Here is a 71,651-nt window from a genome sequence, read left to right as displayed (position 1 = left end):
ATTACAGGTTTTCCCAAAATACATCATATATATTTATAACAATTAGTAAATGTTTTCACAGATTTAAGTTCATAGGTGGTGAAACACAAACGTAATTAATCATAAGAGTTAACATTAACATCATCAACCTAATTCGGAGATAATAACAATAATAATCATAATAATAATGCTACCATTTATGTTATTATACTAGTATGTAGCATGCAGTAGCAGTACTACTTTTAGCTAGCTGATCTGAGCTGAGGATCATTCATGGCTGAAAATCAGTGCCCGCCGGCGGGGCTCTGGACGGCGTTATAACGGAAACTAAAACCAACCACCCATTCCAGAAAAAAGAGTGATCATATCCGATCTGATGAGATGAGCTTGCTGGCACCATCGCCGCCGTCTCTCGGTTTACCTGAAATAATCCAGTGAAATTCTCGGCGGTGAAACTGCCACCGTCACCGACGACGTTGAATGCACCCCGGAATCCGCCGGAGACCCTGCAAAACCGGCCGCATAACTATCAGATAACAAGTCTTATTCTTACCAACAAAAAAAAAACGAAATTCTCCCGCCCAGCCCAGAACCCGGAATTGTATAGAGATAAATCACAATGACTCAGTTTCCACAAACAGTTCACCACATTAGAATAATTCTCAGACTATCAGAACTCGATCTTGTGATCTCTAACCCATAATTTACCACCCAGAATCAATTAAGCTGCCCGTACAGACAACCTTGTCAATGAATTGAAGATAAATAGGAAAAAAAAACCCTAAAAAAACAAGATTATTGCGGCATACTTGCAAAGCTATTGGCGGAAGAAGAAGTTGGAGGATTTTCAAGATGGTGGGTCTTGTTGGTACTAGGTTCTTGGTTTGGCTGCTGGTTTTTCCTCCTCCGCCGGTTGTGATCCGCCAGCCTTTTCCGGCAGCTTCTCTTGCCGTTATCAAACTCCGTCAAGAGATGAAACCTATTCCAATATAATAAATTAAAAATGTGCATATAATATTAGCAGTTTCCATATAAGAAAATGAAACGAAAGCAGTTGTCTGGTACCTATAGAAATCCAAATCCGAAGATATAAAAACAAAAAACAAAAAAAACAAAAATCGAGTCTTTTTATGATATGTTTTGATTATAGGAAACGGTGTTTTACTATAAGAAGGAAGGGTACGTAGGAGATGAAAACGGGGTAGCAAATTTATGGGGGGGAGACAATAAATATACGGACGTAAATGCCCTCGGGATCGCCCCCATGTACGTGTATTATGACAACCTTACCGGCCACGACCAATGATTGTCCAGAAAACACTCCCCCAGGACATTTCCGTCATTCCATTGCCGGGTTCGATCGACCATTTCTGGTCTTGGTTACGAGGTACCGTACGAACGACCAAGATTGTTGGAATGTGGGGTGGTACGAGGGGAGGGGAGGGGAGGGGAGAAGGGTGTTATGGTCATTTTACGAACCTGCTGCATTGTTGGCAGAATCGCTGAGTCAACCCGGCGGCGATGACGGTGGCGGCTTTGGAGTGGAACTCGCAGACTTTGTGGCGGCGGTGGTAGTGTTTCGCGTGGGTGAGGTCAGCATTGCAGCCTTCGGCTTGGCATCTCGGGGAGTTAACGGCGCCGGGATCCACCGTCCTGGACCGCCGGTAAAGGCGGTTCACGAAATCGTCCTCGGCGGAGGAGAAGTAAGTCCGGCCACCCAAATTCAGCCCAATCCGGCTGCTGCTCCCGAAGTCTATCCCCCCCACCAGCGGCTCGCTCTTCGGCACCACCATGTAGCCGCCGGGAGCCGACGGCTCCAGGGACAGCAACGGAGCATGCCCCGCCGCCGCCGCCGCCGCGTGTCCAAACGAAGCACCGCCGTAAGCGCGTGGATCATAGTACGCCGCCGCCAAGTGATGATTATGATGCGCGTTGCCTTGCGCCGCCGCCGCCGGGTTATGGAACTGGTGGGGGCCGGTCACGAAATTGGCGTTTGAACCCACCAAAGCCGCAGTCGCCGCCGCCGCCGCCGCAGCCTGATTGTCGTTGAAGGCGGTTTGCGTCGCGTACGGGTCAAAATACTGGCGGTTCTGATCGGATTCATGCCCTGTTTCATCGGAAAACATGACCGCCGCCGATTGGTTCCCCCATTCATAGTCCAACATCGCACCTTTTCCTCTTTCACTTGGAATGATCTGTTGGCTAAACAAATATAGTCACACAAATCTTTTATTGTCTATAAAAAACATAGAAAAATCATCAAACAATTGTCGGAATGTTTTAATTTTTTTTTCTTTTTTTTTTTCTTTTCTTTTCTTGTTTGGGAGGAAATCTGTCAGCTTTAAGGGAGAGAAGATTTTGTGGAGTAGAAAAGCTGCAGCTTCAAAGACTTTAGCTTTCAGTGATAAGAGTTGAGGAGTTTTATAGAAGTAGTTAACATAATACCTTCTTTTTCCTTTTTTTTTTTTTTTTTTTTTTTTTTTTTTTTTTTTTTTTTTTTTTTGAGTTTTACTGTTCTGTTTAATATAATATATTTAGAAAAATATATATTTTCTGAGGTTTTGGAATGGCTTTATGAGACATGTCGGATTACCAGGGTTTCGTTTTCTTGATCCTAAATATCTTACGTTGTGGATTCCGAATGAATCATGTGATTGTGAGGTGACATGAAAGTGATTAATTAGGAATGAGAATTTGATTTGAATTGGTGGGTTAGTTTGAGATTAGAGTGGGATTAGAAATGGATTAGGGTTGTATAATTGTTGTTAGATTTAGTTGGTGGGGGTGGGGTGGGGTGGGTGGGAGAGGGGTAGGGGGTGGGGGTGGGGGGTTGCAAGAACTCATCAGATCAGATTGTCACAGACTCACAGGGTGCAGTTAGAACTGAAAAAGAGTCATTAAAAAGACCTACTGGCTAGTGATACTGCACACTGCTCTGTTGTCCATTTCCTTGGGGGATCTGTGGTTGGGTGTTAAGTCCAACTTTTGGGTGGGTGGGTGGGTGGGGGGTAGTTTCCCTTATAAAAGTTGTATAGAGTATACAAGGTGGGCAATTTGATCAAATTAGTCAGAGAGTTGATTTAATAATCACAAGATTTTAAGTTTGACTCTTGGTAAAAACTGTCTATTGGTATTTTTAGTTTGAACTGGTCAGCTATGAGCAACTTAAGTTGTTTTAACTTCTTATGGTTCTGTTGGGGGTGTTAGTTTTCCTTACAAAAGTTGTATAGTGGACACAAGATGGGCAATTCCAATCAAATTAGTCATATAGTTGACTTAATTAACAATCACAAGGTTTTAAGTTTGACTTTCGTAGAAACTGTTTATTGATATTTTTGGTTTAAGTCGGTTAACTATAAGTAACATATGTTATTTTAACTTTTTATGGTCATTTGTTAGTTAGTTTTACTGGGTGAGTTTCACACAATACGCACATTTGGTTAACGACGGCGATTGACTTTTCTTAAAAAAAAAAAAAAAAGAAAAGAAAAGACACGAGGTTTCTGATTTAATCTTGTGAATCGAGTACCATGTCTTAACGAGAATGCATTCAAATAGCTAGGGTTCAACAACAATTTAGGATCATGATGCCTAAAAAATAAAAATGACTTGTTAGGTTTTCAAAAATTCTAAAATATATACGCCTTTTGTCTCATTTTGTGTTGTATAAAAAAGATATAACTTTAATATGAGGTGTGATTGAGTGCAAGGCACTTATTCATCATTATAACTAAAAATTAAGAGTTCGATCCTTGACTTTGAGTATGGAGCCTTAAATGCCTACAATTCAATAAACTATAAGCTATGTTTGGTAATGTTCTTAATAAGCTAGTAGCTTTCAAAATTTTTTTTCATCTTTGTCCTTAATATTTTAAAGAAATGACATCATTTTTTTTTCATCTTTGTCCTTACTATTTTAAAGAAATGACATCTTTGTCCTTAATATTTTAAAGAAATGACATCCTTATCCTTCCTAATTAAAATTCTTTTTCTCTTCGATCTCCTTTATTCTCTAACTTTCACCGCAATTATTATTATTATTATTATTATTATTATTATTATTATTATTATTATTATTATTATTAGATGAAGGAGATTCGTAACAATATTGCTAGCTACTTCATTATGTGATGCTAAATCATAATTATGCTAATAATTTTATTTCAAAATGTTAATCTTTTTTGAAGACAAAATGTTAAATTTTAATATGTAAACAAACTAATTTAAATTTTATGAAGATGTCATTTTTTTGTCTTTTTACATTTATCAACTTATCAAAAATTTAATTTTACCAAACATTTTCAAGCATAACAGCTAGTTTTAACAGCTATTCAGTTTTCAACTCCTAGATTATATATAGCTTTTCACCTTTCAGCTATGTTTGCCAAACGTAACCTATATGACGATGAAAACCCTGCACCGAAAAAATATATATAACTTTCATTTTATAATCTAATTTTTAAAATACATACCCCTTTATTTTGGCTGAGAAACTATAGACTCGAAGGTAACAAGTCATTTCCTTTGAATTTGTGAGGGTTTGGACTTTGGATGATCCAGACATCTTGATATCATGTCTAACGGTGGGTCTTGTCGAATTCATATCGGTCCTGTTTAGTAAAATAGTTAGTCTATCAGTCAATTTTAATTTATTTGACTATTATTAACTGTTTGACTTGACTTAAAAATTTATAAGTGTGCGCTTAATCGGTTTTTTGCAACTTCAAAATGCTATCATCAAAAAGTTGCTTAAAGGAACTTTTTCAATTAGCTTTCTAAGAAAAGAAATTATATCAAACAGCTATCAACTAACAGCTAATTTACCAAACATTTTTCTACAATTAGCTAATGTTATCAACAAGTCATACCCTCTAACTCAATCAGCTAACAGCCATTTACCAAACAGGGTTGATAGTTGTTAGCTGATTGGTTAGTGAGTTTGACTAGTTAATAGTATTAGCTGATTGTAGAAAAAATGTTTGATAAATTAGTTGTTAGTTAATAGTTGATTGCATGCAAAATGTCTTTTTTGAACAACCGACCGAAAAGAACTTTGAGCAACTTTTTAAAGTTTAGCATTTTGGAGCAATAAATTGTTACAAAAAGCTAATTAATCAAGCATTCATAGTGATTGTTTAACAATGTCAAACAACTAACAATGGTTAAATAAGTCAAAATTGACTGATAAGCTAACAATGTTACCAAATATTGCCTATATAAACTTAATTGGAAAATTTTAAATGTTGTGCATGACATTTTAATGTACATTAGTGGGTTATACTTGGTGTTTGAGGGTTGTACTTTAATGATAAATACAATCTAGCAAAATACAAAGTATATATAATTAACCGCTTAATGCCGCAGGTAAAAAAAATGTTGTGCATTCTATTTTAAAATACAACTAACTTAATATATAACCCGACAATGACATAACTCTATGACTTGACTCTAATACCACTAGATTAAGCTGTTATCACTATATCAAAATTTTTAATTCTTAGTGTAGGTACAATTTTATTTTATTATACCAACACATTTTCGAGACTCAAAATACTTAGATTTTACCTTTTCACTAACCTCTAGTCAATAATTTCTTAACCATCAATTGTTGATCTTGGCCGTTCACTGACCTCTGATAAACAAATGGTTGGGGATGACTCGATTTTTTTTGTCTCTCTGTTGTGATCAATCAATTCAAATCGTATAACTTTGGAAGAGTTAAAATATTATTTTGTAATACAAATGATCAAATGGCATCTGCTCAATAATGGATGATATATATATATATATATATATATATATATATATATATATATATATATAGAATTACTTTCATGTAAAAACAGAGTTTAAAATACAATAGTGTGGACATTTCTGGATCGTTGGATTTTGGGTATCTAAGGTTGTGATTAGTTTTTACGATTTTGTGTGCTATCAGCCTGTGTGCACGGCCGTTCATAGATGTGTACACGCCGGCCTAAATACTGTGGATTCACACATTTATACTACATTGGATGTGTGTACTGTCGTCCACGGGTGTGTGCATATCCGTATTTAGGTGTATGTACGGTATATGTCCACATATTTGTATTTTAAGGATGTTTGCATGTAAATGCAACCCTCTATATATATATATATATATATATATATATATATATATATATATATATATATATATGTCTCTAGGTGATGAGCACTACTGAGGAGCAGAGGTCTGATAATGTTACTTATGAGGCGGCTTTGATCAGAGATTGGTTGTGCAAAGAGTGTGTGGTCGTACCTGCAGCGATGTTTTACCAGTTTTACCCCAACAACACCTATCAAATTTCTTCAAACAGAAAGAGAGAGATAAAATGTCTCTGATAGAGTATATGAAGTATGATTCTCGTGTTTAAAGATTATGAGTTTAATTTTTGTCTCTTAATTGCATCAACCCAATGTGAATAGGAATTAGTCTGAAAATAATACGGACTTAAAATGTTTCCTACACTTAGAGCATGCTCAGGACACCTCATGGCTTGACAAAAAAAAATTATAAGTTTAATTTTTATCAATATTATTATAGTCGACTTAGTACGCTTGATTTCTCTTATTTGCTTTGTTGACTATTACACAAAAAGAAAATTTTACCCAATATAGACTCTAAAAGAGTGACAGATGAATTTTTTCTTTTGTAAAATAGAAAAAAAAAATGATAGATCTCAGTACTGCACTATGCTTACTTTTCCGTGATTGTCATATCCTATTTAGAATTAAGTAGGTAGACACTACGTAACCACATCTCTAAATGAACTACAACGTTATGTTTTGAATCGAGCATGGACTGAACTAGACTAACATGATCCACTCAATAAAAGAAGAGAAAGATAAGATGAGGAGGATCTCAATCATCAATCAGTCTGTATTGTAGGGTAGAGTTGTAACTGGAAAACGTCTTTTACACGGAAATCCACTGCCACCCTTCACCTCTCTAAAACTCTCTTTGTGCATTTCCAATCAAACAAATCCCCCCTCTTTCTCATTTTCAACTTTAATTCCTTAACTCTTTTTCATTTTTTTTTAAACTTTAATATAATTCCTTATTTTATAGTTCACTTGGGGGATACTTTTACCAATTCAAGTAACTTCAACATTTTCTTCGTAACATTAACTATATGCATGCTACAGTCAGAGACGTTTAGGTAATAAATTATCTTGGTATAAAAAGAATTTTAATTTAAATTAACACACTTATTAATCAACACTTTAGAATTTTCTTCAATCATATTTAATTGAACTAAAAGAAAAGGAAAAAAAAATGTAGCTCATTCATTGTACTAGAAGACTAAATAGCTCCAAGAAGTAGATTGGTGAAGTATCACTCTCAAGATCTTAAATATCATATGGTAAAATATCAAGCTACTATCCACAGCTTCAATTCTAGCCCAACACGTTGAACTTATTTATTCTTAACCTTCAATTTTTTTTTTTTTTTTAACTACTATCAATTCTATTACAGTGTAGTATCTGTTTAATAAATATACACTTTTTCGATCAGTTATAGTTTAAAGAGTCAATACCTTGCAAGGTGGACACGGTTCTAAAACTGTTCATAATTATGAATATATAGTTCAAAAATTATGAGCATATAGAGTTGTGAACATAATTATGAACATATAGTTCTGTAATTATGAATATAGAGATTCAATAATTGTGAATATGAAGTTCAAAAATTATGAATATAGTTTTATAATTATGAACATATAGTTCAGTAATTATAAACATAGAGTTCTGTCATTGTGAATAGAGAGTTCAAAAATTATGAATATGAAGTTCAAAAATTATGAATATATAGCTTTATAATTATGAACATATAGTTAATTCAGTAATTATGAACATAGAATCGTGTCCACCTTACAAGGTGAACACGGTTCCACGGCATAACGATTGCATGAGAGTATCCTATTAGTCTTATTGGTTTGAGCCAGACCACTCAGTTATGGGTAATCTAAGCTGATTATTTCCTTGTAGTCATTTGCCGATTAGAGTCACAAAGCGGGATTTATTCAGTGCACATCCTCAAATAGTAGTTGTGGGCAGATTTCTCTTGTCAAAAAAAAAAAAAAAAAAAAACTACAATATACTAAAAAATGAACATACTAAAAGTGAATGTTTAGTACAATACAAATGAATTTGCAATATACTAAAGTTGAATTTGTATGTCAGTGCTCAATTTTGTAATGTGGACCCGAGTACATAGTATAACGATTGTGTTTGAGCATAAGTTCTGCTCATCAGCATAACCACACATGTAAAATTCCAGTATAATAAGATCATGTTTAATTTTGTATACAACTATATTGATTCTTTTATCTTTTATACTCATACGTTGACTTCAATATTAAGTTTGGTTTTGTCAACTTAATGTATAAAGAGCAAGTCCAAAGTCTAGTACGTACCATCATAAATAAACTATTAAAACTATACTGTAAAGAAAATTCGGTACTGATGATGTCTTTCGTATTATAAAAATTTTAAAAAATTGTTGAGTTGTATATGGTACTACGAATACATTTATATAAATAGTATACGGTACAATCATGCACGCATGATGCATCTTTTGTTGTATTGGTTCAAGAAATACCGATTCTAGCCGATACCTTAAAAATTTTCTAATATATTATACATTTAATAATTTATTTACGATGGTATGTACTTGGCATTTGACATACTCTTTAAGTTGACAAAACCAAACTTAGCATGGCATCGGAGTCAATGTACAAATATAAAAGATAATTAATAACTACTTGTTCTTAAAATGTTGAATTCTCAACTTCAAAGGCACTCACGCTCTGATCTGACATAGCATCTGAACATAGAGGTTAAATCTTTGTTTACTGCGCACAAGGACCTCCCCTCACTTTGATAGGTTGCCCCCACACTGCCGCTGGTTTGACTCGATCCCGGGCCATGTTTCCAAACTTTACCCATGTGACCAACTGGGCTGCCCATTCGGACAAACTCAGTATAACTTGTTGGGTTAGAATAACGTACTCAAAAGGTATTAGTACCGATAGATATTAATCCTTTTTGGTAAAATAGTTAGCCTATCAAGCCAAATTTAACTTGTTTGACCACTATCCGCTGTTTGACTTGGTTAAACAACCAATATGAGTGTTTGATTAATTAGATTTTTGTAACAATTTGTTGCTCCAAAACATTAAAATTCAAAAAGCTACTCAAACCAGCTTTTTCGATCAACTATTTGAGAAAGTCTGATAGGGTATATCCCGACCTCCCTGGGCCCTACCCGACCGACCCATCTTGTCTCTTTCCTCCTCTTTTTGCAGGTCACAGGGCGGGAATCTCAGGAAGAACCCGATCGGTTCCCGACCGGGTGTTACCCGATCGGAGTGTTAAATTCCTGACCGACCACCCTTGAACAGAAGCTAAGGAGAGACACGCGTCAGCACTTGGCGGGGACAGCAAGACGCCCGAGGGGACGACACGTGTCCAAGCCACGCGTCGGGCTGGCCGGAAAGCCCGGATCATGTCCCCTGCATCGCGTCTATAAATACCCGCCATTGCGACAGTGAGAGGATCTTTTGGACGATCGATAAGCTGTTATCAGAGAATCCCGACCGCATTCAGTCGGCACCCAAGCAGCTATCTAGATTGTACTTAGGACCTTTTCACCCGATCTATAAAAGTTTACCGCTTTACTTGATCGTACTTGTGTTGATTACTGCTTACACGGCAATTAGCACTATCAAAGTCATTTTGTATGTAATCAGCTATCAGCTAACAGCTAATTTACTAAACATCTTTCTACAATCAGTTAATGCTATTAACTAGTCAAGCTCACTAACCCAAGCAGCTAACAACTATTTATCAAACACTCCCATTATTTATCTTCCATTCTTGCTCCAAAAGGTTGAATCCCCAACACCAAAAAACTCTCACACGCCGACTTGATATAGCATTTGAGATGATGTTAATCACCATAACTCAGTGGCTCACTATATGGGACCAAACGCACGCCTGTGAGCATTTCATTTATCTTTTCCATTCTTCATTTTGTATGAACTCTTCATTAACTCGTGACAGATATGACATTTTTTTTTCTCCAAATAACATTAGAATAGCCGATCACTGGCATAGAACCCTTATCTCTCAAATTAAAAATTATAATGGTCTGAACAATTATATTGGAGTGATTAATTAACTAGCCCAACTACAATGTTACAAAATAGGTTAATGCTCCAATTGCCTTCTCAAAACACAATTTTAATTAAATAAAATGTTCTCCACTCTTCATTCTCTATCTATAACATTTAAAAAAAATTTTTAAAAAAATCACAAAATAGTGTTCTTAATATTAAAAAAAAAAAAAAAGAAGTCATATTTGATAAAATATTTAGCCTATCAGCTAAGTTTGACTTATTTGACCATTATTAGCTGTTTGACTTGGTTAAACAATCAATATGAATATTTTGATTAATTAGATTTTTGTAACAGCTTATTGGTCCAAAATGCTAAAATTTAAAAAGATGCTCAAAGTAGATTTTTCTATTAACTTTTTGAGAAAGTCATTTTGCATGTAATCAGCTAACAACTAATTTACCAAACACTTTTTTTACAATCTGCTAATGCTATCAACTAGTCAAACCCACTAACACAAACAGCTACAACTATTAGCTAACATCTATTTACCAAACACTCCAAAACATATTCAAATTTAATTATTGTACTTTTGTAAAATACAATTTTTTTAATTCAAATTTTAAAAATCATATTGGCACAGTTTGGTAACATAGCTTATCAGCTAATTTTGACTTATTTGACAACTATTAGTTGTTTGAATTGGTTAAACAATCAATATGAGTGTTTGATTAATTAGCTTGTTGTAACAGCTTATTGCTTCAAAATGCTAAAATTTAAAAAACTGCTCAAAGCAATTTTTTTCGATCAGCAATTTAAGAAAGCTATTTTACATGTAATCAACTATCAATTACCATCTAATTTACAAACACTTTTATACAATTAGTTAATGATATCAACTAGTCAAACTAACTAACTCATTCAACTAACAGCTACCCATAAATAAATCAATGTGCGTTTTAATTGTCAACGGTTTTAAGTGGAGGTGGTATTGGGCAAATAGGTTGCGAATAGGAGTTGATAAATATAGTAAGCATATAAATAAATTTGACAAAACTATATAATTAAACGAATATAAAGAAGGTGATAGTGGTAAGTAGGCATGTAATAGTCATGTGACTTATACATGACAATCAATGCAATGAAATAGAATGGTGGCCTCCTATAAGGGGAGTGGAAATGAATGTGGACAAAAGGATTGAATGCTTAAATTTCTTTTAATTTTGGAGTACATAATTAACAAATGGCAAAACCCCATTCACAAATACACACATATATAGTCACATAAGCAGCCATGGGTGTGACCACACACTAATAGCTTGGTCTATAGATGTGACACCCAAAGAATTGTTCCTTATCAATGTGACAATTTGTGTGGAATTATTCTATAACTTTGAGTCTAATTAACCATCCCTAACAACCACCATTTTGTAACGGTAAGGGTAATTTTGTTTTGTAAATGTTAATATTTTCTACTATGATCTTAAATATGTTTTACATTATTTACTTTTTGACTTAACAATAAAATTTTGTACGTTTATTGATTATTGACTCCCGTTAATAAAAATATACTTAATGGGAAAAAAAATTCTTTACATGAGCAAAAAATAACATAGAGAAGAAAGAGAGAGAGAGAGAAGATGCATAGTGTACAAATGCTCCTACATTGTCCCAAAAAAAAATATATTGGAGAAAATTGTGGATCAAGAAGCACATAAAATAGTTGATAACTATTCAAGTCACTTTCTATCGAGGTAGTTTTATATTTGTCTATTAACTTTTTGGTTGTTGTTGTTGATATGGAAGAGGAAAACTCCACATACATTAGGGATGCCTTAAATGCAAGAATTGTAATCCAGGCAATTGTAATTGATCAAAACAAAAATGGATCATAATTTTTTTTTTTCTTCTCAGCTCCTTCTTCTTTTTCTAATAAGTCTTGTGATAAGACCGATAAGTTTTCTTTAATTTTGTATGAAACATATAATAATATTTTAGCTAAAATGTACTCCTTTGTCTAATTTTACCTATCTTTTTTACTATGCATTGATCAAACTAACTATGTCTTATTTGTTTATTTTCTTTAATATTTGTAAATTTAATTTTTGTGTTTTTTAAAAGAAAAATAGCAAAACTTTATTAAATCAAACGTTCAATACAAGAAGGGACAGAAGAAATCCAAATAGAAGGATCAGTTTGCGAACAAACAGCCCTAACCAAAGCATGAGCAACTTATTCACTGATCTAAACAAACTTTGAATGACACTGCTTCAAAGTGTCGTTGTAAATCCTTGCATTCTTTAATCACACAACCTGCGTAAGAGAAATCAGTTGCGGGATTATATTATTGAGTAGATGGAAAACTATCTGGCAATTCGATAGAACTACAACCTTTGCAAGACCTCTATCCTTAATCCAAGATAGAGCTTCCTTAACAACTATAACTTCCGCAAGATGAGTACCTTTAAGTTTTAATGTAGTTTCTAAGTATATAAATTTTATAAATTAATACTAAACTTAACATTATAAAAAAATTAAATTAAAAATAATTACAGTCAATCTTCATTAACCGATCCAGACACATAAAATTGGACAAAAATAATAATACTCTGTACTTATTATGAGTTCATAAAAAAAAAATTATATCTTAATTTTTTTAAAAAAAAAATATTACATATGTCATCATTCTTATGTAAGACGGTATTACACCAGTCACCAGATATATTCAAAATTAAATTATATATATATATATAACCGCAGTAGTACATTTATTATTTTCCGATTCCAAATCTTCTTACAAGACATTATTACAGCTCTAATTATGATGACAGCGTTATGAAGTGGTCCATTGATTCCACTTTCCAGAGATAGGGTGGCGCGTGAAAGGCAAGCATTACTATAATCAGATAGCCATCATCGAACACACACATTTATTGTCTGCACTGAAATATGTGTAATCACACACCCACCATCTAACCTTTCCACTGGATTACCAAATTATCCCTCGGTGATAATTCCTCAAACAGTTGCGAACAGAGATTAATTTGAGTATAAAACCAAAGTACGGATAAGAACAGAGATGAGTTTGAGTATAAAACGAAAGTACGAGTAAGACTTGAACATGAAATAAAATGAGAGTTTACTTTAAGTAGTACAACTAAATTGCTAATATGTATGTGCCTATAATTGTAGATGTAACTAAGAGCATTTTTCTCCATTTGAAGAATACACATTATATTATTGTCTCTACTATTTTTTTCTTTTTAACCCTCAACCACCACACATGAGAAGTAAATCACACTAAAAAAATTTATGCGTGACAGTTCAATTAAGAGAGTATCAGTAAGAATTGAACTCGTGTATCATGCAATATATGATGAAATTTTATAAGGATTTACAAATTTGATGGCATTTAAGTTATTTTAAACTATAATATAACATTTTTAAATCGATAATTATAAATAGAACAAATTAAAATAAAAATTCAAAACTATAGTTATCATTATACTCAAGATACGTCAATCAAGCAAAAATTCTAACTCCACTACAAAAGTTACGTTAACTCAACATTGAAAGTTTGACTCAATTTAAATATTACCGATCTACAATTTTTTTGTGGAGCGTAGATAAGGTATGATCCCATGCGAAGCTTATGTGCGCAGTGAGCCGACAACACTCACTCTATATACGTCACTAACGAGAGCGCCAATAATATGACACTCAAATAAATATCATAATACCACCATAAAAGTTAACTCGACCAAGCATAGATGTTTGATGTCCAACTTAAATACAGTACAGTATATATTGACAGTCTGTTTAAAACCTTTTACTTAATTGAAATATTGAACTAAGCACAATAATGGTCCATACCTATGTGTGAGTCAATTTGTAATTAGGCCATTATATTCAAATTTCATGCACTCTACAAATCATAGATATGCATATATATCAATATTAAAGAATATAAAACAAAGTTTCCTTTCCCTTAGTTAAGTCAATTACGTTGTAAATGCCTATTAGACCCTTAAACCATTAGATTAAGTTAATTAAGAGATTTGGAAAATAGAAGCATAATAAAGAGTACTTGAAGATTATGAATAGCTAAATACTCTATTACCCAAATTAGAGGGAAGACATTCTTGTAGTATATATATGATTTTAGATTTTAGATTATCAAATTTTGAAGTCTTACTTTGTCATTTTAAAAATAAATAAATAAATAAATAAATAAATAAGAGTTAAAATAAAAAAAAAATCTGTCCTTATATTTATGCAAAATAGCAATTGCAATCTTACAACTATTAATGTGAGCATTATTAATTTTAAAATTTACATGAAACAATGATCTTTGTATTTGGTTTCATGATGTGACAATATTTATAGTTTTAGTTACTGGACTTATTAACAACTTTAAAGGTCTTGAATTATAAATTATAGTTTTGCCCCTATATTAACAAACTAGCTCCACACATGCAATATGCAAATATGACAGATTTTGATGGTCTATGTAATGAGAAACTAAAACTATTACCTTATAAAAAATTAAAATGTTAATAATACTCACGTCAATAATGAAGAACTGAAATTGTTGTTGCATATAAATACAATGACATCAAGGTATATATGCAAAGCACTCATTTAAAAAGAAAAATCTTATAATCTAATGAAATAAATTTGATGTTTTTGAAATAAATAACTTCTTTTTCTTTTTTAAAGTGAAGTAAATAACTTATAGTTTTATTTTAATTAAAAAAAAATCCATTTTTATGGTGTGGGAGAGTGTAAAAAACAAAGGGCTATAACCTTGAAATCTATGTCTATTTTTGCTTGTTTTTTGTGGAAAGATAGGCCTAGCCCTGTGCTAATAAAGTTTGGGTATTGAATATTTCAACCTCTCCTCCATATATAAGGGCGTATTTAATTACATAAAATATTTTTTTATTCTTTATCTTTAACTCACCTTTTTAAAAAAAAAATCCGAATTTATTTTACATACGTAAATTAATATCATCACAATTATAAAATTAATTAAAACTTGATTTGGATTGTGCCAACATGGTTAACTCTGATTTTATTTTATATATGGTGTTTAGTATCCTACTATTGTAAAACTAATTAAAATTATCTTTGGATTATGCTCATTTTTTTTTTATATACTCAACACTATGAAACTAACTAGAATTCGGTCGGATTGCACTAACAGGGTTAATTATGATTTTATTTTATATACGGCGTCTGGTATTCTCGTCATTGTGAGACTAATCAAAAATTCTGCTTGGATCATGTCCAAGTGTCCAACTCTAGTTTTATTTTATATATAGTATTTGGTATCTTCATCACTATGAAACTATTTAAAATCCTGTTCAAATTGCGTAAACAGAGTTAATTCTGATTTTATTTTAAATACGGCGTATGGTATTCTCACAATTGTGAACTAATCAAAATTGCACTCGAATTATACCAAAATTCTATTTTATTTTATATATGATATATTCGGTATCCTCACCCAGTCACCCATAAACTAATCAAGATTCGATCCCAATTACTCATGTAGAATTAAATCCGATTTCATTTTCAAGAAACATAATATAGTGGAGAATTGATGTGGTATAATAACAGAAATTATTTGAGGTACCAATGTACCATATATAAGTGAAGTGGTAGAATTTTTTTTTTTTTTAATTTTTCCCTGTAAATAAGTGCAAAAGAGTAGAGGGTACGTTGCAGTTGCAGCAAGAAAACAGAGATGGATTCATCGTATCTCTTACGTACGACACTATTTTATTCGATTGCCGCAACGCCCACTCCCGTCGCCCTATTATATCTCTCCTACTCGCTACCTCCAACTACAACCAAATAGCTTCAACATCTTATTCAAAACTAGAAGTAGTGTTTAGTAATACTCTCCCAAAATTTACGATTTCATTTTTGGTTCTAGATTTACAGGTGATAGTCTATTTTTAGTTTTTTTTTTTTATTATAACATTTACATTTGATCTTATTATTATTTATGACATGATATTTTTTGTCTTTTTTCAACAAAACAATTTTAATGTCGTTAAATACAAATCCATGTCGGTCTTTTTTCTTTTGAATGCTACTAGCTCTATTACATTGTAGTATCTGTTCATATACTTTCTCAACCTACTGAAACACAAAGAGCCAACAACGCCTCCACTGAAGCTCGAACTTACAACCTTTCAAATGAAAGTCCAACCCGGATACCATTAGACCACATAGTCCTGGTAATCCATGTCGGTCTTTAATTATGAATTTTTTTCAAAAAAAAATATATCGAGATCAACTCACTTTGTATAAAAAAAAAAATTAAAATATCTTTGTGTTTAACGACATTTCAACAATTTGGTTGACAGATGACAAAAAATGATCATGTCATCACAATAATACTAGAATCAAATGTAGATGTTCAAATAAAATAATAATAAAAAAATTGACTGTTACATAAATCTAGGACCAAAAATAAAAAGTCAATCATTACACATTATATATACTTTAAACACTACATTGATTATGCTTATAACTTAGAGCATCTACATAATAGGATAAGGAGTAATACTACATGTACTCCCACTTTCTACTCTATTTTGTGCTCCCTTCTGAAGTGTCATTATCTGATTGGTTTAACTAACAAAGTGGGCCATTGTTTATCTTTATTCACTTGAATTCATTGGTACACGTGGCGGGAATTTATACTTGGGAGTACATATAGCATTTTCCGAGGAGAATACGAAGTTTATACACTGTTTTTAAGAAAGTGAATGCCAACATGGAGGAGAGAAGTGTAAGAGAGAAGGTTGGAGTTCATCTGCAAGGTGTAGAGTTATTTCAGATATATGAGACCCATAACAAAATTATTTCAATTGTGACAATCACGCGTGGTTATCACCATTATACTCAGTGGGCGCGTGCTAGTTGCGCCAACAATTATTATTATAATATATTCACGCGTGGTTGTTACCATTACGCTCAGCGGGCGCGTGCCAGTTGCGCCGACAATTAATATATATATATATATATTATATAGGAGATGCAGCAACGGTGTGGTTTGGCGGACGGGTGTCGGAGCAGGGAAGCGAGTAGGGCGGAGATGGCGCGGCGGAGAGAGTGGAAGTTGTGGGGGCGGTAAAAAAATGGTTTATTTTTAGAGAAACCAAAAAGAAAAGAGAAAAGGTGAGAGGAGAGAGAGAAAGGCGTCAGAGGTGTAGTTGCAGCATTTGGTGGGAAAAAGGCTGACACAGACGTTGACTCTTTGGTGTACGGACATCTCTTCTCGCTCGATAACTTGTGGATAGAATCATTCATGGCGCCTTCTCGCCACCGGGGCCGGCCCCCCAAGGGTGGGAGTTTTATTTTTATTTTTATTTTTTTTTACTCCGTAATTAATTAAAAAAAGATTGTGTTTCTCATGCACTTTTTTTTTTTTTTTTTTTTTTTTTTCTTATTTGGTGCAAAGACATGCATGATTGTTATGAGGTGAAAATTTTGATTGATATGATACATTATGATTGGTTTAATTTTCGTCATTGGTGATGATAAAAATTAGGAAGTATAGTTTTTTTAGAATGGTTATATTTCTTTAATGAGAGCGTGAGTTGTCAACTCAGGAATAATAAGTCGATTATAAGAGCGATGTTAGTTTGAGGTCCATTTAGATACAGAGTCTAGTTATAAAATCCACATACTTTTGATGATATAATACTCCAACAATGGTAGGCAGTCCAAAATGATTGGACCCCACTTATAAGAGGTCGGTTTGTCGAGTCATGAATAATTGACCTGTCAAGAGAGGTCAGTTGAAGTTGCACTCAAATACACGATCTAATGTGTACTTAGAATACATGGTTTAATGTGTACTCAGTCAAGCATAGTTATTAGAAGACATGACTACACCACCCTTATATTTGTTGAGTTATACTATATGTACTCTTTATCTTTACTCCACCACTTTTACTCCATGATGTGGCAAAGAATGGTAAATAATTTTCATCTTGTGAGTCTTGATGAAAATGTAACATTAAAATTTTGAGAGATGGAAGTAAAAATTGAAAGTAGTAGTAGTATTTTCCAATTTGTTACTCTGTATTTATTATGTATAAATATTTTATAAGCTGTAAATTTGTGATATGTAGACACTCAATTTGTTTTGTGCGATTATGGTCTATGTATATGTGATTGTCTTTTGGGCAACGGAGAAAACATATTATGGAGTAGTTGTGCCCTATGGTGATTTTATGGCTGCTAAAAATGATCTGGTTCGTTGTATGAATGATCCTCATCTAGCAAAAACATTTGCGATCAAGAAAGTCTTATTATGGTCTGTTCAATGATGGCTTGCTTGACTTTTCTTATACGGGATGTGTCATAGAAGAATGTCGCTATCTTAAACGATACTTTGAATCAGTGCCTATTCGGTTTATCCCTATATTAGTGAACAAGTTTGCTCATGGATTAGCTAGAGCTGTAAGTTCTTAGTCTGGCCCTTCTGTTTGGTTATATTTTTATTGGTTATTGTATTGAACGTTTAATTAATTGAGTTTGGTTGATTTCTTTTTCAAAAACAAAAACTTTGATGTATTCTGTTTTTACTGTAATGAGCTCATTTATGGAAAGAATATTTGCCATATGCAATTGTTTTCTTGTCTTATACATTTATTTTTAAAATTATTTGCTGTCAATCATATCATAAAATTTAGTAGTAGAAATTTTGTTTGCATAAAACTTTCTTTTTAGGGAAAATGATCAAATATAATAGGACCTTTAACTTTACATGAAAGTGCAATTAGCCTTCTAATTTTTTAAAAAGTGTAATTAAACACTTCAACTATATAAATTAGATCAAATAATTTAAATCGGTGACCGGTGACTGACGAGGTGTCGGTCACCCTCTTTGAAGAAGGTGACCCAAATGTCGTTGCTGCTCGGATGACGTCGGCGGCCGGTGACGGTTGTCGGAGTTTTAAGAATTTGAATGACATGCAAGTGATCTGCTATTGCAAGTCATTAATAAATTGTAGAGTTTAATGCATTAAAATAGCTAATTAGAGTGTTTAATTGCACTTTTTAAACATTTGAGGAGCTAATTGTACTTTTATATAAAATTGAAGGGCTTATTTGACCCGTCCTTTATTTATTTATTTATTTATTTATTTATTAAAGTAATATGACTTACAAAATCATAAATGTTTTTTTCATACATCACTTGTTATCCTCATAACTGTAATATTAATCCAAATTCAATTTGATTTGCACTCAAAAAATTTAATTCTTCCTCTGAAAAAAGTTAGAAATATTTATAATCAAACCTACATGACCTACTTAATAATTTACTAAAATTAGTTAAATAAGCCAATGACCTTGTGGTCCAGTGACATGAAGTAGTTCTCTCAAATAGAGGGTCATGGATTCGAGTCTCAGTGAAAGCGATATAAAAAGTAACTATAAACAGATACATTATAACAGAGTTAACAGTACTCAACAAAAAAAAAAATCAAATAAAATTACTTGAATTGTGTATAAATATAATGAAAATATTAAATTAAAAATGAGAGAAAATAAGATGGGCTGCAACACATTGGAAATAGAACTGAACCAACTCAATAATTCAGCCCTATACTACCTATAGTAGCCCAAAGTTATAAATAATCATAAAACCTTATCAGCGATCCGGTAGAAATTAAAAAACAATAATAATAAAATATCACCGGTTTCTTGCTTGTCAATATAAGCCTTTTAATTTTTTGTCAACTAAGGACTAGGATCACAAAAGTCTTATCAGTTTGAACCAGTCAATTATAAGTAACTCAAGCTAATTTATCTCTTTATAGTTTCAAAATTTTCAATTACTTAGAAGTGGTTGAAACTTCCAATCACCTTTAACAAGTTGCCCTGAGAAGACTAGGTGGAACCCGAAACCAAGTGGATTCAGGAACCAAGGTCTAGGTGGAACCAAGTGGAGGTAGGAATCGGGGTCTAAGTGGAACTAGGTGGAGCCAAGAACCGAGGTCTAGGTGGAACCAAGTAGAGTCGGGAATCAGGGTCTAGGTGAATCTGAGTGGAGCTAAGAACCGGGACGACCTAGATGGTTAGGTGGAGCCAGGAACCGGATCTAAGTAGAACCAAGTGGAACTAGAAATCGATGTCTAAAATTTCATCTATTTATCATTAGGTATACAGAAATTGTCGTCTTTGAAGTAAATATGCTTGTAATTAAGCCGCCTTGACTCCTAACTATAACTATAACTTGTTTTGTCGAGGTATGCCATGTACATGCAACAGAAGGCAATATAATGAAGAATATAATGAAGGAAAATGGAAAGTGAGTCTGGGGAACAGCTAGAGGGCAAACAATTTAGTGAAAGATGGAAGAAGTGACCAAAGATTCCGGCAAATAAATTAAAGAGACAATATAATGGCATAGAAGTTTAATCTGTATGGAGGGCGGGGCAAGCTACGGAGGAGTTGTCAATGTCATTATTTCTTAGAAGAAAATTAGGATACATCAACACATGTAAGTATGTAACACAACTAACAACATGCATGAGAGAACAGTCCCACAACACTCAATATATATGATAACAGATTAGATGTATTCTTATCTATATATGTTGTCTCAATGCATGCAGGCCCCCTCCACCCACCCACTAGCTGTTTTTTTTTTTTTTTTTTTTCACCATATTATAATAACTAAAGGAAAAAGTGTAATGTATACCCCTCATAAATATGTCAATTATTAATATCATCATAAATTATTAGTTGTATAAATATTGTTTCTCAATTTTCAAATATATTGCGCTTCCCATGAATTACGCGCCGTTTACCCTATTCGAAGACCACGTTTTCGCCGGAAAATTTTAACAATTAAAATAATGAGGGTTTTAGTCATTTCACATCTCTTTCTTCTTCTTCTTCTTCTTCGAATTCATTTTTTCTGGTGAATCCGTCGCAGCAGCACACCTTCCAAAGCATACTTAAACTCATTCGTCAAAGCCGTCGTCAGCGATTTATTAGGGTTCAGATGGCCAAAATTCCGGTTGAAAACATATGGCCGTTTGTGTAAGGAGCTTGAGATATCGGCGGACCTAGAAATCTCCGAATTGCACTTCTCTTTGTGCTCGTCCAGTGCACCTCCTGCCAAAATTCTGGTTGAAAGTTTTTCCGGCCAAAAAAAGACTTGCTCAAAGAAGAAAGCGAAATGCTAAAATTGATGTTGGTGCTTATTTATTCTAAAACTTTAGTATATCAACATCTATACTATCTATAAAAACAAAATCCTGAATTTTAACTTCTTGCCCAATTCCTATAAAATCTCTCTTCCTAATAAAATATATTGATTTATACTTTCTCATTCGTGCTATAATTATGGGTTAAAATTCTATTCTAATATTATAAAATTGTGTAATACAATTCCTATTATAATCTATACTATATATAATAACAAAATCTTGAATTTTAACTTCCCGCCCAATTTCTAAAAAATCTCTCTTTCTAATAAAATATATTGTTTTCTACTTTCCAATTTGTATTATAATTCTAGGATAAAATTCTTATTCTAATCGTATATAATAGTGTAATACAATTCCTATTGTAATCTATCTATACTATATATAAAAACAAAATTTTGAACTTTAACTCCCCCCCCCCCCCCCCCCCCCGCCTGGCAATTCTTAAAAAATCTCTCTTTCTAATAAAAATATATTGTTATTTACTTTCCTATTCATACTATAATTCTTGGTAAAAATTCATATTCTAATATTATAAAATAGTGTAATACAAACTCTATTCTAATCTATACTATATATAAAAATAAAATCCTGAACTTTAACTTCTCACCCAATTCCTAAAAAATCTCTCTTTCTAATAAAATATATTGTTTTCTACTTTTTCAATTCATATTATAATTCTAGGATAAAATTCCTATTATGATAATATAAAATAGTGTAATACAATTCCTATTCTTTTTTTTGAATGCATACAATTCCTATTCTAATTATGGTTATCTATAATAAATTGGAAGAATACAATTCCTATTCTAATAGTATAAAATAGTGTAATACTATATATAATATATGTTGCTGAAATATGGTTATGTAAAGATATATATTTAAAAATGGAAAATGAAATAGAATCATTTAGTATCCACAATTTATAAGGAAAATTTTGTAATTAAAGATGTAAAATGTTTTGCAATACAAGATAGAAATATAAGGTTTAGCCGAAATTGAATGAATATTAATCGAGATTGAAATTAATAGTTTTTACACCAAATGTTATTTTATACTAAGAAAATAAGGATTGTGTAATTATAAGGTTTAGCCGAGTATGTCAAAAAATCCTTATATATATGTTACTGGAAATATTGTTATGTAACGATATATATTTACAAATGAAAAATTGAATAAATCGTTTAGTATCCACAATTTATGAGGAAAATTGTGTAATTAAAGATGGAAATGTTCTTGCAATTCGTATGAATGATTCAAAAGAAATTCATTATGACTGATTTTGTAGCACATCTATATCCAAAATTATGGGACCTCATTACAATGGGTATATATAAAGATGTGTAATTATGTATAGAATGTGTAAGGAAGATTTTGCTTAAAGATGGAAAACAAATTAGACCAATTGAAAAAGGTAATGAATATTAATAATTTACTCAAAATTAAATATGATCCCTAGTTATAATTCACAGAACACTGATATTTAAAATTTCTAAAGTTTCAGCACTGGATGCGTACATCTACACATTAACTGTTAATTGGGCAATTATTTAAACGAATTCAAGCAATGATAACATCAGAAAATACAATCAATCCAACTCAATTCTTCAGTTGCATTATATAATATTCGATGTAATAATTTATATAATTATATATCGATCTAAATATTCTTAAAATATTTTAATAAATTCATTCCGTGCATCGCACGGGCGAAAATACTAGTTATTCTAAAATTGATGTTGAATAAATACTTCTCTTTTTGGATAATGTTGAATAAATACTTCTCTTTTTGGATAATGTTGAAAGCATCGCATCACACCTCATCCTCGGATTCGCCGAAAAAGATGAATTCGCCGGGGAAGAAGGAAAGAGATGTGAAATGACTAAAATACCCTCATTATTTTAACTGACTGATAAAAATTGCATAGTCAAGATACTAAATTGATACTTTTGAAAGAAGTGCTGAAATTAACAAAGCCTCCATAGTCATATGATCAAAATTGAAATTTTCTCTGTCTATTTATTTGTAATCGGTCTATGTCTCTAGCAACACAAGAATTGACACGATGAATATAACTAATCTAAAAACTCTTGTCCTATCTATGACTAATCACATTATGTTCACCCCACAAGCTAGCTAGGCCACAATAAACTTGCTATATATGAGAACCAAAAGTACATTGCATGATCCACTACATAAAATTCCTGGCAAATTAAAGACACCATCAATGAACATGGGTGCAATATAATTAAGCAGACAATAATTCTCCAAGCTAAGGAGGTGTGTGGGGAGGAAGCACTGCATGTCGTCAGTAAACCACTCAGCTCGCAGATGGGAGAAAATGGATCATATATATCTGCAGTCCAGTGGTCCAAAAACCACACTGTCAGGTCAAATCATTCAACAAAATTGCATTACATTGCCATGTGAATCACCTAATCAGATCAGCACAAAAACCCAGCCAAAATATGTATGAACAACGTGGTGTGTTGCAGTCTTCTTGCAGACCGACCACATATACATGTAAAAGGAAAGAAAGTTTGTGTGTGCCCAGGATTCAAATCAGGCAGGCAATCCCATTTCATCTCATATATATATAATAATGGAGAAGAATATAATAATGATGCTGGTTCGGGGACATTAATGATGTTCCTTGGATTGGAACATATATGGATTCTTTAATTTCAGTTGTGTATGTCTCATATGTACTGAGATAATTTTGTACATGTACATGTTTAGAGTTGCATATAGATTTTATGTTTGCAACCCGGACACCTGCTTTCCCCCGTGAACATAGTCACATTGCCAAATTCTTATTCTCGTAAATAATCTTGATCAACATATTTCTTAATTATAACAAAGTACAATTATAGAGTGTGACAACCACATTTTTTCCAATTGTGTATTTTGTGTTTACACAATCCCATTATCATCACTATAGGCAAGAATTGGCCAATACTTTCTCCTCAATCAACTCTCTAGCACTTGCATCCATCTTTTCCCTCGAAAACCCATCGATCTTGAGACCTGCAATACAGATTACAGGAGTCAATCAATCTTCCAGCCTTACAGTCACATTATCATCTCGCTTATTAATTGTTAGATTAATTAGTTTGTACGTAAATTTAAGGGTCGCGAGAATTTACGTACCCTCCACAATTGACCATTCTCCATTCTTGCAAGTAACAGGGAAGGAGTACATTAAACCAGGTGGGATCCCATAAGAACCATCAGAATATACTCCCATTGAAACCCATGTTCCCTGAACACATTAAAGAACCACAGAAATGAACTTAGGACTGTCAAAAAAGCCACATTAAACATCAACTTCTCAGAAAATTCATAGCTACCTTTGGAGTTCCAAGAACCCAATCGCGTATGTGATCACAAACCGCGCTTGCAGCAGACAATGCACTGGATTGCTTTCGCGCTTTGATGATCTCAGCGCCTCGCTGCTGCACCATGGCAATGAACTCCGACTGCAGCCTATAAGACAAATTAAAACAGCAATATATATATACTTTGATCTGCATTTTGCCTTCTGATGAATGCAAGTATATATAGGCTATCTGATCTGTTACCATTTATTATTATCATCTGCAAAAAGCTCTGTAACGCGTTTCTCCCCACGGTCAGTTTTTGCAGTTGCGTGGCTCGCATCAGGGTACTGAGTTGAAGAATGGTTCCCCCATATGATCACATTCTTTACCTCACTTACATGGATGTCCAGCTTCTCTGAAATCTGGGCTAAGGCTCTGTTGTGGTCTAGCCTTGTTAGACAGGTGATGTTTTTCTCAGAAATTGCAGGGGCAAATTCTCTCAGAATCAGTGCATTTGTGTTTGCTGGATTCGCCACAACCAAAACCTGTGTAACAACTTCATGGTTTTCCTTAAAACCAAAATTCCAGACGAGACAATCAAGATTTCAGACAGGACATTCTTGATTAATTAATATATTTACCTTACAATCAGGAGCAGCATGTTGTTGCAAGGCTGAGGCTTGGGACTTGTAAATGGAGACATTTTTGGACATGACATCTTTCCTTTCCATACCTTCTCTTCTCGGGATCCCACCCGCCATGATCGCGATGCTAACGCCTTGGCAGGCCTCGGAGACGTCTGTGGTTGCCACCACGCCTGTTGGTCGAGCCATGTACAAGATTTGGCGGGACGGGGTTGAGTCCATGAATAAAACCGGGCCATAATGCAGGTAGATAGGTCAGGTGAGTCAAACGAAAGATAGAAGATGGTGATAGGTACGAGGTAGCTAGGACTAACCTCTGAGAAGGGGGAAAGCTGAATCAATCAGCTCCATTTTGACTGCATTCAAGGACTCAGAGTTCACATCAAGCATGTGTATAATCACAGGCTGATCATCCCCTAGCATGGCTCCTCTGGCAATCATTGGCACAAGAGCATACCCAATTTGACCTATTAAGATTAAGAGTTTATCACTATGCCAAAAGTTATAATTCAGAACAAAGGGATAACCCTAACTTTATTTTCTTATACAGCCACATTTTTTAGAGACAGGGTGCTGAACAATTCCCCTAGTCACCAGGTGATGGACTTGACCTTTCACGGGCCTCTGCCCAACAGTTAGCAACCATATATCCCGAAACTCTGTATGGTTGCACTTCGAGTGACAGCCAAACTCCCTAATAGGAAACCCGACATTCGCGAAAATTAATGAATGGGAAAGGGTTATGCATGCATGCCTGCAGCACCAGTAACAAGAACAGTGACAGGTTCTTTCTCAAACGTTTTCAAGACACCCCAAATATGTCTGATGATCTTCCATGACAAATATGCACAGCCCAGCAAAACCAGTGGCTTCTCAATTGGCTCAAAATATTCCATTCAATTCCCACCCAAAACCAAGAAAAAAAAACAACAAACGCTGAAATGCCGGCAGAAATGTAAGAAAGAAATCTCTACAGTTTAAACCACAACAACACGACAACATCGTAAATATATATAAGCAAACTCGAAAGCAGGAAGAATTGAAGCATAATGAGAAATCCATGCAAACAGGAAACCAAAGACAAAACCCATAAGCTATGAATCAGCATAACATATATTCTTTCCAAAGAAAAGAACCTTATCCATTATCATTAATTAGCTTGCAACATTCCCTACGTTGTGTGGGGTTAGTTTAGTCGTAGCTTTACGTTACATTGATGACAGTCATTATTATCCTGTATGTTATCTAAATTTGAATTTCATATTCATAATTGTTGAACTTTATATTCACAATTACAGAACTCTATGTTCATAATTACTGAACTATATGTTCATAATTATAAAGCTATATATTCATAATTTTTGAACTTCATATTCACAATTATTTAATTTGTATATCATAATTACAAAACTATATGTTCATAATTATGTTCAGAATTATAGAACTATATGTTCATAATTTTTGAACTATATATTCATAATTATGAACCGTTTTGAAATTGTGTCCACCTTGCAAGGTGGACACGATTCCACAGTATAATTTGCCCTTGGTGCCTGAGGTCAAGCGTTGGGCTCGGCTTTGGGGCTTCGAGGTCAATTGGACCCGCTTTGGTCCGTCTTATCTTATCGGTTTCTCCATACTCATCTCTAATATATTCATCATTAGTGATTGCAAATTTCTATGGTTATAAAAAAAAATACAAAATTATATAATTTTCTACTGATTTTTAGATTTGTTTGACATGAGAGCAAGCAAGACTCACATGACCTTAACCCTTCCCAAAAAGTAAACGAAAATAAAATAAAAATACAACTGTTGTACGGAGACAAAAATAAATAAATAACAACGTTTTGCTCGTTTTAATATTATTATAGGTTTTCGGTGTATTTTTTTTTTTTTTTAAATTAAGATTACTTACCAAAAAAATCAATTCACATTTAAATATATCAAGTATAGGTAAGAGTGTGCTGCATCGGGTTATTTGATTGCGTTATTGAATTTGTTAGCTGATAGTTGTTAGTTGATTGCGTAAGTGAGTTTGACTAGTTGATAGCATTCACTAATTGTATAAAAGTATTTGGAAAAATAGTTGTTAGCTGATAGTTCAGTAAATGCAAAATTACTTTATCAAAAAGCTAATCGAAAAAACTGCTTTGAACAATTTTTTTAATTTTAACATTTTGGAGCAATAAGCTGTTACAAAAATCTAATTAATCAAACACTCATATTGATTGTTTAATAAAGTCAAACAGCTAATAGTGGTCAAATAAGCTAAAATTAAATGATAAACTAACTATGTTACCAAACAGAGCCTAAATCTTTTTTTTTTTTTTTTTTTTTTTTTTTTTTGCTCTTGGGCGGAATAGGTTACTAGGTTAGAGTGTTTTCACACGATTTAACTCACTTGATATCTCTAAGTATAAGTTGTGTAATAATTTGGATATTACACAAATTTAGTAGATTACTAGTATTTAGTAGTTGATTTTCAGAATTTGGATATTTTTACTTCTTTTTATGTTAAATTGTCTGAATTTATTCTTTATTTAGACTAATTAAATGTAGTAATAATTTTTTGACAATTAAATGTATTCTACTTTAAAAAAAAAATGATAATATCATTTTACTTTATAGTTAAAGTCTCAATGTGAATACATTGTATTTTTTTCTTTTTTCTTTTTTGAAAATGAATACATTGTATTATAAATCGCATATTGCATTGTGGTAATTTTATTTTAAACTTTTGTAGAAATAAATTTTCAATGAAAACTTTAGAAAATATAAATATGTTGTAACACGTTGCACATGCACTATGGAAGAACAAGATTTGAGTAATTTGACTGTGGAGTGGCGATTGAGTGTGGGATATTATATAAAGTGTTTAGCAGTTTTATTTACAGGGCGGAATAAGCAGAGAGGGAAACGGAAAAATGCAGCGCTTAAAATCTGCAGCGATTGTGGGGCGTTTCCTGCGCGGCCATGGCGTCATTTCTTCTCAGCAAACAAGAACCCTCAATCTCCCTAATCATCTCCTCGTTGATGATCCCCAAGACGTTGTTAGTTTTTCTTCTCCCTCTCTGTGATTGTGTGGGTTGGTGTACTGGGTGCTTATCGTGTTGATTTCAGGTGCTGGTTGAGGGGAAAGCTTGTTCAAGAACTGCGATTCTGAACAGACCCAGTGTGTTGAATGCTCTAAACGCTGCCCTGGTCTGCTCGCTAACTCTAATTATCTGGCTAAAAATGAGGTTTTGATTGTTGGGTTTGTTCTAAAAATTGGTAATTTCTGTGTAGACTGAAAGGTTGCAGAAGCTTTACACAAGCTGGGAAGAAAGCCCTGATATTGGGTTTGTGGTATTGAAGGTATTGATCATGTTTGATGAATTGCCTGTATGAATTGTGGCCTAAGATCAATGAAGTTTCATCTATTGATTTTTTTGAGTGGCAAACCCGAGGGTGTGCTTCGGGTAAACCCATCCTTGTGACCTTAGAAGTTAGAACACAATGAGGTGACCTTAGAAGTTAGAACACAATGAGGTAAAACAGTCTAGGTTGCCCATACTGGCCGGCAAGGCCAATAGGTCACTCCTACTGGGAGTAGAACTTGTAACGTTGTGGTTACCGAGTCTAATAGCTTGACAAATTTGGCCCGAGTCTAATAGCTTGACAAATTTGGCCCGAGTCTAATAGCTTGACCAATTTGGCTGGGTTGCTCTCAATTTTATCTATTGATTCGTTTTGCTTGCTTATTGCTATGCCTATTGAGTATTATGAGTGTTCTTGAAACATTTGAAGGGGAAAGGCAGGGCCTTTTGTGCTGGAGGTGATATAGTTGCAATTTATAATATGTTAAAACAAGGTACAGTTTTTATTTCTGTTGTTCTAAGTCTTTTTGACAGATACATATATTACATTATTTCTATTGGATTGTTATAGGAAACCTTGAAGAGACTAAAGAATTCTTTAGTTCAGCGTATAAATTTATGTACATTCTTGGCACATACTTGAAACCACATGTAAGTATGATTCGTCTGTAATATGGTAATATGTTCGTAATCTGGAGTAGACGTGATTTAGCTAAACTCTGTTATTGAACTGTGCTCTTCACTTTTTTTATTTGGTGCATTAATTCCAATTCTTGTGAACTGTCATTTCCTTGGAGCAGGCGTTTCTTGGCATGAAGCTCGATTATCACTTTATCAGTATATCGTATGATAATACTAGTGGGGATTGTTACTTGTGCAGGTGGCTCTTCTGAACGGAATTACCATGGGTGGTGGGGCCGGTGTTTCAGTCCCGGGAACATTCCGGGTAGCGACGGATAAAACTGTATGGAACTGATAGATTGAGTCTTTTCCTTTACATACATCGAGTAATTGGTTTTTGCCACTCCGGAGAACGTGACACAAGAATCCTAATATCTCAGGTTTTTGCCACTCCCGAGACTTTAATTGGTTTTCACCCAGATGCCGGGGCCTCCTTTCACCTATCACACCTCCCCGGTTATTTAGGTAATTCCCGTGGCCATTATAATTCGGTTTGTGTTGTTTATGTTTTGGATTTCTTGAATAAAAATGCAATCTTTTTCAGTACCGACATGACAATATTTGCAGGAGAATACCTGGGCTTAACTGGAGACAAGCTCAGTGGAGTCGAAATGATGGCGTGTGGGCTTGCAACCCACTACACCGTCGTTGAAGTCAGTTTTGTTTAAATTTTCACTATTTTGCATTACCCGTTACTTTCTTGGTTATTTAACGTATTCAATTTGCCAAATTTTCCTCTTCCCGATTTCAGAAACTGCATTTAATCGAGGAACATCTTGGAAATTTAGAGACCGATGATCCTACTGTAATTGGAAATTCCTTGGCAAGATTCGCAGATATTGCCCATCCTCATCAAACAAGCGTAATGCACAGGTATTTCTTTTCCTTGTTTTTCCGGGAATTGTTTCGTAATAATGGCCTGGCGGGGAGGGGCAAAATGGTCCAGCATTTTAGAAGCGTTCAAAGAAGACTCGAAGTTTTTTCCCTCGTACTACTAGGTCCTCACTTTAGAATGATAACGTTGTGCTTATTATGCTAATTCTCTCGTTTGATTAGGATCAGAACCGTTGATAAATGTTTCAGCCATGACACTGTAGAGGAAATTGTTGATGCTTTGGTGAGTTAAAGGCCCGTTTTTTTTTTTCTTCTGCACTATCGAGAAATCTTAAAGCGATACTTAAATGCAGTCGATTATTTTTAGGAAAGAGAGGCAGGCGGGACGAACGATGAGTGGTGTATTTCAACGTTAAAGAAACTGAAAGAAGCCTCGCCATTGAGTTTGAAAGTCGCTTTGAGATCTGTAAGTCTTTATATCTCTCGTTTTTGGTAGATACACTATTTGTATGTATCTCAAGTACATGCGTCCTACCAGATACGCGAAGGTAGATTTCAAACTTTTGACCAGTGCCTAGCTCGTGAGTATCGCATGACAGTACAAGCGATCTCGGGACAAATTACGAATGATTTCCGAGAGGTATAATAAGTACTAAAACATATGTGGTTCCCTCGGTGAAATTCCATTGATATTTGCGTCCCTAAAAGTGATATTTCTGCCTTCTTATCAGGGTGTTCGGGCACGATTGGTGGATAAAGATCTTACACCTAAGGTAAATCACATTTCTTGGATGCTTTTATCATTGCCCAATTTCTTACTGGAAATCACTAAGCCTTTCAAAACCATGCAGTGGGACCCTCCGAGCTTAGATCGTGTATCGAATGATATGGTAGAACAGTATTTTTCTCCACTCTCGGTATCTGAACCTGACCTGGATCTACCCACACAACAACGTGAACCGTTTCCTTAATCTAGGCAAAACGCATGTCCCCCCCCCCCCCCCCCCCCCCTACCCTCTCGACCCTCGAGTAGAAATGCTGTTATTCTTTTTCCCGCTTAGCTAGGAATGAACGAGGAAAAGTGAGAAAGCATCCCCGATTGTACTCCAGATTGATCATTCTATTGCTGTCTCGGAATAATATCTTTACATGTTGCCTGTTGGTGGTACCAGCTTCCATATAGAAATATGAGGCTTTATATTGTCCATTTTCATCTTTGCTTTGTAGTATGTACTGGCAAAAGTATATATATATAGAAATGTGAAGTTTCATATTTCCTATTTTCATCTTTGATCTGTACTGGCAAAAGTTGGTACCAGCTACCATATTGAAGTGTGAAGTTTTTTATTTTCTATTTTCATCTTTGTTCTTCTCAAGGTTGAATCTCCAATTCCAAGGGCCCCTTACATTCTAGCCTGACCAGTATTTAGGAGGATGTAAATCACGGTAACTCAATAATTTAGCACACAACAAATCTGTCTACCTTGGGCATAATTCCCAGTGTCACAATCGAAATTTGAACTTTAGTCTCTTCTCTCAAATAATATCTATAAATTTTGATTCTTTTGACTAGAAAGTCAGTTAATTTACAAATTCAATTATTAACTAAATTAACTGAATGAACATTGCTATGCTAACTAATTCAAAAGCAGAACAAAAGACAATTATCTACACATCAAATAGCATAAGAACAATTAGCAAAGTTGTTTTTATTTTGAATTATCTTGTTATATGAATCACCCTGTTTATAGTACAGTAGCTGCATACATCTGCTGTATACATGAATCTTTAAAAGTTTGATTCATGATCATTATAATATAAATAAAAAGAAGGATATATTTTGGACATGTTATCAAAATTCATAGACCATATTTCGGTCCCAAACTCTAAATTGTTATAAATCCACCTAGAGCAATATATGGTTCTGGCAAAGAATGAAAGGTAGGCACTTGAAAACCACTCTATCTATTCGGTTCCTTTGGTGGCCTTGTATGCGTTAACCAGTTGTGTTTGCACATCGTGGGAAACTGCTGAATGTTCTTTGTACTCCATTGTGAATTCTCCTTTACCCTACACACAACACATTACGCTCAAATATTTATCGAGCTTTATATTTTGATATGAAATGATGTCTTTATGCTAACACTCTTTCTTATCTCGTATGTTTGGAAAATAAAAATGGAACCATTGATTGATTTCTCACCTGTGTCATTGACCGAAGAGAAGTTGAGTACCCGAACATATTATTGAGAGGAACCTGAAGCAAATATAAGAATACACAACCCAGAATGAGTGATTTGAACTGAGGAAATTTGGTTTAAGTTTCAAGCATCAGGTGAAGGTGGAATACGAATCTCGATATTGCAAGTTCTACAAAGCTCCAAGATTCAGTATTCATGTGAAAACAAGCTAAGAAATCTGTACATACATGAGCAGTGATGACAGAGTCGTCTCCTTCCTGGTCATTCCCAACAATGACACCTTTCCTCCTGTCGCATCACAAAAAAAAAAAAAAAAAAAAAATTATTAAATAGTTGGTTTCCAGACAAACATAATCCCGAAGTAACTATTTAGGTACTGACTTGTTAATATCCCCAGTAACCGTGCCCTGAAATTCTGTTGGTACTTTGATTTCAACAAGCATCACAGGTTCCAATATGATAGGCCGGGCTGCTGAATAACACTGGAATATAAGGTGAAAATTGGTGAAACATAATGAGAATTGTTTAGGGAGAAGTACCCAGCATAGACAAATACTACGTATCATCTAAGGAAAAAACTGAAATAGTTGCATTTTCTGTGTCTTTAGGTGGACAAAGGAGTAATTGCATAAAAAATGGTATTGAAAAAAGAGCACAACTGTCTCCAGATCATCATTAAAATGAATGCAGCACCTGTCTAAAGGCATAGATTGCTGCTAGTTTGAATGCAAGTTCACTTGAATCAACAGCATGTGAAGCACCATCCGTCAAAACAACACGAATATTCTCAACTGGGTGGCCAATCAGTGAACCCCTGAGACACAAGAGCCAAATTGCAGTCACTACAATACACCATGAATGACTTACGCAATCTTAATCCCTCTACCAAAATTTCCATGTATGATTAATATAGTGCAATCAGGGTTATCCCAGTGGAAATGCATACAACTCATGGCAGAATAACTTACGAGTTAGCAGCCTCCTTAAAGCCCTTCTCAATTGCTGGGATAAAGTTTGATGGTATAGCCTGTCCTACAATGATGTTATCGAATTCAAATTTTGTTGAGGACCCAGGTTCAAGCGACTCCACATACCTGTATATTGAAAAAAAAAATCAAGATAACAACAATGCAAAGAATGCCCCATTACTTTCATAAACTCTTGGGAAGTGAAGATAAAATCTGAAGTTGCCAATACTTTACGAAATGAACCCAAAAAATCAATACTTACCCAGTTACCCTACCATATTGACCCTGTCCACCACTTTGTTTCTTGTGTAAATAATCGAAGTCAGCACGTTGAGTGATAGTCTCTCTGAAGTTCACTCGAGGCTTTCCTACTGTTGCTTCAACCTTTAACAAGCGCAAACAACACAAAATTATTATAGTGATTTGAAAGAATAGGGTCAGCACCAACTATCACATGCTTGAATGTGAACCTTGTATTCTCTTCGGATTCGCTCAACATATATATCCAAATGCAGCTCACCCATTCCAGAGATAATTGTCTGATGATGAAACCATTGAGATGTTAAAAACAATGCATTTTCCCTCAAAAAAAATAAGTTTTAATTCGGACATGGTAAAATGTGCACAAAAATACTTACCTGGCCACTCTCAGGATCTAAACCTACTCGGAATGTTGGGTCCTCTCTCTGGAAGCGATTCAAAGCTTTTGAGAACTGTCAATTAAGTGTACAACATCAGTATTCTTCGACTACTAAGCAGTACTACGAGTAAACGTGGGCATATTCAAACAGAAAGCATATTTATACAGTATCCACTCACTTGTCCCCCAGAATCTTTAGAAACAGGTGAAACTGCTAATGACATCACTGGTTCAGGTACATTCATCGAAGTCATAGTGTACCTAACTGATCCGTCTGTAAAAGTATCCCCTGATGACAAATCATAATTTAGACAAGATAGAATTATAAGAATAGAGCTATAATAGGCTACTGAGCAAAACTTCAACTTTATTAATTCAAGGGGAGAAAGTACCAAAAAAGGAAGGTTTCACATTGGATTACGTACCTGTAGCACAATCTACACCAAATACAGCAACTATTTGTCCGGCATGTGCCTCTTGAATGTCCTAAATTGCAATAAAAGGCATAAGAATGGGTAAGCTGCATGTAACTATGGGAGTATAAGATGCTGGCACTCAATTTTCAAGCAAGAAACAAACATTTCTATTCAATATTTTTATATTCCTGAAGTGTAACTGAAGAATTGAATTGACGAGTACAGTAGCAAAATGTTCTGTTTTATCTGAAATCATACGAATTTCAACAAAATAGGTAATGACAAACCTCCATCTCATTTGAATGCAACCGTACCAAGCGAGGAACCTGTAAAAAAATGTAATAGAACTCAGGCACTCAGCTGGAAATCTAGAAACTGAAATCTCAACAGCATAACCCATGAAATAGAGCAAAATTGAGGATTTTGTCAATATTCAATAGAATATCATAATGTTATGATGTTTTCTGGACTCACCTTGATCTTCTTGCCTGTATTCACATTGATCATGAAATCACCCTTTCTAATGACACCTTCGTAAATTCTTCATGAGAAAATGACATGTAACTTGCTCAGTCATCAGGGAGTGGTGACACTATACTGCACAAACTAGATGATTGCAAAACTATATATTTAATGCACTAAATGTCACATACCTTAAATATGTTAACTGACCAAACCGACCTTCTTCCAATTTGAAAGCCAAGGCAACCAAAGGGCCTGTTGGACTTCCTGTTAACATAACCTGCCAACAGTTAATCCGAAGAGAAGTCAGTTCCTAGATTGAATTAATTTTTAAAAAATGACAGACAAAAGAAATCAATGAAGTAACAGTTTAAGTTACCTTCTCTTCACTATTGTTTTGATCAAGAGCATAGTTATTGACTTCAATTGGACAAGGGAGATAATTAAGAACACCATCAAGAAGAGGTTGAACGCCCTGGTAAGCAGCAAACAGAATATCAATTACAACATGATATCAGAAACACCCTAGAGTTGAAGATTAAATTCCAACTAAAAATATAAAGGTGAAATGCTGAAAGCTATGAAATGTATTTGTTTAAAAATCACTTCATCCAGAATAAATGCATATCACCAAATTAGACTTCTAAAAAATGTTGGCAGCTAGTCATAAAAGAAACCCTGTGAGAAGCAGTATACACCCCTCTAAAAATAATTCATACAGAAGAGAGCATTGCCAAGGACTGCCGAAGAATTAAGAATACAAGTCATTCCAAATTTTATTTCTGAATTTGTCAGCCATTTGGGCCAAATCATGGCACTGATGCAGAACCAGGATAGTGACAATTGCTACCGGAGTAATAAAGCACAAGGATATGAGGAGCACTTGTTGCTTGGATTAAAGTTATAACACTGGCACATACCATAGTAGATGGCAACCATTGAATAGAAAAGAAATCAAACACAGAACAAGAGGAACCAAATAAATGCTAACCTTGTTCTTGAATGCACTACCCATAAATACGGGCACAAATTCACGTGCTACCGTTGCTCTTCGTATTGCCTCCTGAACATAGAAGAGGAAGACTATTCAAGAAATAGTGTATGTCAAACTAAGCAGAGCATTGTACACAAGAAAGTAAACCAACAAAGTAAAAATGATGACAACAAGAATATGAGTAATGAGGTTAACAATATAAGAAGAAAATAATTTAATTGACAACCAACAAGTGAAATGAGCATCAAATCAAATAGTTTTAAGACAAAAATATGTGAAAGACTATTTTCCTGTTTAGAATTCACTGGAGTGTTTCTGTTTCTTCCTTTTCTTTAAGGGACAAAAACTATGTCAATAAGAATGACAATAAAGTGCAATGACAGTTTGAAAAATAAGTGCAGATCAGTAAAACATCATTTTAGAGAGATCATTTAGAATGTCAAACAATGCTCCAGAGGAACAGCTAATGGCTCAAAGGATAACACTAAATGATGTTAACGTTTTTATAAAGAAAGAATGATTATCGTCTGCATACCTCTAGATCATCATTTGATATAGGTTCATCACTCAAAAATGATTCAGCAAGTTTTTCATCAACCTCAGACACTGCTTCAATAAGCTCACGCCTCTTGTCTGCAACAAATGCTTCCATATCTGCAGGAATATCTTCTGTGACAACTTTCTCACTGAAAAGGTAACAAATACAAGTGAAGAAGAATAATAATGCAAAAAGGAACATTTCTCTTATTGAGAAAAGCATAGTCAATAGGCTGAGAATTGAGACAGACCCACTGGAACCATGGAAGTGGTAAGCTTTCATATGCACAAGGTCAATAAGACCCTTGAAGTCATCTTCTAGCCCAATTGGAACTTGCACTGCAGCAGCATGGTGCCGAAGCTTGGACCTTGCCTATATGGTATGCAAAGTTTAACGAGTCATTAGGACGCCAACAAAAAGGTTTTACACTTCAAAAGTATAGTGAGGATTGCGAGAAAGAATCCAAGTGAAAGCAAACAGAAAGCTTTCTACAATGAGGATTCAGATTCAATTAAATACATATGAACATGGATATTGATATTTCTGGTGTCTAAATTCCTAATGTTTACCAAGTGTTGTTTGTATGCATAATGGCATGTAGACGGATCCATCCACTCCCATTGTGGTCCTCTATAGAAATTTTTGCTTTGCCATTCCATTAAAATATTACATACTATAATGTTGGAAGTGTATTTCCTTAAAAGGTTGAACCTAGAGGAAAATTTCCCACATGCAGGAAGGAAGATGTGCATAATTTTACCTCTATTTACAGAAGTTGTTTCTAGGGCCTGAATCCATGACATAGCCATCAAAAGATGATGAGCAATTGACCACAACAAAAGCCCACCCCTCATGCAACAAAATTATACAGTAATTATTTTGTACTTTTGTACATCTTAGTTTCTATGCAAATGGGTTCTCCAATGTTAACTCTTAGAATCACTACCATGGGAAAACAGATTGGTTTTCCTCAGCTACAATGCAAGACAAAGATGTAAGAATTATGAGTGAAACAAAATTTCCAAAAGAACACTTAAACAGTGGCATAACCATTAACCAACCTGATTTAGAACTTTCCATGGGTCTGCCCCCATTCGATCAAGTTTATTGATAAAAGCAAGTCTTGGAACTTCATATCTTCTCATTTGCCGATCAACAGTGATTGACTGACTCTGCACACCACCAACACTACAGAGTACAAGAACTGCACCATCAAGAACACGCAACGCCCTCTCAACTTCAATGGTGAAATCAACGTGACCTGGAGTGTCAATTATGTTCACCTGCAATGGTACCAGACAAGTCTATAAGCAAAATACCACAACATAACAACAACAGTCCAGTAGATGTCCCTCTCACTCAAAGTCACATTTTCCAGTTACCATGGATCTTAACAAGCAAATTACTACTACTAGAATATAGCCGTGTTAACAAAACCTCATTGAGACAATGACCAGAAGATTATCTATAGGAAATCAAAAGATCTTCCAGTTATCTGAAGACCTCAAGCAAATTAAAAGTTGGGTGAAATTAAAAACGACTTTATGTGAAGCAAAAATACCGAAATGATGAAACAAACTATATGTAAACTTCGTCACCTGGTAGTCTTTCCAAGAACAGTAAGTGGCCGCAGACTGAATCGTAATCCCTTTTTCCCTCTCCAAATCCATTGAATCCATCTTAGCTCCAACTCCATCTTTGCCTCTGACCTCATGAATCTCGTGGATCCGACCCGTGTAATAAAGTATCCGCTCCGTCAACGTGGTCTTCCCGGAGTCAATATGTGCCGAAATACCAATGTTCCGAACCCTCTCCAGTGACTCTCTCCACACAGCCTCCTTCTCCTCCTTCAGTCGGGTGGCGGCAGCACTGCCAGCAGAGAAGTGGCGGAGCTGGAAGTTCCCGGCAAGAAGAGCCGCAATAGGAGTTGGGGCCGGGCATTGAGGCTTCAACAGAGCTGCTTTTGAGGAGGAGCAGATTGTGTAGAGCAGCCGTGTAGCAGAGGAGCGAGTGGACTGCGCCATTGTTGGGGTTTAGGGTTTTTGGTAAAACCCCTGTGATTCCGCGGAAAATCTCCACTCTGCGGGAAGCAGAAATGTACCGTCTTTTCCAACTTAAACTGTTTATACATAGTGAGGTTTTGCCCCCCAAACTTTTTGTTAATATTTTTGTTTTACCCACAACTTTGTTATACAACTTTTTTTCTCATTTTTGTAATTAACTATTCATAAATCATATAGCATAAACTATCCACAACTCAAAATAAGTTGAAAGATTTTGTGGATTTTGTTTTGCTAATACTCATGAAATATAGTGTTTGAATACAAGTAGTTTTGAGCTTGTAGACTAATTGATGTCCGTAATTTATTTCCTTTACCCGTTTATAATGCGAGGTGAGGGTCCATTAATTTTTCTTTTCAAACTTTTTTTTTTGTGTGTGTGACAAGAAAAATTTGCATTTGATGTAGTAAATACGATGTTTTTCACGAATACTCTGAAGTCAGACCAAATATAGGTCCCTTTTCTAGTCTGTTTATTGATTTAAGTCCTGAACTCGAGAGATGACGTAAGGTCATATGATTCTGAGACGTATTGTGGTTGATGGAAAATGTCCAAAAAATCTCCTTACAATTAAGCATCTAATGTTGTTTTTATAGGGGTGAATGGGAACACATGCTTGTCTCCCGGCATACGTGACACGTAGGGCATATGCACACAGGCAGGCCCGAAGTGATACTGATTCCTCCACGTGTTATAGGATTCCTGACCTCCCGTTCTTGCGGCCACTGGGTTCGGGCTGAGGAACATCGCTAAGGCCTCGATAGAGAGGGTCGGGTGACATTTCCCAACCTAAAATGATCGGGGTGAGTCTGAAAGGCGGGTAGGTACAGTATATACCCTACCCTACTCATCATGTTTTATTTAAAGCCGTGTCGGTATGTTATGAGGTCGATGATGCTCAGAAATTATTCTCCACAATGAGACGATAGGATACTGAGCTAATATATGAAATGTAATGAGACGATACATCCAGAGAATATTCCATACAAGCATTTACTACTTGAGAGTATATACTATGTAAATATAGACCGACAAATGATTACAATAAGATAAACATATATGTTGCTCATAGTTTACATGCCAGCCAATACATCTATCATAACTCACACTTGTAATATTGTGCACATAAATCTTGCATTGAGACCTAATCAGCAATAAACCAACCTATGGTTTTGGTTGGAACATATTGCTAACATAAAGTAATGGCCCCAAAAAAATATTTCCACTTTTCAGAAAAATAGAGTTACAAATTGAAGATGTATTATTTATTTTGGGTTGTTGATATCAATGTATCTTGCTTTAATTGACAGATTTAATTGATCATTCATATATTAAATATTAATACTTATATTATATAGAACATGATAGCTTAAATTGACGTACCATGTTTTGATTGATAAAAAAAATAAATTATAATTTGAATTTAGATTTATTTTCGTCACACAAATTTAAACATGTAATAAGAGTTATGCATAATATGAGTATACTTGTCTTCAGTCATTATACTTTGAATTTTTAATATACTTAATTTTAAACTTGTGACATCTCATATGAAAAAGTTACGAAAATATAGATATTTAGTTATTTTTAAAAAAAATTTATTTTCAATTTGCCCCCGTCATTTTGCTTGACTCAACTCAGCCCGACTCCTGAAACTGCCACGTTACTCAAATCGGTGCCGGAAACGTAAAAATTATATTCAGTCGGTGTTTGCGTCTCAACCGGCTAGTCCACTCAGAGCTACCGGCCGGCATGAATTACGAGCAGCGACTCATAGCGGCGGCGAAGTACATACACGGCGATGACTCAACCGCCGTAGACGCTCCGCTTAGCTCCGCCGACTTGGGACTCAAAGCGACGCTCAAGCCGCACCAAGTTGAAGGAGTCTCATGGCTCATCCGAAGATATCGTCTCGGCGTCAATGTCATTCTCGGTAAGTGGGAGAAACTGGAAAACTGAAATTTACTTTCACAAGCTTAATTTTCTGAAACTAATTTATGACTATTTATTGTTTATCTATCTGCAGGGGATGAGGTATGGCCGTCGATGATTGAGTCTCGTCATCGATTTTCTTAAACTGACGATAGTTTATCTGTTTGCAATGAGAATGCTTGAAAATTGCAGAAATATGTGGTTTGAATTTGAATTTAATGCATAATTATTTGTCCTCTCAGTATATTTACACACATGTTATATGTATCCTTGTTTTTGGTATGAATTGTTAATTGGCAGATGGGATTGGGAAAGACACTGCAAGCAATATCGCTCTTGAGCTACTTAAAGGTTTCACAGAAGTCTAATGGGCCGTTTTGTGAGTAGAGAACCACCTTATTTATTTTTATTTTTAATCAGCTTGTAAGCATTGAGCTTGGAGCAGCCATTTTTTTTGGATGATTAGTGTATGTTTGAAAGTGTTGCAGTAATACTATGCCCACTTAGTGTGACTGATGGTTGGAAGTGTGAGTTAGCTAACTTTGCTCCAAAGCTGAAAGTAACCCACTATGTTGGGGAGAAAGAGCATCGCCGCAGTCTGCGTAGGAAAATGTATGAGCATGCTTCCAAGGAGTCACTGCCTGATGTAAGATGTGGTACTAGTGTGATTGGTTTTGCTTTTCACTAGTTTAATCTGTTACTGTGTTGCGTGTTATGCTGTGATTTTTACCTGTTAACCACAGATCTTACAGATGCCATCATTACCTTTCTTTGTGTTACTTGTTATGTGGTGATCCTTTTTGCTGCTTACCACAGGTCTTACAGATGCCATCATTACCATTTGATGTTCTATTAACAACTTATGAGATTGCATTGATTGATCAAGAATTTCTTTCCCAAGTTCCATGGCATTATGTAATAATTGATGAAGCACAAAGATTGAAGAATACGAGCAGTGTATGTTCTAAGTTTTTAGCTACTTTCTTAGCATTTCATATGTTATTTAGGGTCTGTATGACTGGTCATGAGATGTCAACATTTCCTAATTTAGCACACCACATTTGAGTCAGCATCTATGTGATTGTGCAATACCCTTAATCCCTTATGCATTATGGGCTGTTCTTGTTGAGAGAATCTTACCCAGTAGGGATAGCATGGAGTGAATTTGGATTGGAGGACCTTATATCTACTGCCCAACTCTCATCACACCTAGGGAGGAATTTTAAAACATAAACATCTGACCCACTACGGGTATCCACTTCAAGATAGTACATTTTTAAATAATAAATTAATTATAATTACTTGTTATATGTCAAATTTTATAAAATTTTTATTTCAATATAATTAACAAAATTACTTGTAATATTCTAAAAATTTGAATAACTCTATATTCACAAATTTTGTTAAAATAACAAAATTATACTATATAAATTTTCAATTTTATATATAAATTTTGTATTTAAAAATATTATCAATATATCACATATTATTACCTTAATATTAAAATTAACATGACTATTGTATGTGTACACAGTTACACACACACAAATGTTACTTATAATTAGTATATTAAAAATATATGGTGGGTCAAGTGGACTGGTGAGTACAATCTTAAAATTTGAATTAGATTCATCACCCACTGCGGGTGAATTTTTTACATCCAAACCCGTCCTGTGCAGGTCAGATAAGGGTGGATACCTATGGGGCAGATGTGAATTCCCCAACCCCTTGCTCTTGTTTTTGGTTTAACAGATTAATTTTTAGATGCAATGACTAAAATGATTTGCATTTGGTTCCATCATTTTAAATATATAATGTAAATTATACATTGCCAGATACTAGAACATGCTAAATACTACTACTACTACTACTACTACTATTTTGTTGTTGTTGCTATTATTATTTGTTACTTGGCTGCAAGTTATATCTTCTTTGCAAAATAATATTTTAACAGGTCCTGTACAATGTCCTCAAAGAGCAGTTTTTGATGCCAAGAAAATTACTGATGACTGGCACACCTATACAGAACAATCTTTCTGAACTTTGGGCATTGATGCACTTCTGTATGCCTTCAATTTTTGGAACATCAGAGCAGTTCCTCTCTGCATTCAAGGAAGCTGGAGATCCTTCATGTAAAACATTTTTATCTGATATGAATCCACGTCATAAGCATTTACTCCTACTTTCTTCACAACCTTAGTTCTTACTGGGCTCACATATTTATTTCTACAGTAGTCTATGAATATTGAATCCTAGGATGTCTGCATAACCTCACATGGATTTCTTGGCATAATTTGTTTGTGTATATTCTTCCATTGTTATTTTTCCTTCTTTTCTCCACCATTGAAAATGCTGTTTTCCCTATCTCTTCATTTTCATATAATCATAGACATAAGCACTTGTGGCATGAATGTCATTTTGTGTCACAAGTTGCCTTGACAATTGTTCAACAAGGAGGCAGATTGCTAAGGGCACTCTACATTATATATATGTATGTATGCGCACACTCGAATCATCTACACCAACCGCTATATTGTAGCGGAAAGGAAATTTGTGTGTCCCACACAAATACATATGCATGTAAAACTACATTAATGAAAAATGTTCTGCTGTACATGAGTATTTTGATGCATGATTCTCATACAAATAGTATGACAAAATGTACTGGCTATGAGGTGAGATAAGTAACCAATACTTATGAGTCATGACGTATTACTATTTCTTTTTCTGTGAATCAATTTTATGCTTGCTAAGGTATATCATTCTTACTCATTTTATGTCTTTCCAAATCATTGATTGCCATTGGCAACAATCATGTCATCATTCTGTTCTTACTCCAGTTATGATTAATCTGATAGGCTATAATGCAGAAAAAGCCAAGGGACAACTCAAAATTTTGAAATATATACTTGGGGCCTTTATGCTTAGAAGAACTAAAAATCAACTGATTGAATCTGGAACTCTTGTACTGCCATCTCTTACTGAGATAACAGTGTAAGTTCCTCAGTATAGTTTGCAATACCTTATTTTAGCTTTTATTCTGGTTACCACCAGTTACTCAAATGATGGAAATCAATGTATTCTTATTTTTGCTAGCCACTGTAATGTTGTTGCTATATTTTGCATGCTTCTAAAAATTTCATTGATAGGATGGCACCTTTGGTGGCACTGCAGAAGAAGGTATATATGTCAATATTGAGGAAGGAATTACCCCAGTTACTAGCTCTTTCTTCTGGAGGCTCAACTAGGTCATTACAGAATATTGTAAGCTAATAATTTTAGTTTAGTCTCCTCTCTAGTCCACAAAATTGTTTCAGAGAATAATTTTTGTTTTAATTACATCCATTGTTGGACCCAGTGCTTTAGAAAGTATAGGACTTCTTTTAGAATTTAAAGAAGCAAAATAACATAAAAAAGTTTTCATGCTGGTTTGCACTTTTGAGATTGGGATGCTTACAGTAATGTTATTCTTCTTTAGGAAGAACTTTTGTCATGCATTTTACTATTTAAGTAACTCTTTTTGAGGGTTCTTATATTATCAAAATATATTCATGCTTTCATTATGAAACTGTGATCTGCTTCTCTTCCAGGTAATACAGCTAAGAAAAGCATGCAGTCACCCTTACCTTTTTCCCGGTATTGAGCCTGAACCATATGAAGAGGGTGAGCACCTGGTTCAGGTAAGGTTATCTTCACTTTGCTTGTAGTAAGACTATTAAAAGTTTATTCTTTGAACTGGAATGGAGATATGGGCCTGAGTTCTGATATTCATCTTATATTCTTATCCTGAATTGAACTTATAAAAGAATATTATCCTGCATCAACATACAGAAGACTATTATCATTTTTTAGAGATCTTTTACATTTTCCCTCATTTAGTCTTGTGCTTTCACCATCTTGTGGTCATTGATATATTTGATAATTCATTCGGGCAGGGCAGCGGCAAGCTTCTAGTTTTGGATCATCTACTCCAGAAGTTGCATGCTTCTGGACATCGTGTTCTTCTTTTTGCTCAGATGACCCAAACTCTTGATATACTCCAGGTATATTTGATACTGGTTCTGATTAAGGGTTGAGTGCATTTCTGTTCAAAATCTTGTATACTATTTTCTTATGCAGGATTTTCTGGAACTGAGAAAATATTCATATGAGCGTCTTGATGGTTCAATTCGGGCAGAGGAACGATTTGCTGCAATAAGAAGTTTTGGCCAGACATCAGCCAAAGGAAGCTCAGATTCAGAAGCTGATCAGCAGGGAGCATTTGTCTTTATGATTTCAACAAGAGCTGGAGGGGTTGGATTGAATCTCGTGGCTGCTGATACAGTGAGTATGGCACAACTGAGTTATATGGGGATTGGCAAATTTAAATCTGAACTATGAGACCTGTGAAGAAAATATCAAACTTCAGAAGTGCACTTAAGTAAACTATTTTTTTTCCTCCAAAGAACTTCCATGATTGCCAGTCGCAAAAGTTGTAAAACTGAACCTATTGCACAAGGCTCTTGTATCATGCTGGTTTCATGGAAGTTGTGTGTGATCTTCTAGGAATTTAATCCATGATATAACAATTACCATTTGAGTACTTGTCCATTTTACCATGCTTAACATCCATAGACTGGGACAAGTTATTTTTAAAATAAAGTTATCCAACTTCTAGGTTTCCTATCATGGTCATATTGAAGTGGGCTGTATTTTCTGTTTTAAAGAGATGATGATAAAACCCCTGAGCTGCTTGGTGCATAGTTGAGATATTAGGATTGAGACCGATAATTAATACGTATCTATTATGAATGATGTAGCATTTAAATCAGAAAAATGGAGAATTTGATTGCTTGACACTAGTGTAATTAATATCAAATAATTGTCCTTTCTGAAATTCCTCACAACTGCGAATCGGCTTTTTTATTTTTATTTTTTTATACTGGTGCTGCAGACTGAGATTGCTTATGTTGTTATCCCTGTCACCATGTGGCCCTGTCATGGGTATAGATTTCTTTCAAGTATCAATTCTCTTACAAGTGCATAGGGTGCAGGTTATTTTTTATGAACAGGATTGGAATCCCCAGGTGGACAAGCAGGCTCTGCAGCGTGCTCACCGGATTGGTCAAATGAAGGATGTTTTATCCATTCACTTAGTTACCAGGAGGACAGTGGAGGAGGTATGTGATATGATAATCTACTTCCATGTTTTATCTGTTGGGTTTACAGTTGAATATCAATCTGTGCAGGTCATTATGCGAAGGGCATATCGAAAGCTACGGCTGAGCCACAATATTATAGGAGAGGATACTATAGATAGGGGTGAGAAAGAGACGGAAGGAGTGGAAGCTGGTGATTTGCGATCCATTGTACTTGGCTTACAGATGCTAGATCCTATGGACATGAGTAAAGAAAACTCTGATAAGGTGGATATGAGTGAGTTAACTGCAATGGCTGAAAAAGTAATTTCATTCCGCAAGCAGCAACAATTGGACAAGTTTGACAAGAAGTTTGAGATGAATTGTATGGACATAGTCAATGGCAGTTGTTCTATCACTGAGGGAATTTCAGATCCCGTTGATAATGATCCTGTTGAAGATGAGAATTCATATCAATCTTGGATTGAAAAGTTCAAGGAAGTATTGCAGGCAAATAATACTCCAATTATGGAGCTGGGAAGTAGGAGAAGATTGGTAGAGGAGAATCATCTAAAAGCAGAAGCTGCAAGGAAAAGGGCAGAGGAGAAAAAACTGTCTGAATGGGAAGCTCTAGGCTATCATTCATTGTCTGTGAAAGATCCAGTGTGCCCTGATGATAAGGATATTAAATCAGATTCTGGTTCTGTCCATTTTGTTTATGGGGATTGCACACTTCCCTCAAAGGCGTGTCCATCAGAGCCTACAGTTATATTCAGGTATGCATGGGCATGGGCCGCATGGCCCCAAGATAGTACTTACCTAAAACGCCTATTCTTGCTGCACCAGTTTATTAGAGGAAGGTGTTTCACAAGATTGTGATTTCCTAATGGCTAACATTATTTTGGCAGCTGTGTTGATGACTCAGGAAACTGGGGCCATGGAGGAATGTTTAATGCACTTGCTAGGCTTTCAGCAAGCATCCCTATGGCATATGAACGAGCATCTGAATTTGGTGATCTGCACATAGGTGATCTCCATCTTATAGAAATTAGAGGTAAATACTTTTGATTAAATTTATTCAGGTTAATGTGCTTTTAACCCAAGTATAGAATGTAGAGATGAAAGTTTCCCCACTTCCCCAGGTTAAGCAATGCCAAAAGGTTTTATTTCAGTTTGTAATATCACTCCAAAATCTTGACCGGGGAAGTCGGGAGGGAGCAAGTTGTATGCTGAGTTAGAGACTGAACTTCAACATATTTGTTAGTGTTTATTGAAGAGAAACCACATGATCACCTCTAGCGGAGATCAATGCTGACAGAATGACAAGCATGGAGATAATCAAATTGCATCCCCATCTATCATTTGTTTGTTAAATGTGATCTTTTTTATGTAGGTTCACTTGGCAGAAGCTACATACGTAAATGATTACAGCATTATACTCTATTGATGAAGAAATAGAAGGGTGCTTTTTACCTGGACTCTTAAAGTTGAGAGCTGTCTAGGAAGATCCTATTAGGAATGAAGATACAGGAAACCTTTAAATTCAACTAGTGTTCAAACCTAAGATAGTAAAAGTAGTTAACTAAAAAAATGGAAATTTTCTCCTGTTCATTTCAACTTTATTATTATTATTTATTTATTTTTATCGGAATATGCTCATTTCTTGTCAGTAACCTTATTTTTATTCATTTCCAGTCTCCTGGGAGTTGCAATGTTTCTTAACTTTTAATTGGATATTATTGTTGCGGTACAGATGATTGTAATGGTGACAGTAATGACAATACCTCACCTCATATTCCTCAATGGGTTGCTTTGGCTGTTGTTCAATCATACAATCCTAGGAGAAAAGTCCCCAGGAGTAATATATCTATCCCGAGCTTAGAAGATTGCCTGTTGAAAGCATCTTATGTGGCTGCTCAGAAGTCTGGTATTTTTGGTTCTATTATCTCATGATGTTGCTATTTATCTTATATATATTCTTATGAATATGATGTCAGTGCAGTGGGTTCATTTAGCAACTACAACTTTGATTTCTAGGTCTCATTGTGTGAACCCACCCCCACCTCTTCCCTTGATGTTTGTCAATAGAACTATTCTGCTGTTTATGTTATTTCTCGATTTCTCATCTATGCCTTTAGCTGCCTGTGGAACACTTGTGTTTGAGCTCTTTGTTGCACATAGATGAATTTTGATTTTAGTTTTAATTTTGTTACTGTTTTGCCATTGCTATTTGGTGGTTTCAAGCATCAATCCACATGCCACGAATCGGCTATCAGGATGGGACTGACAGGTCAGAATGGTACACAATTGAGCGCCTTCTGCGGAAATATGCTTCCATGTTTGGTGTAAAGATTTTTGTGTATGTCTCTCTCTCTCTCTCTCTCTTGCATGTATGCTGTATCTTTATGCAATTAACGATGTTATTAGGTGCGTTTTCAAAACATTATTCGCTACAAAGTACAAACCTCGAAATATTATATAGGCAGTTGGTTTTCAATTTCCTTCTTCTTATGGTTTTCAGACTAGTTCTTGTTGCGTTATATTCATGCAGGTATTATTTTCGACGTTCTGCACAAGGATAGGTGAGTAAGTACAGCAGAACCCTCTGGTCTGCATATTTCACTCACAGCTTCTTACTGGCATCATGCTTATACAATTTTGAGAGCACATCTTTTCTTTGATGAAGATGTTTGAGCTAACATCTAGGGTGGACCTGTAAGTGTTGTTAGTATTAGGACCTGGAACTATGTATTTATATTGTAATATCATATTTTAAAGAATGATACAAGTCAGCTGGTATGTTTCTAGTAGGATGTTGCCTACACTCGGTACAATCTCACATCAAGATATTATGTGTGTGGTACTTAATCTCGATGGGCTCTCTCGTTTATTTAACTAGTCTTTTGAGATGAGTTCTTCCCTTAAATTTAAGTGACACTTTACACTCATATCGGATATCTTATCCAAATGATTCGTGAAGAAATCTAATAATCCAAAGTGAGAGATAAATTAACTTAGCTAGCTTATTATATGTTCAAACTGAAAATGTTAATAGACAGTTTTTACAAAGAATCAAATTTGAAGTACTCTTGGCATGGTTATCTCATGATAGGCAAATTATCTGGTGGACTTGTGTCCAAAATACACAATTTACATACTGAATGTTTTCAATTTACATTTTACATATTGAATGCTTACAAAATTGTGAACATTCAGTATGTAAATTATGTATTTTGCACCTGAATTCATGGTATAACTATTTCACATGATATATATGGAGAATGGACTCTACCATTGTTCCACGCGTTCAATTAAGAGAAAAACAAAATCCAATCATAATAACTAAAGACAATAAGAAAGTGATGATGAGCAGGAAATATGAGTGCAATGCCATCCAATGTATACATAGGAAAATGATGGGTGCATTCATCATAGTAACATGACATGTTGCCATTCAACAGATAAGGGACATATACATATCTAATGCCAACAAAAAAAAAAAAAAAAACAATTTCAACTTATAATTATATTTTGTGGTGGAAAGAATTATTCTGATCTCTTTTTCAACAAACATTTTATGACCAGAGAACCCCATAGTAATTATCTAGGAATATGCATTGAGTAACCCGCTCTTGTATATTAGCTCACCTAATATTTTGTATGATGCCATACTGCACCCTAAGAATAATTCTCTCATCCATATTCAAGTTACTACACAAAATCTAATTAAAAATAGAAAGTTGTTTTCTCTTGTTACAAATTAAACGGACCACATAACATACATCTACGAAGTTTTGAACTCCTCGTATTGTGTCCAATGATGTCTTTCTTATACAGAAAAGGATCGGAGTTGATGAATACAAAGTTTTCTGGGTTGTCAGTCTCATGTTAGACAAAGTGACAAATGAAGAGAGACACCTGCATGTGAGTTTCATACAAAAGGGCTATGTACAAAATTGTGAGACTCATACCTTTTGAATTGGCTAAAATCAAGTGTAGTATATGTTTTTATCAGTTTAATATCTGATATCAGGGTTAATCTAGTATCTGTTTATAATTACTTTCTTAACATATTGAAGCACAAAGAGTGTAGTAGTATTGAAGTAGACAAATTATGTTTATAATTACTTTCTTAACATATTGAAGCACAAAGAGTGTAGTATTGAAGCAGACAAATTATATTGCCGTGCACAATGCATTGTGCGTCCTGAGAGTTTATGTGTATTACGTTAAGAGTTCATGTGTATTATGTTAAGAATTTATATGTATTATACTATACAATTATGTATAGAGTCAATACCGCCCTCAATCGGGCTTGAACCCATGACGGCTTCTCCTTTAGAGAGTCACTTCATGGCACTAGTCGTCAATAACTTATATATTATAGGCTTGATTTTATTTGTTCTTATTTGATTAGTAGATTTTTAATTTTTATTTTTTGCTAATTTGATATGTGTTAATATATATATGCTGCGTTTTCTGCGTGATTTGTTTGCGATCAGGTCAGCATCGAGTGTGAAAGCTTTGAAATTAAATACGACAAAAGATTGCGATTAATGTGTTGTCTGTTAATTATGCAAAATTAATGATTTTTTAATATTCAAAACCCAAAATATTATGGCATAATTAAGTTGCAATCAAGAATCAACATTAACACATGTAGTACGTGGTTGGACGATGATTTCTTGCCCACTTGATCTGATGCACTCCGTTTTATACGGATCATATATAAATAATTCAATTTCGAGACACAATTTAACTTATCAATTAATTTAAAATACAGTTAATTTTTTTTTTTTTCATAACATCCCTCTTTGGTATTAATATTATTGTAACATGATCATTTTTTATATATATTCCATTAACAAAACCGGTTAAATTTCATAAAATACAAGGACATTTAGATTTCAATTATATATGATTTTTTTTTTTCAAAAAATTAAAAATAAAAATATAGCGGGTCAACTAACTTTGTATAAAAAAGGATCAAAATGTCTTTGTATTTCAACGATTTTGTTGACGAAGGAAAAAAAAAATTAATAATGCTACAATAATACCTTGATCAAATAAGAATATTTTGAAAAAGAAAAATTAAAGGTGGACTATCAGCTATAAAATAAGACAAAAAATGAAATTAACTCACAACATAAATATTGAATTCTAAAACTTAGAAAGAAGGGTGAGTCACCAATTTGGGAACTGCAATATGATAGTGTCAATGGTATTGACCGTATCAGATATAATTATGTATACCAAATATGATTGTATTACATACCATTAGTACTATTGTTGATTAAGATTGTAAAAGTTTTATAAAGTTAACTAGTCAATTTTAAAAAATAATAAACTTAATTAATTATTTAAACACTTTATTCCTTGCCTCCTTTTTATTTTGAATGATGAGAGAAACTCGTAGCTATTAAACACTGAGTAAATTTTATTAAACACTGTGACAAGAATCGTAAATGTAATTTTTTTAATACAAAAATCATATTTTACTCACTCAATTATTTCGACCTTTCGGATATATTGTCTCTTATTTTAGTGGTACGATGGATGTGACAATAATGTACGGCATTTTATTGGTGAAAAAGTTTGGTTTATAGTCAAGAAAGAGTAGCACATCACCACGAGGTACATGTAGGGAGTGGGGTGGAAAGAAAAGAATCAAATCACCTCTTGGCTCTTGCCTCTTTCTTTCTTTTTTCTTTTCCTTTTTTATTTTATTTTTAAACTTTAGTGATAAGAAATGAAAATGAAGGGGCGAAAAAGAAAAAACCTATATAGAAAAAGGAACAAATGCTTTCTCTTTATATTTGTCTCACTTTTTTTGCAAATAGTAGTAGTGACTAAGTTAAATGCTTTTGATGCAGAGTTTGCTTTAGGGCATGTTCTCTTTGTTACTTATTTTACATGCCAAACACAATAAAAAAAGGAAGAAAAGCCACAAAATATGTTTGATGTCATCGATGATTTGCTCTAATAATACTAAGAAAACCTTAATAATCTTCTAGCAAAATATACTTAGCTTCAAAAAGATAAATAAGCAACTTATGAGGTGTAGTATGTAGATGATATGTCGCAGGTCTTTTTTGAGGTCTTTCCTGGTATAAAACATGAGTAATATTAGTTTTTGAGGTAAAAAAGCGTAAAAGTTTTTAAAATTTTGATCAGTTAGAGTGTATGTATTACTTCAAAAAAAAAAAAAAAAGAGTGTATGTATTACTAAATGAAAGGTTGAACTTCAAAGTTTAGCTCTGGAAGGTCTTATTTTGCTACCCAGCCTTTAAACCTTGTGGACCAAATGAGGTAAATTGTGATACATATGTACAAGAAATTCAACTCTGAATAGCATTATTGAATGTCTATCATATCATGTAACTCGATCTCATGCTGTGAGACTTTACTTTTACTTATTATAGTCAATACTCTATTATATTTAAGTCAATATAAATTTTTTTAAAAAAAGAGTCCATATTTACAATTTTTAAATCTTTGGTTTAATGTGGATCAGAGGAGGTAAATTGTGGCATATACGGTATACCAACAAAGAATTCAACTCTAATAATGATTAAATACTAATATATTTTAGTCAATATTTACAACTTTTAAGTCGTTGATTCAATAATATTCGATAGTCACAATATGCATAATTTTACATTGGAACTTTCAATTATTGTTTCTTGGATACACACACTATGTCAACCTAGTGAAAAATATTATTTACACTAAAATTGTTTGCACCAATTAAATTTTGTATTATTCTTAGAAATGACAATAAGTTGGGTAATACTGGGTACCTGATCCTCCTAAACCTAAATAGGACAGGTTCGAGTAGTGGTTAATAAGATTTGAGACGGATATACAGATATTCAGGTAACTATTATTCAAGTCTTTTTGATATACTTGATATACTCAGTTTTGAGTTCAAAATAACTTAACAATTATATATTGTATCCGTTGTCATTCCTAATTATTTCATGAGTAGATAAACCAAGTGTCAAGATATTTCATATTCATTAATTACTCCTAAATTGATTAACTCCGATCCATCATACATCAATGAACTAATCAAATAAAATTATATCAAACAGTATAAGATTTGATACAAATAAGATTATATTAACCTAATAATTAATAAGAGAATTTATAATACCATCTATTTGGTTTTAGTTATGATTCTCCCAATAATTATAAATTTATAATGACGAATCGAGTCATATTTAGATCTAACAATATTCAAAACTAAGTTATATACAATGAAACCAGAAGTTGTACCTTAAATAATTAACATTTTCTTTTGGTTTTTTTGACCAACTTAATCTTTTTGCCAAATTATTAAGTTTAATAAAATTAAATTAAAGATATACATCATGTGGGAAAATTAAAGATGATTCAAAGGCAACTCCAACAGTTCTCTCTTTATAATATATAATTCTCTAACAATAATCAAAGCTATACACAAACATTAAAGAGTACATAATCGTCGGTAAGCAGACTGCTAGTACAATTCTTATAAAGATTAGGTACGTCATATTAAAGAGTTTAAGATCAAACTTTTCACTAAATAAGAATTTAACTTTGTGGAACCGATACGTCATATTAAAGAGTTCAAGGTTATATTTTTTCCTAAATAAGAATTAAACTCTGTAGGACGACTAAGTACACCACATTAAAGAGTTCAATGTCATACTTTTCCCTAAATAAGAATTAAACTCTGTGCCCCTGGACTTAACATAGTTGGTTCATCGTCTGATTTAAAGGTCATGACTGGAGGTGGCCGTATGGGGCTCTAAGCTCACTTAGAAAATCTGAATTGGATCCCTTGTGTGCACATGAAGACTCGCGATTTACCAATGGAGTCCTGTGAACTTAGGATTAGTCCGACAAGTGAAGTTGAGGTTACCTAATTTTTTTTTTTTTAAAAAAAAGAATTAAACTCTGCGGGTACAACCTTGGTGAGAATATCAAATAAGGTATGCAAACATTATTAAATTTCCTTGATGGATGTTATTATATTACATGGAATCTATTACAGAGTATAATTGGAAAATTATTTTAAAGAAAATAATGATGTCTTTCAGTACTGATATTCCAGATTATTTTATATTAACACAATCAAGAATTCAAGATGCATCTCAACTCCAATGACAAACAAACAAATAAAATAAAATAATTAATCTATATTATAAGATCTGATATCCCAATAATTAATGCTATAATCAAAATAAATAATGTTTAATCAAGAGTATAATTAACACATGGGTCCCATGCATAAAATGAAGTATAAAATTAAAAGAATAATTAACTTCATACATTTGGACATAGCAGATTCCACATTATACTACAAAATCAGTATGTCATACATTCAACTGTATGATGTAATACTAATAAATATTTATTATTGCAATTATATTTTATTTTTATGTAAAAATTTACAATAATTGGCCTACATAATTTGAACTTTCTTGCACTATGCAGACATGTAGTACAGTTGTTAGCAAAACAAATCAATTTTATGAACTTATTTTTGAATTGATTGACCAATTACACTGTGTTTCGAATAGCCAATTCGATTGCTCATCTTCTAGCTAGTTTCGTTTCTACGCAGTTTATTAGTAGAGTCTGGAATAATTCTGAACCTCATCTTATTTCTTATGTTATAATTCATGACTTAAGTGACTTTTAATGATATTTTCTTTTCCTGTCAAAAAAGTGTAATATAATGGTAAAAGGCATAAGCATAGAAGTTGGTGATGTGTAGTTTCAAGATATTAAATGTGCTCAAATAATTAGCAACACGATTGGGCCCAAGGTAATTAAATTAGAATAAGAAATACTTTGGTATACAAGATTTGATAGGGTCCATAGAGGATTTGGTTTGTCTCATTTCTTTGCCACTCATCCCAATAACACCTTCAAATCCTCTCCCACTAATATCAAAATACACTATATATATATATATATATATATATATATATATATATATATATATATATGCAATTTAAACAACACATAGATGATAGTGATGCCTATGTCACTCCTCACTACCAATTACTTATATCATGCCTTTAATTTCAAGTCTCAACTCTCAAACTCTCAACTCTCTCTCTCTCTCTCTCTCTCTCTCTCTCTCTATATATATATATATATATATATATATATATATATATATATATATATATACACACACACACACGCGCGCGCGTTGCAAGTGTTGGGTGAAAATAAAGTTAGATATTTATTATTAGTTGCAATTAAGATTAACCCAAACTTTATGAGCTATAAATTTCAAGATTTCGTCATGAGTTGATGTGGAATATAACGCATCAGATCCTATATATTCATGATGCAGATGAGAACTGAATAATTGTATTCAATGAATCAAGTTCAAAGAATACATATTACGGGAGTATATTCACAGTGAGACTAGGATATGGAGTCATAAATTAACTCAGATACACTAATAATGCAAAATGTAATTTCACCAAGTCTAACAAGTATCTGTAGATCGAACCGTTTACTAAACCCAGTATCTCGAAATACCTGAATCAATAAGATAAATAGCATTAAACTCGAACAATATTATTATTATTTGCTTAAATTGAACAATATTTTAAATATCGTTATTAGTTTTAAATTATAGAAACGAGAAACGTGTGATATAGTAATGTGACGCGACACCTGCATTATTGGCATTTCATTATACATTATTATTAGGAAGGTTTATTTTGCACATGTGATAATTTATGCAAGGTTTATAGTTGATGAAATATCTTTTTCTTGGCTTACTTTATAACCTCTAATAATTTGCTTAAACTTCAATTAAATATGTTGAATTTAGAGTGAAACAAATCATGAATTCAACCATTTATATGATTTGTGGACCAATAAATTAAAGGTAGGTAAAATAAAATGTCTGTACTATATGCATCCTTCCCCCTCAATCATTGGATCCTTGATTTCCCCAATGCCCTCCAAATTAAACTAAATCACATTTACCACCCTCAACTTTTTAATTAAAGAAAATAATATATTTTTTCCCCTTAATTAGCCCAATTATTTATTCTTGAACCAGACATTCTTGTTCTGGGTTGGGGAAAAACCTGAAAACGATTGCCTTCCATTGTAAAAATTTGTTATATTGCTGAATAAGGTAAACAAATTTGTGTGATCGATAGAAGCCAAAAATGTGGTGTATAAAGTCATTTAATTAGATTTGAGTGGCTTCCAGGCCTTGGGGATGAAATAAACTTTTGTCTCCTTCAAACCCTCCAAAGAAAAGAAGACAACAAAATTTAATTGGGACTAACTTATTTCAATTGGATTATGATTTATGCACATCAGATACACTGCACAAGCCCATACAAGAAAGGTTACAAAAAAGTTAACTGCTCTTGACGCAATTTCACAAGAATTGAGGGACTTGTTAGCAAAAACAACAAAAAAAAAAACAAATCTACAAAAACTATTCTAAAGCGAATAGCAAACCTGGAGAATCTTTTTGATGATAGAATTGTATGAACATGATTTTTTTCTTGAGGGGTATTTTTATAATTTTATTCTCAGTCGGAATTCTTTGTATTACACAAATGGTTGTTTTTCTGTTAGCGGTTTGTTTGGCACGACATTATTAAAGAAGATGAAGAAGCGGCTAAGCTAGCTGGCTACCTAGTAGCACTCCCATAAAAACGGCTCCTCTAGCCGGAATCCGCCGGGGTCTACTCCGACCAGCTGCCACGTGGAGACGTAGTGGTCATTTTGGTTTGCGCCGTCGAGGGAGAGATCCGGCAGGTCGAAAAATGTGTCGTCGACGCCGCCGTACCCCGACGGAGAATTTAGCGATTCTTGCATGCTTTCCGACGTTAAATTACTCGAGGATTGGGAGCTAGGCAGCTCGGCGCGGCTTGGCTCGGCTTCGATACTTTCGCCGTGGCTTACCTCGTCGTTGTCGTCGAATGTGGTCTCGGCGGCCATGGCGGCGGCGGCTTGGATGTCCTTGGGCGAGTTGGAGGCGGGGCGCGGGAGCTGATCAGCCAAGTGAGGGAAATTGAGGTAAGCCGAGTGGCCCTTGATGGCTAGCGCGGCTACGTCGTGGGCTCGGGCCGCCATTTCAGCCGTTGGATAAGTTCCGAGCCATATTCGTGACTTCTTTCTCGGCTCTCTAATTTCGGACACCCATTTTCCCCAATTTCTCTTTCGCACCCCGCGATAAGTCGGGTGTTTCTCCCCGCCCTCAACTTTTCTCCGTTTCTTATTTCCGCCCCCAGTTTTCGCTTCTTGACCTCTCTTCGACCCTTTATTGCCCTTTGAACTCTTACTCGAGGAGGAGGAGGAGGAGGAGGAGGAAGTCGTAGTGATGGTGGTGGTGGAAGGAGAATTCGAGCCGCCATAATCCCCTGAATGCGAGGCGGTGGAGGTAGAGGAAGTGGCGATGGGCGTGGCGGAGTAATAGTCATGGCCTAGAGGCTCAATGGCTTGTCTTCCCATGGCTATGCCCCTCTCTCTCTCCCTTACCTTACACAAGAAATGTGAATAGTTTTATACACTAAGAAATGGAATGTGGTGGAAGGCTTATAAAGGTCTGGCAATTCTTCAACAAGTTGGGTTTAATTGATTTAAATAATGGCAAAAGAAAAAAAAAATGAAAAAAAGAAGTGTGGGACCTAGCCACAAGGCAACTACAGTTCAACTAATAGGTGACCCATGTGGAAATTATATTTTCTTAATTATTTATTATATATTAAATTTATTTCAATTATATATATTCTGCCTTACCATTTACAGTAAATTTCATTTGCAACATTTGTGACGTGTTGCAGTCGAAGGACCACAAAACCTTTTATTCCCCATGAAATAATTGGCAGGCTAAAGTAGGGTAATATTTGTTACTTTTGTATGTTATCGATATGTTATTTGTATATATATATATATTTTTATACTCTTTTTGTCCCATTTTATGTGTCGGATTCAGTTAACGAGGCTTGATTAAAAGTTAGTTACAATTTAATTGTTCAGAATATAAATTTAGAACTAGTATATAAAATTCATATATTTAGAAACTACATTGGAAATACTATTAAACACAAAAAATCAAATTTAAAAATTATAAAAAAATGCTAATAAAAATAAGTAAAGAATAAATAGTTGGTTTGACAAATGAATAGTAAATAGAACACATAAAATAAGACCGAGTAGGGAGTACACAGTAAGAATGTTGTCAATCAGTATTGGTATTGTGTTATACATACTTAGTACTAGACACTTAAGCGTAGCAAGTCGAGCATTGTTAGTACTAGTGCTAACGATACATGGCGAAACCCGCTAATGTGTGGTTATACCAGTACAATATGTACAAATCCGTGTTGATTGACAATGTAAAAATTTTCACAAATTTTTATATTAGCGTATAATGGATTGATGACTCAGAGATAGATACCGTATAAGTAATAAATATAAAGATAAGGAGATATTACAATTCATATCAGATCATATAATTCTTCGATTTACAGGAAAGCTTGTTACGTTGCTGCTACCTGAATGTGCGTTTTAGATGAAACCCATCTTGTGACTCTTGTCGACAAAGGACCAGAAGAAGGTAAATCAGTCTAGGTTATCCGATCCACGACTGGCTAGCTTATATTAAGAATTCATTAAACTTAAAATTTTGTAATTATCAAATCAACTGCCCAACCAACTCGATTAGGATTGTCCCATATTAACGATGTACCATACGTGTGTTACATTAATAAAAAATTGTTGGAGTTAACGTGCGATGTATCGAGGGATACATGTACGTAGTTGAAAAAGTTGATACAAACATTGATTTTTTTTTTTGTTGTGGAAGACTAACACGGCTTGTGTTGGGGATTGGCTTGTATCAAAATTCTTACATTCCTCCGGGTTTTGGGTTTCTAATTTTGTTTAATTTTTGGAATATATATGTGGGGGAATGCCTCAAAATTTTACTACTTTTATCTCTGTATTTTGTAGTCATCCATTAATTCCAGGCTTGTTGATAACCAGTCATCATCTTCAACTTGCCCATCTTACTTGCATTTTTTTTTTTAAAAAAAAAAATTATTTTTATTTTACATCATACCAATCAATCAAAATGCAATTATTATTTTTTTTATTTCTTATAATTAGTCATAATTATATTATACGTTCAAGAATACATCAGAATCCAATGTATATTAACTGTTGAAAACGGCGCATTTTTTTATTTTATTATTTTTATTTTTAGGGTGGGGTGGGGGGTTTAAGTATAATTTGACCAATTGAAAATTTGCCAAGTAAAATAGGAAAATAATATGATTAATGCTATACAGGCCCTCTATATTTTTCCTTCAATTTTTACTTCATGACTTAATAACTACTTTTTTTTTTTTTTTTTTTAATTAGTGTTGCGTCAACTAATTCGTTGGCACCCAATAAATGGATGTTATTGTAGAAAGAAAAAAATTTTAAAATAATAAAAGAATTTTGTACGGTAAAATTCAAATCCTAAGTACACTGTACTTTCATATTTTGAAAAGTGCAATTTTTATAATGCATACTGTGTTAAAAGTTACACAGTAAAGTTGGTGATCATTATGAAAATGTCACAATGTTCTTTTTAAAATTTGATTTGATCCGTTCGATTTTTTCAGATGTAAAATTGAGATAGGTTATATTGCACCACATCCGGATACGGTTGCAAGGTCCTCTAGGTATGTCTGGGAGCCGTTACAGTGCAACCATGTAGTAATTGCGGTGCAATCCTTCACAAATTCGCAATTCGCATGGTTAATGTTGATTCTAGTTGCGGTGCAATCCTTCACAATATATATATATATATAGAAAGAGAGGAAAAATCTTACAATTTTCCATGTGGGTTTTGGTGCTAGGGAAAAAGACAATGAATTGAACACCTATACACATGACATAAATTGTATTTATAGAAATACAGGTTCTATTTTTATTTTATTCTTTTAAAATTTATTTTCAGGATTTTCTGAAGGTTATGTACTTATGTGCAGTGCGTGTATGTATATGTGTGGGGGATCTGGAATTCGATGTAAAAATAATCAGAATAAAATATTACAACACATGGGTCACATGTCTGTGGGGCCCGACCCGGTTCAAATTGTTCCATATTTTCTGGTCAATTTGACATTTTTTAAAACAAATTTTTGGAACAACAGTCAACCGCATATAACAAATCTATTATTAACTGTCTACAATGAGCACAAGCACATTCATGGAATAACAACATTAACTTGCACCAATTATAATTAATATAATTGTTATTTTCAAATCTGGACGTTCAAGCATGTTGAAAACTTGATTCTGGGGTACTTTTAATATTTAAAAATTTAAAAATATTAAATAAAGTTGTCACCAACTACTACGTAATATGATGACATATCTGTTACCATTCTAAATGGATGGTCAGAGGATCAAACCTTGATAATGAGGACAATTGATTTTTTGGGGGTTTTTTTGCACGAATTGACCAACTTCAATCCGATATGAGTTATTTTGTATCATAATAAGTCAAATCAAATTGTTCGATCCATTATATTCATTAGTTATTCGTTAGTCTTTTTATGAGTTCATTAATTAAATAAAATCACGTCAGATCAATAGCGCAATGAATATCATTAACTGTTTAAATTGTTTTAGTGAGACATTTTATGTATGTCTCCTTTCATTGCACATCAAAATCAACAACTAACTAAACAAAAATCATAGTTTGATAATTTTTTGTCTGTCCTCTTTCCTTTCTATGTTCAACAGAAAAATACAAGGTGGCTGCCACCAACCATACATCTGTAATGAAAAACAAAAAAAATAAAAATAAAAAAATTTCAAGAGAAAAACCAGTTGTCCAACTTGGTCACCGTACCATTTTATTTTTTGGCCAGACCACATATTTGCTTGGTCGCCTAGGGTACGATAGAACCCTACACACCGGAACTAATTTATTTGTGTCGGTGATAAAATATTCTTTATAAGTTTTAAGGTAATTGCATTCTTAGAGCTCAAATTCGAAAATTTTAATTAAGTTGAAAGAGACTAACGTCATCTTATTTATATTCTATAGGTAACTTATTAGTCACTATTTATTACAGAGTAATTAATTATATTTACTCTGATTAAATAATTAAATTTTGATGAAAAAATATTGATTATTTTATGTTTTATGATTTGCGTGTTCCTAGCTTCATGCATGTTGTAGTTAGATATTTTTTTTACAAGTCAAATACAAGAAAATATTTTGAACAAAAAGTTAAATTTGACTTTGTCATATATCAAATTAAAGTTATAACCAATGTTGAAAAAATCGCTAGGCGCCCTCTAGGCGCCTGGGGACCGCCTAAGCCGCCTAGGAGGTCGGGCGCCTAGCGCCTAATCGGCGCCTAGGCGCGATTTTTGCAACAGTGGTTATATCTCATCTGCTTGGTTGATGTGAGTAGCTCTGCAGTTTGATCTCATCCTTTAAGGAAGGTTGAGAATTCAAAACCTCATCTATAGTATGAAAAAATTAATATGATCAGCGTTTTGTTCCTTAATTAGGTCGACCAAGTGCGAACGTGATGGTTTACTATTACGTACGCCAAAAGTTACACAGTAATATATCCTTTCGTACTTCCACCCAACCACCTGACCTAATCAGTGCTCCAACGGCTGGATGACATCATAGGGGCATAGGGCTCTCCAATCTAGAGTTTGGGTCATTGGGCTCTCCAAGTTAAAGGAAATACCTTCTCCCGCGACTCTTGAACAAGTCTTTGTACTATTAATATTCTTAATTTGACTTCACCAAAATACATTTTCAAATAGTAACTATGGCTTTAATTTTCTCGTAAATTAAAGGATACGTAGTTAAAATGTACCATCCAATTCGGCCATTCACTGAATTTGTATGTATCACAACAAGCAACACATAACTACGCTGTATGTACGTCCAATGTATATGGTACGTAAACAAGTTGCAATAGGGATCCTACACTATATATATCTTGGATCAATCCGACAAGAACCTAAACAACATAAACAACAAAAACGTGACGATGTTGGCCGGTAGTGAGGCTTTTAAATGATGTTACAATTGTGTGAATGTGGTTTTGCTGTGTGTTCCCATCCAACGTTATCGTCGTCTTGGCAGCTACCGCTTTAATACTCCATTAATTAGAAAACGTAGCTCTTCAACGCCAGACTATCTCCGGGCCTAGCTGTGTAAATGATATATGTATAGTACTAGATCATCATATATATATATATATATATATATATAACAAGAGATTCTTTGACGAAAAATAATATGTATAACTTTTATTACATCGTTCGGGTAACAAATCAACATAACATGGGAGAAAAACGACATGACAGCTTTGGTAAAAAACGTACAACATCGTTTTAGAAAATCTGCAGTTTGAGTCTCCCTCTTGTAATTTCAACTTTTCTTCTTCGTAATTGAAGTTTCTTTTTTATTTTCAAAAAAAAAAAAAAAAAAAAACGCATTCGATACTAGCTATACTATTTTTTTGGCTTCATGATAAAAAATTTGATCCCGAGAAAACAAAAATCTTCTATTTGAGAGTGATTTCATCACTCTACATGGCAGGTGATTGGCATTATATTCTTGAATTACATGGGCACCTGCTAGCTAGCTAGCTAGATACTTTAGTTTGTACTTGTTGCTTCTAATAGAGGGAATGAAGTGGAAGCATTCAATTCAAATGCCAACCCTATTTAATTTCCGTTTATGTAAAAGAAGGCATATAAGTGAAAATTATTTGATCGAGAAACTTTCAAAATATCGTATACTTTTGGTCTTTCAATTAAGGGGGGTACGTAGTGAATTTAATCATCCATCAATTATTAATATTTTCACTTTTTCTTCTCTGATTAGCTCACTGGTTCGGTAGGCAATATTTGAAAGAAGAGATTAATGTTTGAACCTGGACAACGGCAGTGTGAGATTATACTTAAAGTGGACAGATCTCTTGTGCACACAGATATTTGACCTCGTCTGCTGAATTATTAAGTCACCGTAATTTACATTCTCTCAATTTGAGTCGGAATTGAGGATTTAACCTTCTCGGAGAGAAGTTATTGCAGATGTAGAGTGAAGATTCGTCATATATAAATGGTTAGTGGAAAATTAAAGTACTAGGATAAATAAGGCTTTTTATTTTATTTTCTGCACGTCTTTGATATTTAGGATCAAAAGTATGTACATATATGTCATTCTCTATACACACAAACATTTTTTCTTTTTAATTTTTGGATTGAAATAAAGATAAATCTTTCTCTCTCTATTTTCAACTTTACTTTGCAACATATAACACTATACTATGTATTTTGTACCAATTAAATACGCATTCTTGAATAACTTTTAAAAAATCAATAAAAAATTAAATTTTAAATTTTAAATTGTAAATGCTAAACCCTAAGTAGTAAATAGTGAATCTTAAAGGCCTAAACCAAATAAAACAAAAAATTCCAGTCATAAACTCTCAAATTCAAACTTTTAAGTGCATTGTACTTTTACATTTTTGCAAGTGCAAATTTTAAATACTAAATGTGTACTTTGTTAATATTAAATGTGCACTTCATAACAACTAAATGTGCATTCTTAGAAGTACAGAGTATAGTGCTTTAAATTGAATTGTAAAGTTACTGATAATTATAAAAATATCACCATATTTTTTCAAAAAGTTTGATATGATCAGTTCAATTTTTTCGTATGTAAGATTAAGATTGGTTCTTATTATTTTTCTCATTTTATTCAACACAAAGTCAAAAGTTCAAAGGCACCTGAGCTAATCCAAATTAATCCCATCCTTTCCGTAGACATTATCAATCAATCTAGATCTCATGCTACAATAAATAGTAGAACTTTCCTTTTAGAGTTTACATTATATCTATAATATATCAATAATTCATGAATTTGAAAGTTTTTTTTTAAAAAAAAATGTTAGAACCCTAATCTACCAACCTAATTTGCCTTCCTTATCCAGGAAAAGAAGTAGTCTAGGGATGTTAGTGCTTCTTGTTCTTTTTCACGAAAGAATTGAAGTGATTACCTACCATTCAACCAAAAAATGTCGGAAATGATAAACTAAAGAATATTGGTCTTGTTGGTATGTGTTCTAGAAGACTAGCTACAACTCCAGGTGCCAGAAGCTCATCCCCCCTGGCCTCACCAATAAAAACTAAAAAATAAAACACACACAAAATAATATATATATATATATATATATATATATATATATATATATATATATATATATATATATATATTTCATCTCCTCGGTAAAAAATATGGACCCTCATCCACACCCTTCATCTTGAAATATTGGTCAAAGTACCTACGAGGTCCCTGTACTATAGCGTTTTGTTCAATTTAGTCCTTATATATTTATTTTGTTCAATTTAGTCCCTATACTTTAAAAATTGGTGTAATTAAGGACAATAGTTAATGGTGTTAATATTACGGCTAACTTAGGTTACGTGGCGCTGACGATATTTATATTCTTACTCATATATTTCTTTATAAATATTTAAAATTAGTTATTTTTACCACCAATATATTAAATTAGTATGTCTAAAATAAATAATTAAAACCATGTTTTTAATGAGATTTGGACAATTGTACTTAGTTTCACCACTTTTTAAAGTAGATGGACTAAATTGAACAAAATAAAGGTACAAGGACTAATTTGAACAAAACACTATAGTACTTTGACCTGAAATATCAAATACTAGAAACTTACCATTACAGAATTTTTAAATTTACAGTAATTATAAAATAGACATCGCTCTTAAAAGTTACAAATAAAATAATAACCTTATCCACGTATGAACGTGCAAACTTGTGTTCTTATAACGATTATATTGTGCATTTTAGAAGGGTTGTGTTGTACTCTTAATTGGTTACTGATTATATTTTGAGTATTTAGAGTTTTTTGTTGAGTATTTTTATAATTTTTGAAGTTTACATACTTTTAAGTTGCATTTGTAAGTATTATTATTTATGATGTGTACTTTTAGAATTCTAGTTTTTGAACTTACTTTTGTGTTACACTGGTAAGTATAATAAAATTCACTTTGAAACTTTGTATAGCGAATTTTAGAGTTTTCATATATGTTCGCACTTGGCGTGAGTTCACACCTGATCAGTTCCACCTCTATCTATATAAATGGCAAAATTCGGTGGTGGATGGGAATCTAAATCACATTGAAAAACATATCTCAAAGAATGAATAGTATTGGGCATATGTTCGAAGAGTTAAGTTTAGAATCTTGATGCTCAATTTGAATTCAATGACTATTGATCGCTAACCAAAAAAAAAAAAAAATTTAATCATATTTTCATTATTAGCTATAATTTTTAGTATAATGATAAATAATTAATGCAATTTATATCAGAATAAATCATAAAATTTAAAAACTCGATATTAAAAACATAATATAATTACACAATGATAAGTGTTTGAAGTAACAAATTACAAATAAAATATGTTCTTTAAATAATCGTTAAGAGTTCCTCAATAAACAATCAAACACTTTATTAGTGAATGTAATCATTTACCTAGAGAGTCACTTTGCTGCTTTCAAAATAAAATAAATAAATAAATAAATGCAAAAGCAAGAAATTGAAATAAAAAAGAAAGTTGTTATAAATAGTAATGATTGTGGACATTATTATGTAACGGTTTCCTTTATGTCTCCATTATTGTATTCCGTTACACTTGTTATTATATATATGTCATTCTAATGTAATGATCATAGGTGTGGTATAAAGGAATAAGAAACCCTCTATTTTGTCTCTACTCTTCTTCTTGTTCTTACTGTTCTTCACGAGCTAAAGGCCTGCAAACAAACTTGCAATACAACAAAAGTCACTTTCTTCTTTTTGCTAGGGGGAATATATATTGTAATTATTAGCTGCAGACTTGCGTGTCTTATCCATTCGTTGTAGGAAAATGTATTTGCAAAACTAAAATTAACCTAGATTTTTTAATTAAAAATTTTGTCCGTAATAATATTTCTTTGATTTATAGAAAAATTTGCAATTGTTACATGACCGAACTGACTGACTTAAACCAAGAAAAACAACATACTTTACTTACAATTATTTCGGAAGGATTTTGGTTTATTGGTTAATTACAAGAATGTGGAGTTGTTGAACTACTAAATAGTTAATTGAGTTCATATATATACATATATAATACCATGTCCAAACATTCCGAATATTCCCTTGGATGAAATGCAGACGTATAAATCCAGCCCCTGCTTACATATATAACTTCTGGATTAATTACAACAATTAAAAAATTAATTATTTAATTAATTTCCAGTACAAATTAAGCACTATATGTTAAGAGTACTATTTCTTCCAGCTGTTAATAAATTAAACATTTCATTTCCTAACTTGTTCTGATCTAACAAGTATTATCATGGTTCGTTGGTTTAAAAAAAAAATAAAAAATTGTTCTGATCTAGATTAAGCATTTTATTTCCATATTATTCAAGGCCTGAAAATGCAATTGCATGCCTTAGAACTTGGTCCCACTATGTATTGCTTGTTAATAAAGTTTATTTGTCTCTCAAGAACTTCTTGCAGAAAGGTTGAATTTTCAACCCTAAGAATCCCTCAGATCCCTGTCTGAGAAAATAAATCACAGTGACGTACTCAATAACTCAATCGACATCACAGTGACGTACTCAATAACTCAATCGACAGGCCGGGGGCCAAATATTGGTGGGCACAAGGAATCTGCCTACTTTGGACATAATTCCTTCACATTGCTGTCACCGAAATTTGAACCTTAGTCTCTTCGATCTCTCAAATACTATCTACTAAATCATTGAGCTAAGCCCATGCGAGTTGGTCTTTCAAGAACTAACTATATATGAAAGTGGCCAGCCCTCAATATATTGATCTAGTGGATTAAAAGATTTTTCACTTAAGTTTTAATTTGTTTCTATGTGGCCAGGATTGTAAGAGTTTGATTCTTATTACGAACATTGAGAGTTTAGATTTGGATAGATTTCTTTGTGCATAGGAATATACAATGTTGTATTATTTACCTCCTATTTATTTAGGAACGAATTCATGAAATTTATTTAGAATATAGTATGAAAAAGTTGGAAACATGCATTATGCATTTATATGAGAAACAAATGGATATGGTTAGTTGATAACACGCCAACATCTATGATTTACTTAGGGGTAACGTGCACGGTTATTAGTTGCTCCTATCCATATATGGATGAGGTGGATCGGAGTAATTAACCTGAGAAAAAAAGTGAAAAATAATTAGGAAATTATATAAGAGATCGAAATTGTTATATGCAATAATAATTCTCAAGTATTTTTGGATCAAAATGAGGGATTAATCTAATAAGGGAAAATGACACTTTTTCCCCCTTTGTTATATACTTATAGCACTTTTTCCCCCTAAATTATTTAAGTGGCAGTTTTTTCTCCTGATATATTAAATGGACATATTTACCCTTAAAATAAATATTTTATTTATTTTTCTTCTCCAACAAATTATAACCACGATTTGAAAAAATAAAATACATTAAGTGTTGAATTTAAAATATTTTAAAAATAAAAAAATAAAATTTTAAAAGAAAGTTTGAACCAACCGTTCAAATTGGATCCAAAATCGTGAACCGACGGTTCAAAATAAAACTCAAACCGCGATTATATATACTTATATGTGAGAGTCAATATAAATGCGGAAAAAAACATACACTATTTGCAAATATTATAATTAAAATTTAAGTTATTGCTAGTAGTTGTTCCGATTTGAACCTCCGATTCACGGTTCAGGATCCATTTTTTTCCAGTTCACGATTTTAATAAACGGAAATCCAAATATTGGGTTATGTTATGAATCATAACCGAAATTTTTTAATTTGATTGCTATAGTGTTTGGTTCAGTTTGAACCGAACCGTGGTCATCCCTACGTATAAGCAATAATTTGTTGAAGAAGAGAAATAAATAAAACATTTGCTTTAAGGGTGGAAATGTCCATTTAATATTATCAGGGGGAAAAACCGCCACTTCTATAATAATTGAGGGGGCAAATGTGAATGCATGAATAACACAGGGGGAAAAAATGCTATAAGCATATAACACAGGGGGAAAAAGTGTAATTTTCCCATCTAATAATGTCTAATAGTAATTCTTCTTCGACCAAGAATGCTTAATCTATCTCCTTCCCCAAAAGGTTGAATCCTTAATCACAAGGGCTCGACAGAATAATTGAGAGGATGTAAATCACGGTGGCTCAATGACTCACAGACAGGACCAAATGCTGGTGTGCACAAAGGATCAGGTCACTTTGAGTATAATCCCTACATTGTCACCACCGATGTTCAATTCAATTCGAACCTTAGTCACTTCTCACAAATACGGCATACTGAACTATTGAGCTAAGCTCGTGTGGACAATGCTAATCTATCTTCATTCAACACATGAACGATACCAAACGTATCATTTTTTTTTTATAAATAAATAAGTAAACGTAAAATAGGTGGTTCTTTTTTTGAGCGACGAGGGAAGTATACACTAGGTAAATCTCGCATTGTTACCCTATACTCGAAAAAGACCAAAATGAGGTAAATAGGTGGTTCTTGAAAATATAATCAAGGGAAAATTTATATACATTTGCATTTTTTTTTGTTCTCCAAAATTATCCCTCTAGCCGATAGCAGAAGACTAATCCCTCATTCCTACTGTCAGCACACTAAGTAGTAGGGGACTGACCAAACGGTTTGCTCCATTTATATGAGTGGGGTTCGAACCTCCAACTTCATATTTAAGGAATGAGGTGCTAAACCACCACATATATACATTTGCATTGTGTGTATATATATAGAACCAAAGATTCTGGAAAAATACTTTTTGTATTTATTATTATTAGTTAGAACTTCAACATTAACGATTAACGTACGTATTACTAAGGTAGCCTTTAGCTAGGATGACTTATCACTCCAATACGTGCCTTATCTAGAGGCAAAACTATCATGGCGGACAAGACACTGCACCCACGCATGTATCCATTAACGTCAACCCCTCAAAACACTCACGTATAGTACACTTCACCAATTGCATCTCACCAATATAAAACCTACCGGCAATTTCCATAATTAATATTAATGTTGCACAGCCTCCGCACGTTGTTTAGGACGACCACCACTACTGGTTCCTTAAAAACATCGATACATATCTTCTTTCTTGTTCCCAACCCTCAAAACCCCCCACGCTCAGACCCGACAGAGTATATGAAAGAATGTAAATCAAGGTAACTCAGCTGAACACAGAGGTTAGACCTTTGCGAACAAGGAACAGTCCCCTTCTGCTCCTACACTGTCACTTATCGATCTCGAATCATTGTTCTCAAACTTTACCGACCAACTGAGCTGCTCATGCGTATATGCTTGCCGATCAAACCCCACAAACTATTTCAGTGGATTTAGATCCAATCGCAAGTTGTTTTGTTCTTTTTCCCCGGAGTGTGGTGTACGTATCGACCAAGTTTCTAATTCATGTGGTAACAAGAATCTATCCGAATCACGTCTAGGTCGAGCTATCTAGTTTTCTCCGCGTACGGTGTACAATCTATTTTTATTATTATTATTTTTTTGTTTGTGTACTTGAATTGTATGTTGATGATTATCTAATATCTATCTATTATGAGTTCTACTACATAGATTCCCAAATTGTACTCCATCATTTGTACTTCCTGAGGTGGCAAATCAGGATTGGTTATTTTCAACATGTAGGTCCACAGACAAATGTCTACATAAAAAACATGTGAGAGGGAGTATAAGTTGGGAGTATAAAATGGGAGTACATCAAGTATTTTCCATCTATTATTTTATACTCATTGTGTTGGGTATGTAATTATGTAAACATAAATATGTAGGTCTAACTACCAGTTTAAACTTTTAATTAAGACAAAACACATGTGTGATAAGCTCTATTTGTTTAGCTTTTATTTAAAAAAAAAAAAACAGTATGTTTAGTCTTTTAGTTGAAGCCAAACACATCTTTCAATTTATTGATTAGAATATGCTATAGAACCAATCAACACCGTGCCTTTGTATTAATTCAAAGTCAAAAAAGGTAGGGATCGGACCATGTTGATTTTATATCCTGTACAAACTCAAATCTTTCATCATTTACTCTGAGATGATAAAGTAAAAGAGTCATAGATAATAATTGATACCTTTGAGTTTTTATCTCACACATATATATAGTGCTATTAATAATTCTTTTTTTTTTTTTTGAAAATGTGCTATTAATAATTCAATTACATCAATTTTATGCGAAATCTCTATTTTAAAGTTTTCTGACTCTTTAACTTGAAAATTTTACATGAGCTAAGGTATGAAAAGTGAAGTATTTTAATTAAGGTGATAATTGGTGCAATGTCAAAGATGGTTGTCACATTGGGAAATACATGCATATATTCAAAATTGAAAAGAGAAAAGTCATTTGCTTCAAAGGCTAGCACATGTCCATGGTTAGAAAAAGAAGGTATATATGCATGCATGTATCTGTCTCTCTATGCATGCATACAATGTAACAAAATCCTAAACAAATTTAATAATAATTCATCTTATTCTAGATCATCCAGTCGTCTCTCTCTATCGTCATCGCCGCCATACTTGGATTCTTGGCAAGCCAACAGATGTTGGAAAAAATAGCTTAAAATGGCATGTTAAGTGGCTATTTTGTGGTACAATTATCAGTGGGGTTCACTTCCGATTTGGGTCGGGTTAAAGTGGAGAACACGATAATAGAATCAAGGAATGCATATTTTTTCGAGAATATATTTCCTTGTAGGTCCAACGAGGGACCAAGTACGTCAAAACGAACGTTTGACGAAACTATGGATAATGATAGTGGGGAATCCGAGAGAGAACCCGAGCTCGAGCCGAGACGCAGTAAGTGGGCGAGAGTTGGAAAATCATTCGGTCCTGATTTTCTAACTTACTTGTTAGAGTACGATTCGGGTACTCTAACTTGTTTATTAGAAAATGAACCCGATCTTCTATCTTGTTTGATAGAGAACGAGCCTCGAACGTATGTAGAAGCCGTGACTTCTACGGAAGGACCAATGTGGAAAGAGGCTATAAAAAGTGAAGTGGATTCTATTCTACAGAATCACACTTGGGAACTGGTTGATCTTCCTCCGGGTAGTAAACCCTTAGGATCCAAGCGGGTCTTTAAAAGGAAGATGAAACCGGACGGTTCCATCGAGAAGTATAAGGCTAGGCTTGTGATCAAGGGTTACAGGCAACGCGAAGGCCTCGATTACTTCGACACGTATTCTCCCGTGACGAGAATAAATTCCATTAGGATGATACTTGCCATAGCCGCGTTGCGGAACTTGGAAGTTCATCAAATGGATGTGAAAACCGCTTTCCTAAATGGCGAATTAGATGAGGAAATCTATATGGAACAACCCGAAGGGTTCGTGGTTCCGGGCCAAGAGAGGAAAGTGTGTAAGTTGGTTAAATCGCTCTATGGTTTAAAACAAGCGCCTAAGCAGTGGCACGAGAAGTTTGACCATGCGATGTTAACTAACGGGTTTAAAATAAACGAAAGTGACAAATGCGTCTACGTTAAGGAAACGATAGACGGCTACGTCATCCTTTGTTAATATGTCGATGATATTCTCATCATTGGTAGTAATGATCGGATGATCAAGTCTACCAAAAACATGTTAAATGCGAGATTTGACATGAAAGATATGGGTTTGGCTGATTTAATCCTCGGGATTAGAATCATTAGAAGACCTGATGGTTTCGTGTTAAGCCAATCACATTATATTGACAAAATCCTTGAGAAGTGGCTAGGACACCATTTGATACAAATATTCATCTAACCAAGAACCACGGAGAAGGTATTTCACAAGTGGAATATGCTCAGGTTATTGGTAGTTTGGTGTATCTTATGAGCTGTACTAGGCCGGATATTGCCTATGCGGTTAGTAAACTCAGTAGATATACGAGTAACCCCGGTGCTATGCACTGGAAGGCAATAGTAAAGGTTATGAGATACTTGAGGTATACTCGTGATCTTGGACTGCACTACGGGA

The 71,651-nt window shown here is 33.9% G+C and overlaps 6 protein-coding genes across 12 annotated transcripts; 2 read left to right on the top strand and 4 right to left on the bottom strand.

The window, feature by feature from the left end:
• Window positions 1-8: 8 nt before the first annotated feature.
• On the bottom strand, window positions 9-2,389 carry LOC109183215 (squamosa promoter-binding-like protein 8). The gene is made up of 3 exons (XM_019333382.1): window positions 1,459-2,389; window positions 789-958; window positions 9-485 (listed from the first exon to the last, which is right to left on the bottom strand). Exons 1-3 carry the CDS (start codon window positions 2,142-2,144, stop codon window positions 397-399), a joined length of 945 nt encoding a protein of 314 aa, XP_019188927.1. The 5' UTR covers window positions 2,145-2,389; the 3' UTR covers window positions 9-396.
• Window positions 2,390-24,058: 21,669 nt separating this feature from the next.
• Window positions 24,059-26,308, bottom strand: LOC109186002 (malate dehydrogenase, cytoplasmic-like). Of its 2 annotated transcripts, XM_019335938.1 has the most exons (8): window positions 26,082-26,308; window positions 25,642-25,794; window positions 25,325-25,500; window positions 24,945-25,228; window positions 24,714-24,849; window positions 24,514-24,625; window positions 24,259-24,390; window positions 24,059-24,227 (listed from the first exon to the last, which is right to left on the bottom strand). In XM_019335938.1, exons 1-7 carry the CDS (start codon window positions 26,221-26,223, stop codon window positions 24,299-24,301), a joined length of 1,095 nt encoding a protein of 364 aa, XP_019191483.1. In that variant the 5' UTR covers window positions 26,224-26,308; the 3' UTR covers window positions 24,059-24,227; window positions 24,259-24,298. The 2 variants fall into 2 exon arrangements, with proteins under 2 accessions (XP_019191483.1, XP_019191482.1); XM_019335937.1 differs by having other exon boundaries at window positions 24,190-24,390.
• Window positions 26,309-28,201: 1,893 nt separating this feature from the next.
• On the top strand, window positions 28,202-31,487 carry LOC109183199 (3-hydroxyisobutyryl-CoA hydrolase-like protein 1, mitochondrial). The gene is made up of 14 exons (XM_019333381.1): window positions 28,202-28,380; window positions 28,451-28,531; window positions 28,616-28,684; window positions 29,117-29,180; window positions 29,258-29,337; window positions 29,567-29,650; window positions 29,748-29,832; window positions 29,935-30,020; window positions 30,119-30,240; window positions 30,424-30,484; window positions 30,569-30,667; window positions 30,740-30,841; window positions 30,933-30,974; window positions 31,053-31,487. Exons 1-14 carry the CDS (start codon window positions 28,255-28,257, stop codon window positions 31,170-31,172), a joined length of 1,221 nt encoding a protein of 406 aa, XP_019188926.1. The 5' UTR covers window positions 28,202-28,254; the 3' UTR covers window positions 31,173-31,487.
• A 406-nt stretch (window positions 31,488-31,893) lies between these two features.
• Window positions 31,894-38,526, bottom strand: LOC109183177 (elongation factor G-2, mitochondrial). Of its 2 annotated transcripts, XM_019333380.1 has the most exons (20): window positions 38,019-38,525; window positions 37,482-37,703; window positions 36,671-36,792; window positions 36,418-36,568; window positions 35,880-35,951; window positions 35,268-35,363; window positions 35,080-35,168; window positions 34,901-34,967; window positions 34,714-34,752; window positions 34,436-34,496; window positions 34,190-34,299; window positions 34,009-34,083; window positions 33,841-33,909; window positions 33,633-33,754; window positions 33,371-33,496; window positions 33,096-33,216; window positions 32,784-32,884; window positions 32,630-32,690; window positions 32,405-32,458; window positions 31,894-32,271 (listed from the first exon to the last, which is right to left on the bottom strand). In XM_019333380.1, exons 1-20 carry the CDS (start codon window positions 38,442-38,444, stop codon window positions 32,167-32,169), a joined length of 2,289 nt encoding a protein of 762 aa, XP_019188925.1. In that variant the 5' UTR covers window positions 38,445-38,525; the 3' UTR covers window positions 31,894-32,166. The 2 variants fall into 2 exon arrangements, with proteins under 2 accessions (XP_019188925.1, XP_019188921.1); XM_019333376.1 differs by having other exon boundaries at window positions 36,418-36,792; window positions 38,019-38,526.
• Window positions 38,527-40,083: 1,557 nt separating this feature from the next.
• On the top strand, window positions 40,084-48,336 carry LOC109183151 (probable helicase CHR10). Of its 5 annotated transcripts, XM_019333344.1 has the most exons (18): window positions 40,084-40,414; window positions 40,508-40,515; window positions 40,714-40,792; window positions 40,902-41,059; window positions 41,230-41,370; window positions 42,368-42,545; window positions 43,272-43,407; window positions 43,563-43,677; window positions 44,004-44,093; window positions 44,349-44,456; window positions 44,533-44,736; window positions 45,447-45,572; window positions 45,642-46,306; window positions 46,439-46,584; window positions 47,284-47,457; window positions 47,775-47,889; window positions 48,082-48,117; window positions 48,173-48,336. In XM_019333344.1, the coding sequence occupies exons 1-17, from the start codon at window positions 40,234-40,236 to the stop codon at window positions 48,110-48,112; spliced, it is 2,655 nt and encodes an 884-aa protein (XP_019188889.1). In that variant the 5' UTR covers window positions 40,084-40,233; the 3' UTR covers window positions 48,113-48,117; window positions 48,173-48,336. The 5 variants fall into 5 exon arrangements, with proteins under 5 accessions (XP_019188889.1, XP_019188882.1, XP_019188900.1 ...); XM_019333337.1 differs by having other exon boundaries at window positions 48,082-48,336; XM_019333349.1 differs by having other exon boundaries at window positions 40,323-40,414; window positions 40,508-40,614; window positions 48,082-48,336.
• Window positions 48,337-55,810: 7,474 nt separating this feature from the next.
• LOC109183143 (ethylene-responsive transcription factor ERF034-like) lies at window positions 55,811-57,105 on the bottom strand. Its single transcript, XM_019333330.1, has one exon. It carries the CDS (start codon window positions 57,018-57,020, stop codon window positions 56,202-56,204), a length of 819 nt encoding a protein of 272 aa, XP_019188875.1. The 5' UTR covers window positions 57,021-57,105; the 3' UTR covers window positions 55,811-56,201.
• Between the last annotated feature and the right edge of the window lie 14,546 nt (window positions 57,106-71,651).

This window comes from Ipomoea nil, unplaced genomic scaffold (genome assembly GCF_001879475.1).
Source record: "Ipomoea nil cultivar Tokyo-kokei standard unplaced genomic scaffold, Asagao_1.1 scaffold0188, whole genome shotgun sequence".
Taxonomy (NCBI): domain Eukaryota; kingdom Viridiplantae; phylum Streptophyta; class Magnoliopsida; order Solanales; family Convolvulaceae; genus Ipomoea; species Ipomoea nil.
The sequence above is the reverse complement of the archived record's forward strand: the minus strand, read 5'-3'. Positions and strand labels throughout refer to the sequence as shown.

What these genes read in the sequence shown, in the direction of transcription:
- LOC109183215 (XM_019333382.1), bottom strand. Translation starts at nt 2,144, where the DNA reads ATGTTGGACTATGAATGGGGGAACCAATCGGCGGCGGTCATGTTTTCC. An exon ending in TTCTGCCAACAATGCAGCAG is followed by an intron (nt 959 to 1,458) that starts GTTCGTAAAATG and finishes ATATTGGAATAG; the next exon opens with GTTTCATCTCTTGACGGAGT. An exon ending in TTCCGCCAATAGCTTTGCAA is followed by an intron (nt 486 to 788) that starts GTATGCCGCAAT and finishes CCGGTTTTGCAG; the next exon opens with GGTCTCCGGCGGATTCCGGG.
- LOC109186002 (XM_019335938.1), bottom strand. Translation starts at nt 26,223, where the DNA reads ATGGAATATTTTGAGCCAATTGAGAAGCCACTGGTTTTGCTGGGCTGT. An exon ending in TCTTGTTACTGGTGCTGCAG is followed by an intron (nt 25,795 to 26,081) that starts GCATGCATGCAT and finishes TAATCTTAATAG; the next exon opens with GTCAAATTGGGTATGCTCTT. An exon ending in GGGTTCTTGGAACTCCAAAG is followed by an intron (nt 24,626 to 24,713) that starts GTAGCTATGAAT and finishes TAATGTGTTCAG; the next exon opens with GGAACATGGGTTTCAATGGG.
- LOC109183199 (XM_019333381.1), top strand. Translation starts at nt 28,255, where the DNA reads ATGCAGCGCTTAAAATCTGCAGCGATTGTGGGGCGTTTCCTGCGCGGC. An exon ending in CAAACAAGCGTAATGCACAG is followed by an intron (nt 30,241 to 30,423) that starts GTATTTCTTTTC and finishes TCGTTTGATTAG; the next exon opens with GATCAGAACCGTTGATAAAT. An exon ending in ATAAAGATCTTACACCTAAG is followed by an intron (nt 30,975 to 31,052) that starts GTAAATCACATT and finishes AAAACCATGCAG; the next exon opens with TGGGACCCTCCGAGCTTAGA.
- LOC109183177 (XM_019333376.1), bottom strand. Translation starts at nt 38,444, where the DNA reads ATGGCGCAGTCCACTCGCTCCTCTGCTACACGGCTGCTCTACACAATC. An exon ending in GTTCTTGGAAAGACTACCAG is followed by an intron (nt 37,704 to 38,018) that starts GTGACGAAGTTT and finishes GTACCATTGCAG; the next exon opens with GTGAACATAATTGACACTCC. An exon ending in TATCAAATGATGATCTAGAG is followed by an intron (nt 35,952 to 36,417) that starts GTATGCAGACGA and finishes TTCTATGTTCAG; the next exon opens with GAGGCAATACGAAGAGCAAC.
- LOC109183151 (XM_019333344.1), top strand. Translation starts at nt 40,234, where the DNA reads ATGAATTACGAGCAGCGACTCATAGCGGCGGCGAAGTACATACACGGC. An exon ending in CCAAGGAGTCACTGCCTGAT is followed by an intron (nt 41,060 to 41,229) that starts GTAAGATGTGGT and finishes TGCTTACCACAG; the next exon opens with GTCTTACAGATGCCATCATT. An exon ending in CTAGGTCATTACAGAATATT is followed by an intron (nt 43,678 to 44,003) that starts GTAAGCTAATAA and finishes CTTCTCTTCCAG; the next exon opens with GTAATACAGCTAAGAAAAGC.
- LOC109183143 (XM_019333330.1), bottom strand. Translation starts at nt 57,020, where the DNA reads ATGGGAAGACAAGCCATTGAGCCTCTAGGCCATGACTATTACTCCGCC.